This window comes from Micropterus dolomieu, linkage group LG19, assembly GCF_021292245.1.
Source record: "Micropterus dolomieu isolate WLL.071019.BEF.003 ecotype Adirondacks linkage group LG19, ASM2129224v1, whole genome shotgun sequence".
Lineage (NCBI taxonomy): Eukaryota > Metazoa > Chordata > Actinopteri > Centrarchiformes > Centrarchidae > Micropterus > Micropterus dolomieu.
The window spans coordinates 9873903-9937359 of record NC_060168.1 but is presented as its reverse complement, the minus strand read 5'-3'; the positions used below and the strand labels follow the sequence as shown (position 1 = coordinate 9937359).

The 63457-nt window shown below is 40.8% G+C and overlaps 5 protein-coding genes across 8 annotated transcripts; 4 read left to right on the top strand and 1 right to left on the bottom strand.

Moving 5' to 3' along the window:
* Positions 1-4208: 4208 nt before the first annotated feature.
* Positions 4209-16357, top strand: acsl4a (acyl-CoA synthetase long chain family member 4a). The gene is made up of 16 exons (XM_046031063.1): positions 4209-4348; positions 4624-4806; positions 6681-7241; positions 7338-7515; positions 7610-7719; positions 8672-8810; positions 8919-9069; positions 9467-9590; positions 9756-9827; positions 9991-10130; positions 10223-10395; positions 10481-10555; positions 10643-10831; positions 10993-11107; positions 14793-14950; positions 15133-16357. The coding sequence occupies exons 3-16, from the start codon at positions 6885-6887 to the stop codon at positions 15288-15290; spliced, it is 2139 nt and encodes a 712-aa protein (XP_045887019.1). The 5' UTR covers positions 4209-4348; positions 4624-4806; positions 6681-6884; the 3' UTR covers positions 15291-16357.
* Positions 16267-17742, bottom strand: nxt2 (nuclear transport factor 2-like export factor 2). The gene is made up of 4 exons (XM_046031081.1): positions 17587-17742; positions 17307-17393; positions 16808-16952; positions 16267-16665 (listed from the first exon to the last, which is right to left on the bottom strand). The coding sequence occupies exons 1-4, from the start codon at positions 17599-17601 to the stop codon at positions 16481-16483; spliced, it is 432 nt and encodes a 143-aa protein (XP_045887037.1). The 5' UTR covers positions 17602-17742; the 3' UTR covers positions 16267-16480.
* Positions 17743-19505: 1763 nt separating this feature from the next.
* Positions 19506-23898, top strand: psmd10 (proteasome 26S subunit, non-ATPase 10). The gene is made up of 5 exons (XM_046031078.1): positions 19506-19724; positions 19826-19924; positions 21240-21386; positions 22408-22574; positions 23406-23898. The coding sequence occupies exons 1-5, from the start codon at positions 19611-19613 to the stop codon at positions 23557-23559; spliced, it is 681 nt and encodes a 226-aa protein (XP_045887034.1). The 5' UTR covers positions 19506-19610; the 3' UTR covers positions 23560-23898.
* Positions 23899-24558: 660 nt separating this feature from the next.
* LOC123957941 (X-linked inhibitor of apoptosis) lies at positions 24559-30208 on the top strand. Of its 3 annotated transcripts, none has more exons than XM_046031072.1 (8): positions 24559-24715; positions 26528-26810; positions 26901-27471; positions 27609-27708; positions 27820-27898; positions 28953-28992; positions 29159-29254; positions 29374-30208. In XM_046031072.1, the coding sequence occupies exons 2-8, from the start codon at positions 26580-26582 to the stop codon at positions 29565-29567; spliced, it is 1311 nt and encodes a 436-aa protein (XP_045887028.1). In that variant the 5' UTR covers positions 24559-24715; positions 26528-26579; the 3' UTR covers positions 29568-30208. The 3 variants fall into 3 exon arrangements, with proteins under 3 accessions (XP_045887028.1, XP_045887027.1, XP_045887026.1); XM_046031071.1 differs by lacking the exon at positions 24559-24715 and adding an exon at positions 25336-25400 and having other exon boundaries at positions 28953-28983; XM_046031070.1 differs by lacking the exon at positions 24559-24715 and adding an exon at positions 25336-25400.
* A 712-nt stretch (positions 30209-30920) lies between these two features.
* Positions 30921-56646, top strand: stag2b (stromal antigen 2b). Of its 2 annotated transcripts, none has more exons than XM_046031061.1 (34): positions 30921-31129; positions 33222-33349; positions 33431-33512; positions 33657-33800; positions 35182-35278; positions 35462-35538; positions 35691-35895; positions 37861-38012; positions 39032-39105; positions 39211-39334; positions 39807-39905; positions 40086-40165; positions 40354-40461; positions 41199-41310; positions 41430-41547; positions 41672-41775; positions 42794-42886; positions 42990-43079; positions 43209-43412; positions 44046-44116; positions 44249-44336; positions 44447-44527; positions 45454-45546; positions 45970-46144; positions 46272-46411; positions 46527-46628; positions 46737-46885; positions 47835-47963; positions 48198-48424; positions 49541-49760; positions 51322-51429; positions 51519-51645; positions 53251-53328; positions 54720-56646. In XM_046031061.1, the coding sequence occupies exons 2-34, from the start codon at positions 33306-33308 to the stop codon at positions 54741-54743; spliced, it is 3819 nt and encodes a 1272-aa protein (XP_045887017.1). In that variant the 5' UTR covers positions 30921-31129; positions 33222-33305; the 3' UTR covers positions 54744-56646. The 2 variants fall into 2 exon arrangements, with proteins under 2 accessions (XP_045887017.1, XP_045887018.1); XM_046031062.1 differs by lacking the exon at positions 30921-31129 and adding an exon at positions 31288-31485.
* The last annotated feature ends 6811 nt before the right edge of the window (positions 56647-63457 follow it).

Here is a 63457-nt window from a genome sequence, read left to right as displayed (position 1 = left end):
CATTTTTCACGTCAGCAGGTCCACCGCATGCCAGTTTGTTAATTAAATTAAGCTTATCAATGTCATCGTCCATCCCGGTGTTTCATTGTTGACGTCGTCCAATGCCAATTTTGTAGACATCACTCAACCCTAATTTGAATATATTGATTTACTCTGCAAGTAATTTTGTGACTGCATTTCCTTTGTGCGTTTCTTTTTTTAAGTCGTGATATAGGTCTTAAATTTCATTCATAATGGTCTTAAAAAGGTCTTTAAATTTGACCTGGTGAAACCTGCAGAAACCTTGTTATTGTTCCATTACCTCGACTTAAAAATTTGCTTAGTGTGGAACTTCTTTTAAACAATCTTTATTAGTTATCTTTATATGCTTATGATTACATAAAACTACACATTTAAAGCTCCCTTTTATATTACTTAAGTAAAAGTGCTGCTGATGGAATAAGATTATGCATAGTCGCTTTTTCCACAAAACACAGTAAAGTAAGTAGGAAAAGGAAATTTTATTTAGCTCAAGATTCAAGTTATTGTCACTTAGCACCAAAAAATCAAATTTGTTGCTGGTTAATTATCTGATCAACCAATCAATTACTGTCTGTTCAGCTTTATGCAAGATGTGCCTTATTTTGTGTCTGTTAAATGTAGAAATGACAGAAGATGTTACTAATAAAGAGAGCTTGAATTGTAATAATGGAGTTGTGTTTGTTTTTTTGAGGACTATCTATTAATGGGCATGTTGTAGATTTTAAGTTTACTAGTAGTAATTTTGTTGAGTGAGTTTCCATTTGAGTCCAGCAAAATATTTTTTATTTAAATTTTTTTTTTTAGTAGATTTCCATCAGAGTATAAGTTGTGCACAATTACATTTATTGAGTAAAGAATAAGTGGAATTTAATTTTAATAAGCATCAGTGAATCAATGTAATGTAGTATGCGGAAAATTAAAATTTAAAAAACACAAGTATTTAAGTTAAGGTTTACTCAAAAATATTATTACCACTAGTATAAAAGTTTGAGGTAATCAGTTTCCAGAAATATTTTTAGTGTTACTTATTCAGGTTCAGTGTATATATGTCTTGGAGAGGGGGGTAGTGTTGTCCCGATGACCCCCTTCCTGTTCTATTCTGTGCAGCCGGAGGTCAGGAGGCTCTCTGTTGCTGACCAATAGAAGTTAATCAGCAGGTGATGAGGGAGGTGAGCATGCTTTCCACTGTTATGGTGGTATCATAAGCAAATTTGACAATGTTGTTGGGATAGAGGGGGGAGCAGTCATGGGTAAAGAGGGAGTAGAGGAGGGGGCTGATTTATTCATGTTAATGAATAGAGTATAGCTATAACTTCTAAAATATGACTGCTAATTTTTGGAATATAACTGACTAGCTTATAGGCCATGATGCTATATTATTGCGATATCAGGGGCAACTTCAAATTCTAGCATCTCTTTATTTTTTTTATTTTTATTTTTTTTGGGGTCGATTCTGTATATTAAAAATGGAGCTTTCATTCTTTGTGTAGCCAACACATTCTTTTTTCAATATCAATTATAGGCTATATGCTTTTTTTTACTTCTAACGTTTCCCCATTTTTGATACATATTTGATACTGATACTGTCATACCTGTTGTTTTAGAAGTTTCATAATTGTTGTGTAGCATAAGGGACCCCAGCTGTGCCCGAACTACAGTTTATTACATTTGCCTGCCTGCAGTTCACCATTTTAATCAATATTATGAGCAATAACAACTTGCTGTGTAGAGTGAGAAATTACGTTTGTGTCATGTTACAACAGTGCTGGTTTCTGTTTCTTGGTATCCAAGTGAAAAATGAAAACCTTCACTGAGGGTCTGAAGATTTTTATCTTGCTGTCTTGCACTTTAACAACTTCATTGTGAAACAAAAAGGCAAAATAATAAATCAGAACTCCATTAGCATTACATTAATTAGCAACTCACAATAAAACAAACCATTTTTATTATACACAAATATACATTTAAAAGCATACAGGGTATGCACGGTAGCCTACTCTAGAGTTCCCAATTTACACAGTTTAACATAGAAAACACTGAACGACTTGAATAAATAAAGTTTAAACAAAGTTACACTGGCGACAGTGTACAGGTGAAAGACACTCGTCTGCAGTCCCAATTCAGTCTCGTTCAAAAAACGTCGTCGCTGCGACACAAATCTGACGGCGACGGAGGGCCACAGGGTCCAGTGGTTGCACCTGGGGGGTCTGGCGTCAAGTCCGCGTTTGGGGAAAGACTAACGTTACGTAGCGGCGACGAAGAGGTGGACTGCTCCTTATTCTCCTTCTCCTTGTAATCCACCTGGTCTGGCGGCGACAGAGGGGTAGACTGCTCCTGCTCCTTGTCCTTCTGGTATTCCACACGGTCTGGCGGCATCGGAAGGGTAGACTGCTCCTTCTCTTCCTCCTGGTCATCCTTGCAGGTAAGCATGGGGACCCTGACAGGTCTGCGCCTACGCAGCCCCATACGCAACAAGCTGCGATGCACCGTGTGTTCAGACACCTTTCTATCAGAACCAGCATTAACCTTTTCTGCTATTTGACCTACAGTAGCTCGTTTGTTGGATTGGACCACACGGGCCAGCCTTCGCTCCCCGCGTGCATCAATGAGCCTTGGCCGCCCGTGACCCTGTCGCCGGTTCACCGCTTTTCCTTCCTTGGACCACTTTTGATAGGTACTGACCACTGCAGAACGGGAACACCCCGCAAGAGCTGCGGTTTTGGAGATGCTCTGACCCAGTCGTCTAGCCATCACTATTTGGCCCTTGTCAAAGTCGCTCAAATCCTTACGCTTGCCCATTTTATTTGCTTCCAACACATGAACTTTCAGGAGAAAATTGTCACTATAGTCGCAAGTCCCTCCTTTTCCGCTTCCGCCGCATGGAACCTGCTGCGTTCCAGTCACAGTTGAATGTCGGAATTATCGGACTTTCAACCTCAAGAGTTCCAGGAACACGACGCGATTTCCTTTTTCACGTGTGCAAACCCTTAGCAGTGCCCTTGGTGTTAACTGGTTTTTGAAGAACTCGAAGGGGCTACTATTTACTAGTATGTATTATTTTCATTAAATACAGGCAGATGTATTTTATGTTGCCTTTTAGTTGATGGTTTACCATTTACAATATGCACTTCCATGGGTGCTGCTATTGTTGTGTGACTTCAGACAGCTGCCTCTTTATGAAGTGGGGGTAGGCTAGCAGCTGTTGCTAGTGTAGGTTCTCCGACTTTGAGTGGCGTTTGTTTTGATTTTTTACTAGTTGTAGTTGGAAATCAGAATTTTTTCCGAGTTGCGTGGAACGCAGCATGTAAGGGCCGGTGTCACACCGGGCCTAGGCTATCCCACTCACTGACAGGTGCCATGGTAACGAGATAATCAGTGTTATTATCCACTTTCAGTTCTTTGAATACATTTCTGTAACCTCTAAGAAAATCAGATGTGGATACATTAGTTTCCCTATACCACCTAAACCTAAAGTAGTACATTTTAAACAATGAATGATATTTATCCCTGCATTTATCCCTCCCCCAGAAAATCTGGAGAATTAAACACTTAATTTCCAGCATTCTGGAAAAAACTTCTACACCAAGTTATGGTGGAAATGTCTTTATTTATAGGCTTTAAAGGGAAACACAAAATTCAAGTGGCAGGTAACAGTGGAATATAATGCAGTAATCAGCAGCGTGTTGGGGTTTTTTTTGGCTTTAGTTAATCTTTTTTGCCAATACACATTTATTTATTTCCATATTTCATATATGTTTTTTATTTTTATATTTATTTAATTTTCACCTTTTCATTTTCTTACAGTTTATTTTTTGTATCTGCACTTGTTATTTGCACTTTGTTTATATTTGCTCAGTCCTACAATGTACTTGGAAGTTACTATGCTTGGTAAATTTGCATTCTGTAAAAATGTATTACGAAACACAGGAAACTTTTAGTTCCTTTCCGGTTTCCTATTTCTCAACCACTTGAGGGCGACATCGACAGGAATACACTGGGGCAACAGGTTTTATTCATGTAACATACAGTGGTGATGCACATGACAAATATGGAGTGGGTTGTTTATAATTTATTTGTGAACAAATACCTAAGATTTAAACTCACACTGTAAAAAACATGTAAATGTACCATTTAAGTGTTACAAAGTGAAGACAACCGGTGCTTTTGACTACTAATCTCTGTCTATGTCCCAATATGCAGCTTACAGAGTGTGATGTGGATCCAGTGCACACTGAGAATGGACTTTTAAGCGAAGCAGAATACATCTTTATGTCCAGCTCTCAGCAGATAAACATCTGAAACAAACAATATTTTGATTCTAAACGAGGTATTTTATTTTATTATATCTTAGTAGTATCTTAGCCTAGTATGTGTTTTCTGTCTTCACAGATCAACACGTAAGACTGTAGGCTATTAAAAAAAGTTTCCATAAAATACACACATTTAAGTAAAATGAAATGAGTTATTTTGTAAACATTTTTATACATGACGGAATAAATGCATCACCTGATCTGCTGTGAATCATCCTTTGTGAGTACAAATGTCAATAACATCTGGGGACAGGGGCGGCACGTATAACGTCCTGCAATATTTTTCATCCAGCGTAGACGTAAGAGGAAAACAACGCCGAGGGCAAATTTGCTTCGGATGCTCGCTCATTGGTCCAGAAATATGGAATCAGATGACGTAGTAGTTCCGGGTTTCTAAGTCCTGAGAAAAGGTTACTTTCGGGCATTTCTCGGGTAGAGGAAGAGGCACGACTGACCGGGTTTTTCGCAGCTGAAGGTAAGAATGCCTAAAGCCTGCCAGATAAGCAGTATATCAGTCTCTGGCTGGCCACTCTAATCTCATTACTTCCTTTATCCGTTTGTAGGTTTATGTTAGGTTTAATTTAATGTGGGCAGTGTTGAGCTGAAATTCAGCTACATGCTCAGCAGCTAACGTTACTCAACTTAGCGACGGTTGTAACATCAACAACGTGCGGCTGTGTTGCATCTTTTGTCATAATTTCGTCTGCCATTCCCGCTCCTCACCCGTTGTTAGATAACCGCCATATCCCGCATGTATTAGGTGGTTAATTCACAGGTCGTCTTATCTTATCTGAAGATAGACAATTCTGATAAAGTCATATTTTCAGGTTCATGTAAGTGTAACGTTATCTTTTTATAGTTTTAAGACATTTTTGAACATTAAGTCTAGAAAGTAGAATTGAATTGAACATTGAATAGGGTATTTTCTGGTATATAATCGTGATTTACATGGGTGTGGGGATAGATCTGGCTCATGGATGTGGGGGATTAGGGTTGTATTTGCAATATCCGTCCAAAATGGGTACGTTAACATTATGTTACCATGGAAATGACTCCAGCATATGTGATGAGTGTATCTGGACTACTGTACCCGCCGTCATCAGATGTGAAACATCAAAGTTGGGTTTATCACAAACGTCAAACATCAGATGCTGCCTTCATAAAGACACTTGTATGCCTGACTGTTGGCCTTGCTCCAGGCAAACCGATGATTTGCAAGTGAAATTGTTTAATTTTCTTCCCGTTAAGTCAGGTCCCACAGACCAAAAACAAATTATATCTGAAGTCACGCAACAACGTTTTCATAGCTGCTTTAATAACTGGAAGGGAGAGGCTGCTACCTATGCTGTTATTACACAAGAATGCTTTACCCAAGGAAGTCCTGGCGTACATGTGTGACGTAGATCTATGATTCACTGAAATGTGAATCACACTGTGTAAAATGAGGCCTTAACATAAGTACACTAGACTGACTTTTTATTTATCATAAATTGGATAATGTAGATGAGTAGATACATAGTCATGTTACAACCCATATTAAAAAAAGTTGCTTTTTATAAACAAATGTTGTGGAAGTCATATCTTTCTATATCTGTTTTATGATATGAAAGTAGGTCCCACGTGACAGCTGTAATCTACAATTACCACATTACACAGTGTTCAGTGGCAATTCTTTTCTTGTTTTGTACAGGAAAAGCAATAAAAACATTTAGTTTGGTCATTGGTTTAGTTTGGTCATTTGCAAGCTTCGCTTGCCCTGGATTGGCCTTTCACTCACCACTGAGTGGGGTGAGCTTCAAGAGTACTGTCATTGGTTGTCCGCTGCTTGATCCTCTTCAGCATAACTCCCAGGGCTGCGGTCATTGGACAGGGGCCAGTTTGTTCAGATGGGCCATGTATTGCTTCATCGTTCCGTGACCTCTCAAATAACCTGTCCTTTATTGTTTAAAGGCAGACGGGTGTGTGCATTACAAGGTAGGGATTCGCTGTTGAGACATACCGTCCTAGTAGGTCTCCTATATACCTGAGCATTGAAAGCTGACAGGCATACAGAGCAAGATGGAGGTGAGTCAGATGAGTACTGTTGCACAGTCCTCCTGGGTGTAACAGGAGGTAATCAAAGGATTGATTTAAATGACTTTCAGTTACAGGTGGTAGGTTTAGTCAGTAGCTGACTTCTTTTATTCTCAAACCATTGGTTAGTCAGGGTCATTATTTTTGTGTGCCATTGTCAAATCAACTTCCTCTTCCAGACAGCGGTTGGCATGCTTTTAATATGATACATTATTTCACATGTGTTTGATAGATAAACTTTTCCTGATCCTATTTTTTGTTTTATTCCAACTTAAGGTGTAACGCTTTGGAGACAGTGGACCAAATATTTTAATACTGCAGTTGCGAGATTTGTAAAAATTATCTCTACTTTTCGCTTTATGAGACTTCCCATCCAACACAATTTTCCACTACACACCTGAAACACCATTGGGACAAACAACTAGTCTGACTACCACTCCTGCTCAGTTCCCTTCCACACTTACTCCACCAAAGAACAGTATGGGTCTCCAGTCAGACTCTGCCCTCCAATCTATCCTCCTCTTTCCACTCCACCTTATGGTATGGCTGTACTCTGTCCTGTCCTTCCTGCCCTGGTACTACATCACTGGTGCCGGGCAAAGGAAAGCTCTGTCCAAGCGGATAAAGGCCCGTTCCACTTCAGGCTGTGCAGAGGGACCATACCGCTCCGTGGATCATTTCGATTGCCTGGCCAGAGAGGACTTCCCAGGCAAGGACACACTGGATAAGCTGTTCGATCATGCTGTGCAGCGCTTTGGACCAGCGCAATGTCTCGGCACCCGAGATATACTGAGCGAAGATAATGAGATTCAACCCAGTGGTAAAGTATTTAAAAAGGTAAGGATTGCCATTATTATAAAATTTTTGGGGGGGAGAAGGATGCTTGTGAGGACAAACATGTCTGATGTTGCAACTGACTCTTTCTCCTGCTAGCTGATCCTGGGGGAGTATAGATGGTTATCCTACAATGAGTTGGACTCTATAGTCAGTCAGTTTGGCAGTGGATTGGCAGCGCTGGGGCAGCAGCCCAAAAGCAGCATTGCAATCTTCTGTGAAACCAGAGCAGAGTGGATGATCACTGCCCAGGCATGCTTTAGGCACAATTTCCCATGTAAGTACATTATAGTATACAAGATGTTAAGTTGTGAATAACGGATGTGTGTGTATTAATGTAATGCTGTTTTTATGTTTTGTCATCATCACAGTGGTGACATTCTATGCCACACTGGGAGAGGATGCAATTGCATTTGGACTGAACGAGACTGGAGTTACACATCTAGTTACCAGTGCGGAACTGCTTGAGACTAAACTGAAAGTGAGTGAATCCCTTACAGAACACAATTACAACTGCTCCCTTTGACTTCAAGAGAAGTAATGAGGAATCTATGGTCATGGAACATCTTGTCTGTCTATTTAAGTAGCCATAATAATAATCATGAGATGATCATTTGAGACTAAATAATTTCATTAACATCAAAGTTGGCCTGGGAATCCAGAAAGATATAGTATCCTAGATGAATGAACGCATTATCTGTTGCTGTGTTTTTAAGTGGGAAATCTTACATTTATTCTTTTAGCTGTCGCTTATCCAAAGCGACTTACAATTGCTATACATATCAGAGGTCACACGCCTCTGGAGCAATGGTGGATGGGTCACAGTGGGGGATTGAACCCCGGTCTCTCACATTAAAGGCATTTGTCTTATCCATTGCGCCATCACCACATAGTACAGTCTGGCACTAAATGAATGGTGTTCAGTCTAGTTGCATTTTTAAGTTGGTGTAGCTTCCTCTATAAAGACAGATCAACTTCATTACCGCTGTTGTTTTCAACATTTTCACTTGCCAAACCATTTTTAGATTAGGCAGAACAAAATGAGGACTCTCTGGACAGATGAGTGTGAGAATGGTTAGGAAAACAAAGCTGGGAGAAATAGCCAATGTCTCACATGGGCTTTGTGCATAGATTTGATTCCAATCTTTGCATTTCCCCTGAATCCATACTCAAAACAAGATCAAAAGGAAATTAACCAAAGAATGTAACAATTAATATGAATATGATAACATTTCAAAGAGACGTTTTAGATTCCTAACATATTTCAACATATATTTATGTTTATAATTGTGATTTATTTTTTTTTTAGTAGGTCAAGCTGCTGACTGTTATAAAGATTGTCAGTAAATATGGAGCTAGAAAGCCTTCTTAAAAGGAAATCACTGATTGCGCATCCTGTTGTGATGGCAGCGTTGTCCTCTCTTTCTGTGCAGATTGTGCTTCCACAGATCCCAAATCTGAAGCACGTGATCTACGTAGACCAGAAGAAAGTGACCACAGAAGGCTACCCAGCAGGACTGTCCATCCATAGCATGCAGGCCGTGCAAGACCTGGGCGCGCTGCCTGAGAATAGTGTGTATTTCTCTGACTCGCCTTGGTTGTGCTTCTTTGTCAAATTCAGGAGTGGAAAAACTTCACCTCATACAGTGCTGGACAATAACTGTTTTGTTTGTCTTGCAGTGGGGAGGGCTATTGTGAAGCCCCAGCCATCTGATCTGGCTATGGTGATGTACACCAGTGGCTCTACAGGCAGACCCAAAGGAGTCATGATTGTCCACAGTAACCTAATTGCAGGAATGACAGGCCAGTGTGAACGCATCCCTGGACTCGGGTGAGTTTCAGTATTAGTAAATAAATATGATTAAGTATAACATAATGTCCACAGCAGGGTTTCTTTTACCATTTTCCAGCCAGGGTTTAACTTACCCCAACTTCACAGCTCTGCGCAAAATATCACATCTCTCCGGTGTTCCTTTGTCTATTTCAACTAACACAACACTGGCTTAGAAAAGTAGATAACTGTAGAACTTCCCATTTAAAATTATGCTGGAGCATGTTTCCAGGAGCAAAATAATCACCACTTGCCAGCTGTGTAGAGGTGTAAGGAGGTGGATGGTACATTTTTGAGACTGCGCTATCTATATTACAAACAATGAACGATGGAACCACCAAAAGTGTAAAGAAACTGCGGGCCCTAACCTTGACTTTCCCTCTCTGTGGTCTGGCAGGACTAAAGATACTTACATAGCCTATCTGCCCCTGGCTCATGTTCTGGAAATGACAGCTGAAATCTCCTGTGTCACATATGGCTGTCGGATCGGCTACTCATCCCCCCAGACACTGTCAGACCAGGTAATACCCAGCACCAACACCAGGTTGTGTTTTATCTGTCAATGTGTATGCTATATTTCTTCATACCACCCCAGGGTGTGGTTACTATTACTTGTCCACATTATTGCCATTAGCTTAATCATTGTTGCTGTCTAATGTTATCAGTTTTTTTCTGTGTCCTTTTAGTCCACCAAGATAAAGAAAGGAAGTAAGGGAGACTGCTCTGTGCTCAGACCCACCCTGATGGCAGCTGTGCCAGTAAGAATCCTGCTTTATATTCTGCCCTCTGTCTGGAACTCACCCCTCTGTTCTCCTTCTCTCTGGCTTTCCCCCTCTTTCTGTTTGCTCAGTTATACATTCTTTTTTTTTAACCTGCTCGTAGTGAAATGTATAAATTAATCCTATGTTTTCTCCTTACAAGGAAATTATGGATCGCATCAACAAGAATGTGATGAGCAAAGTGCAGGAAATGGGTTTCATTCAGAAGAAGCTGTTTACACTGGGCTACAAATATAAACTAGAGCAGATCAAGAGGGGCTATGACGCACCACTCTGCAATGCGTAAGAAACCACCATGTCTCCTCCTGTGACTGTACAAATGTGGTTGTGTTGTATCAACTTGAAATCAAACACTCTTTAATCTTTCTTTGCAGCCTGTTGTTCCAGAAAGTGAAGAAACTGTTGGGGGGACGGGTGAGGATGATGATGTCTGGAGGAGCCCCCTTGTCCGCAGACACTCAGAGATTTATGAATGTGTGTTTCTGTTGCCCAGTGGGCCAGGGCTATGGCCTCACTGAAACCTGTGGAGCGGGCACCATCACAGAGGGTAAGATGAGATTTAAAGTGCAGAGTAGGAAGAGAGTGTAAAGATGAAAATGAATAACTGTGTGAAATAATATCTTATTATACAGTTGCGGACATCAGCACAGGCCGTGTTGGGGCTCCTCTTCTGTGCTGTGAGATCAAACTCAGGGACTGGGCTGAAGGTAGGTCTGAAAACATGTGTATACATGCTTTACTTACAGGATGAGAGGTCTTTTTTTAATTACAGGGTAACTTGCACCTTTTCTCAGGTGGCTACACTAGTAAAGACAAGCCAAACCCAAGAGGGGAGATCCTGATTGGTGGTCCCAATGTAACCATGGGTTACTACGGGAATGATAACAACGACCAAGACTTTTTTGTGGATGAGAACGGTCAGAGATGGTTCTGCACCGGAGACGTGGGAGAGATTTACCCAGATGGCTGTCTACAAATAGTTGGTGTGTATATAATTGTTCTCCTTTAGGCCCATGGCTGTCCTCTGAAGGTGTTTGTAAAAGGCACACTATTTATACTAATTCAGTGTGGTTGTAACTTCTGACAGGCAGACTGTTTTGATGACAGAGCACTGTTCTGAACAGATTTTTAAATTCTCATTTAGACCGCAAGAAAGATTTGGTCAAACTGCAGGCCGGAGAGTACGTGTCTCTCGGTAAAGTGGAGTCTGCCCTGAAAAACTGCGCTCTCATAGATAACATCTGTGCCTATGCTAACAGGTGAGTAAGCCGCCTTCATTTACTTAATGAAGTCACAGAAAATGTGATTTTGGGAGTCACATTTCTTCCATTTCTTTGTGTAGGAATACACGGATGTACCATGCAAAGCATTCAAAGTTACTGAAAACCTAAAAATCACTGTTGATGATTTTTCGCACAGGAGTCCAATGCCTGGATTGTATGGGCAACTGTTAGATGCAAATAAAATCAATAACTAGAAACCTAAAGGTTAGGAATTACCTGAGATCCTTCCTCACAGATTTTTCCAGAGTTAACCAGATGAACTTGATCAGTGTCTTAGGTTGGGTATGAGGTTTACAATGCCTTTCAGAATCTCTAAATGCCTTCTACAGAGCACAGAAAGCTCGGGAAGAGGAATTATGCTGTCTTTCCATAGGTCAGTTGACATGTTTACAACTGAGACATATTCATTTATGTTCTATTATTCTATTCTATTGTTCTATTATTATTACACTGATTATTCATTATTCCTAACTTCATGAATTAATTTTAGATGTCGCACCTCTGTGTGATAAATGTCAGCTGAAGCCACTCTTTTACATTGTTGTGCACTCTCCCCCAAACTACAGTGTTTCTGGATAGATATTTTTGGTGTAATATCAAACATGCTTATAAGCACTTTACAAACAGAACAAACCTTTATGATATTGGAAGTTTCTGAGAATATACATTTTAATCAATGTCAACAAAAGTTAATCTCTCATGGACTTATTGCAGCTAAACATCTCTTTCTCAGCGTGGAAACCAGCTGGGGTGCATACAGTGAAGCAGTGGCAACCTAACAAGTTCCACCTAACCAAATGAAAAGTTTGTGCTGAACCCTGACAGAGTATTAATAAACAGTTCCATTCAACAACCGCAAAAATGACTAAACAAGCTCTGCATTGCACTTTGTGATCTGGGAAAACAACAAGCTGTCAAACAGAACAGAGTTGAGAACTCACCTCGTGTCACACATCAAAGGAAACATCCAGGTGGAGCAGTGTTCCCAGTGTTCCCTATCCGATAACTAACCTAACTGGTTTAAATCATGTGAACCAGGAAATAAAGATAATAAAACGTAGGTAAAGAAGCAGCAGATACACAGTTAACAGCTACATATTCCTCTCATTTAAGTTTCCTTTCCTTTAGACTTGAGTTTTTGCTTTTATTTGGAAAGTGCCTATGCAAATGTAAATGCTCCGTATTTGTATAGCGCCTTTCTAGTCTTTTCGACTCAAAACGCTTTTACACTACATCTGCATTCACCATTCATTCATTCAACAGAAACTAACATTCACACACATTCATACACTGGCGGAACAGACACCAGGGGTTCAGTATCTTGCCCAAGGATACTTCGACATGCAGCCTGGAGGAGCCGGTGATTGAACCACCGACCTTCCGATTAACGGGCAACCCGCCTCGTACAATATTAAACATAAATGTTACCATTTGATGTATTTTTAAAGCTAATTTTTATCTGCAGTCCCTTGGCAGGTCACAGTTAAAACATCCACACAGTGATAGAACATCACTAAACAAACTAGACAAACAGAACACACCTATTTGCACTTCTGATGTTACTGTATTTGTAAAAAGCACATTACTGTTATAGGCTATAGCCTAATTAGGGCCTGAGCATGAAACATGCGAGGACCCTATTGAAATTGTAAGGATTATTACTGTTCTCCTAAATGAATCGCACTTTTGACGGCCTAAAGGTGCTCAAAAACTCACAAAACTTTGCGCTCACGTCAGGTGTGGCAAAAAACGTATTTTAAGGATCTCACACATAGGCATGGCAAAATGGCTCTATAGCGCCACCTGTAAAGTTGGAAAAGATTTGCCCCCGCGCCTATTTCAACCTACATGCAAGCAATTTTCTGGGGACATCTATCATATCAAGACACACAAAAAAGCCTCAAGAACCCATACCCTAAACTCAACAGGAACTCAGCCATTTTGAATTGAAAGTGATTTTTTTTTTAAAACCTCTTTTTCACCATTTCCAGGGTGCGTACTTTAACGAACTCGTCCTACAGATTTAGTCCGATTGACTTCAAATTTCTGCTGTGCCTTCTAAAGGCATTGACGATGAAAAGTTGTGCTATCTGTGAGTTTTCAACGATGGGCGTGTCCGTGGCGTGGCGTCAAAGATCAACTCTTCGCCATGACACAGGAAGATGTTGTAACTTCAGTGTACATGCTCACATCTGAACAAAACTTTACGTGCTTGATAACTGTCCCACCCCGAAGACATCCACACGCCAATATTAATTTATATTCATAGCGCCAAGTGCTAAGGGGACACAGGAAGTGACGTATAACACCTTCATGCGGCGTCCAAAGCGAGTAGGAAATTCACAGCCGCACCGGCAGAGCTCCACAATATGTAACGCGGCCGCCTCACACCTCGACGCGAGGGCCCGCCCAACACTGCTTGCAGCTTTAATTATAACTTGAATTACCATCAGCTAAATTTACTGCACTATATTAATGTATAGTGTTTTTGAATTGTACACGGTACAGTAATTTTGTAGAGCGTTGAAAATAGCTGTACTGTATTTTAAAAGTAAGTAAAAAAAAAAAAACAAATCAGTAAATGGCGAAGCTGTCCATCTTATGACTTTATATTCATGTAACAAATATACAAATGTCAATGAGATGGTAATCTGGGGAAATAAAGAAAAACATTCAATTTTAACCATCCGCTTGCAGTCAGTATCACCCCAACAGACGTGTTCAAGAGGTTTCCACTGTATTGTAAATCCTCCCACTGTAAAAAAGAAATGGGAGAAAGTTTTCCTACCAAAAGGAAAAAGAAATGTTGCATTTTGATCCACAGCAAAATCTTTTCCATGAATTTCAACTACAAAACATGACATGAGAGGTTTTCCCAAGGTCACGATAGGGTCATTTGCAGAGCTAAAGTAAGGCAAAGGTACAGCCTGTGACTCTAAATCAGTAAGTTAAACTCTGTCTGTTTGGTTGACCAGACTGACACTGTTGCCTTGATAAGTCCGAACTCTGTGGTCTATCTCCTAGGCAGCCCAAGGTCAATATTAGCCCTTTGTTTCTGATTTCAGAAAGTAACCGTCTTCATCAATAAGGGTTGACCAGCTCACAAGAATTTCCTTCACACATATTAACTGACATTTCATCTGCATTCATCTTTCACTTCAGCTGACACTTCAAACCCTTTCAGGTCTCAGGTCTTCACAGCTTAAAAAAACCAAAACCTCTTAAGCCCCTAGTCGAACAGTTAAGTCTAACACCTCTACTGTTCATACAACGTTTACTCCAACTGCTTTCATTGCTGACTCTTAAGCTGACCCTTGAACTGTTATTTAATTCTTTCTGGGCTTTCACTTCAAGTGAACGTATCCCCTTCTCTTCGAATGATGCTTCATCTGCTTGAGCTTATGCTGAATGTACAACTCCTTTGAGCACTTTCAGTGATGCAACTTACTCAGCGCTTGCAATTAAATCAATACTTCAGCTTCATTCAGTGCTTAAACTTGAAGTGAAACTTGAACTACTATCTCAGCTTTAAGTTTTGTATTTTAAATGCCACATCAGCCATGACTTCAGTGAATTATTTCAGCTAGTTTAAATACTGTAACACATTTTTAGCAGTGAGCAGCAGCACGCACTCAATCAACCTTGTTTCTAATCTTGGCAGTAACCAGAACTACGTGATCAGCTTTGTGGTTCCCAACCAGAAAAAGTTGACAGAACTGGCCAAACAGAGAGGTATTGTAGGAACATGGGAGGAGATCTGCACTCACCCCGACATGGAAAGAGAGGTTCTGAAGGCGATCAAGGAGGTTGCTGCCAACAGTAAGAGTTGACCATGTTTTTCATGATATTCTACCCTTATCTCCACTTAAACTGTACATGTTCTCTCTATACGTCGTGTATCAATATTATAGTACCAAAGAGCAAATTATTCTTTGTACTATACTGTGGTAAATATGGCTGAGCATCACAGTTCTGTGTCTCTTCAATTTTCATCCATAAAGTTAAACTCCAGCGATTTGAGATTCCAGTGAAGGTGCATTTGAGTCCAGAGCCGTGGACCCCCGAGACAGGTCTCGTCACCGACGCGTTCAAGCTGAAGAGGAAAGAGCTGAAGAACCACTATCTCCACCACATAGAGAGAATGTATGGGGGCAAATAACTCCGACGATTTCACCCAAGAGTCCCGATTATCACCATAACCACTGTTTGTACCTGTAAATAATCTTCCCGGTACCCAGTTGTATTTTTATGCTGTTTGTGTACCACGGGCATCCAAACGAAAATGTCTTGAACATGAAACATTCATTTATGAACATTGAAAAGCTGTAACTGTAGATAGTTGTAACTGCTGGTCCATGTGTGCTGCTTTTTATTCTTGTGTGTAGAAGCTTTGATTGTCAATTACACTCAAGTGGCCACTCTTAGTCCAAGAAATGGATCTGAGACCATTACAGTACTTAACTGCCTTCCACTTAAATCTGTTGGAACTCTGTTTGTAAAAGTACCACTGTCCGCCATATGTCGCAGATGCTTTGTTGTTACTGCCATTTTAAACAATAGCAACTGTAATCACCATCGTGTTACATGCCTTCAGTCTGCAGTGTAGTCAAGCATAAGTAAGTGGCACCTAGATAATAACAAAATACTTAATTTTGTGTTATAGAAATGGCTCAAGTGCCGTGTGAAGTTTACTTTAGGAAAAATATCCCCACCCACTAACAGGGATCATAGAGAAAAAAAAGTGATCATGTCTGCTTATCCACAATTGTTTTCTGACCAATGTTTTATTTATGCATTTGTTATTGTGTCAATTTATTCAGAAAGTAAGACCAAAATGACTCAGGAAGATAAGCAAATGTTTTAATATATGGAACTGTCAAAATTATTGTGGGCACCTTATTTATTTATAAGCAAGTATGCTTGACAACTAAATTGCTTGTTAGCATTAGCTAGTAAGAGCTGGCATATTGTAATACCGTGCGTATTTTACCTCAGTTAACAGGTTAATGAACAATTTGGTATCAGAAGGCTATCTAAAGTGCAGTCTGTTCATTTCAAGTTTGTTCTTTGTATTTTTTGAAGTGTTGTGTTGATGGATTTGTATCATGAATAAGAAGGCAGACGTTGACAGTCACTTAACGGTTTGGCGATCCTATTTGTATTTATTACTCCACCATTGTGGTCACATGCCTTGTTCAACAGTTTAAGAATAAACCTCTTTTTGTATTTGGTGTTGCATGACATTTTTGATTTTATTACAAAAACAAATTAACAAACGGCAGGTTGATTTTCAAGATCATCAATAAGTGTCCATACATTTCAGGGCGGAAAGCTGAGAAGAGGTAAACCTCAGCTGTTCCAGTCTTGGAATCGGAAACAGTCACTAGCAATCTTCCAAACAGGCTGGTCATTGTTGGGTGAAGCCTGAGCGGTTAAAAGAAAATTCTGGTTAAAGAAACGCTGCTTGTTCCCTTCAAACTTTACTGTCCCACCAGTCACCACGAGCAGTGCAGTCTGGCCTTGGGTTGCTTGTTCTGTGAATTAAGAATGGGTAATTGGTGCAAGATTAGTTATTTTGCATTGTTCTGCTTCACATTAAGACAATTCTCTACTCTGGGAAACACATTTGAGAATCACCAATAGCACTTGGATGTGTTTTGAGTTTGTGCCACTAACCGTGAACTGGCTGACAATCCAGCGTGTGAACTTGGAACTCGCTTGAAGGCAGCGACTCAAAAAACTCGCCCAGAGCATCCTGTCCCGACACCGCATTCCCGTTCCACACCAAGGTCGCCTTGTCCAGGTAGAGCCGGGTCAAGTTCTGAGACATAGTAAACAAGAACACAATTTAAGGACCCCTTAAATTTGTTATGTGTTTTACAATTGAAACCTATTGCCACTGCTCTCTTGTAAGCAAATTATGTAAAGTTATTGACAACGATGTAACTTAGCTAAGCTATCATGAACACATCTTTGGATATTTTGGACTGCAGTTTATTATTATTATTATTGGCTGATATTTTACGCCAATGTTGATTTAACTGTGAACCTAAACTCTGTTAGTAATATTAACCAAGCCGATGTATGGGGTCAAGCTTCAGTGTGCTCACACAAGTTGTTTACAATAACTAGAGGACTGATGTTTTCCAAATCAGAGAACAAAACCACCACTCACCCTCCTTTTCTTATCCATGCAGTCATAATAAATGTTGACGAATTCTTCTGAATATCTGCATGACTGGTCGGCATGAGTCCTGAAGTCCTAGTGAGACAGTCATTTATTAAAATGTTTATCACGATTAATCAGATAATTAATACCACTAACGTCAACTTAGTAGAGGAGACTGTTTATTGTAAAAGACGCGCATTGAAAAGTAATTTCGCTACGTGAGCTAGCAAACATGCGGTTAAGCTAGCTGGTTGATTTCAACGTGTAGCGAAAGTTTCAAACTTACCAGCGTGCTTGCCATCAGTACAGCTATATGGATCACAACAACAATGAATGGTAGAATATTTTGTCAAGCATCACTTTAGGCGACTATTCTTCTTCTTCTTCATTTAGCAGCCAGCGCAGCCATTTTGCCAATTGTATTACTTCCTCCGGTCACCAGCGGTACTACCAAAATAAAATATTCTTCTGTTAAAAGCAATATTGGCCCCTGCGCGATTACAGACCTCTGGTATCTTCTATGTGTTCAGTCAGTGAATCAAATAGAATAACTAAATTAATTAAATTATTAATAAAAACGGTATGGAAATGGCGATGGGCCCATGTAACAGGAAAGAGAACGATAAGAACATAATAGAGCGCATTTTGGAGGCAATATTATAGTTGTACTGAAGGAGATGTAGGCCTATAGAAGTCAGATGTCTGTGGCATGATCAGAAGAAATGATAAACTGCCATTGACGAAGAGTGGGAATAAAATGGCTCCAGAAACTTAGAAAAGGCTGAACACAAACATTTAGAAACAGTAAGAGACATTCGGTCAGTATGGAAACAAGCAATAATAGTGCCTGTTCCAAACCAGGAGAACAAACCAGAACAAATCAGGCTACTTTTTTATAGTAATTAAGAGTATAATTGGGTTAAGGACTTTTCATTTGACAGGAAAAGTTGGCTAGGTGCAGAATACTCCGGTGTATATGGTGGATGAACTCTTGGTGTATGTAGTCTGTTGTTATTCAACATAATTGATATCTTCGCTTAGGATGTACAAAGTGCAGGAAAATCTTTGTATGCAAATGATGGGGCTCTGAGGATAAGTGATGACAATGAGAAGATAAGACAATCTAATGTCAATAGGAAAATACAAGCTGCAATAGTTGAAAAGGAAAAATGGGCAAGTGAATGGGGATTCAAGTAGTAAAATCACAAGTCATTTGTTTCTCAAGACGGCATAAAATCTCACCCATCTTGTATGAATAACCCCTTTAGCACAAATAAAAGATAATTGATTTCTTGGGGTTTGGTTTAACAAAAAAACTCACATGGAATATTCATGTGGATAAAGTTAAGAACAAATGTAAAATGGCCATCAATATACTTACTTCTTTATCAGGGAAGGAGTTAGGGGTAAGAAGAGGTCTACAAAATATAAACAGGGCAGTGGGCACTGATCTGTCTTTGACTGTGGGTGTATAGCAGCAGAATCAAACCTCAAAAAGTTCCACGCTCAGGGCCTGAATATGTAGTGGATCATTCAAAACATCTCCAGTATCAGCGCCAGGGGCAAAGTGAAGTGGCTATAATCATCCTGTCAAAAGTGTTTTAGCAGACTGCTGGGAATATAAAGGAATACTTTTCACAAGTTTTGGGTGGATTGGTGATGCAAAAGCAGAACACATAGGATTACAGTAATTACAGTACAGTCCCACAGTTTCAATTTTATCAATTTCGCCCTGGGTAATTCCCATGCCAAGTGTAGACTTCAACATACTGGCCAAACAAACACTCTTAATTAGGCCTATGCAGGTCCTACAACATCCATTAATGCAAAGATGATGCTAAGATTTTAGGACACAATCAGTATATGGCAGGAATATTGGAAAACATGTTGGTGCTGAAAACAAAGGGAAGAAAATATCATCACCTTGGTCATTCAGGTCTCAACCATATTATTGACAAGCACCCAATCGGGAAAATGCACACCAGAAACAGTCAAACATGTGCCACTTCATTGTAAAAAATTGTCAAGGGAAATCACCTTCTTCAGTCACTATTGGTTATTCATATGTTCGTTCATTCATTCCACATTCCAGTCCAGTTGGTGGTGGTAATGCACCTCTAAGCTAGTTTGCCAACCGCCAATAAACACTGAAGAAGAAGAAGTATTTTAATTTGAAGGGGAACAATCACCCGTGCGGAAATAGAGTTCATAATTTCCTGAGTCATTGCTCCTCTGCTTCAAATCTGAAACGAAAGAGCTCCTGAGCATACACACCATACGTTTTGCTTGCCAATTAAAGCATATTTAACAATGGAGGGTTCTGTATCAAACGTGGAGGTCTGTAATTTTGCTTACACGGGGCAGTTTGAGAAATTAAAAGAGTGCATTCTGTCAGATAAAACGCTTGCCTGCAAAACCGACCAGGTAAGTTATGTACGCATGTTGTTGTTAGCCTGTAACGTTATATACTGAAATAATGACAAGTGTCAAGGGACGTTTTCACCAACGACTTTCTGTAATTTCAGGACTGTAGGACCGCCTTGCATTGGGCTTGTTCTGCTGGCCATACCAACATTGTGGAGTTTCTGCTTGACCTGGGAGTCGAAGTGAATCTGCCAGATGATGTACGTTTGGCCTTTTAATGGATCTTCCTCTTATTCGTTGGGTTTTAGAGGGGGTTTGCATCCAAAATGTGGCATTACCGCCGTTTTCTGGATTTAAAGAAGAGTCAGTTCTCATATCTAACGTTAATCTAATTTATAAAAAATGCTAAGTAAATAAAATGCAGGTTCTTCCCCACCATATCCCATTCTCTAATAAAACTTGGCCTCCTCAGTCTGGGCTCTGAGACGGCCTGAAAGCTTGTCTCAAATGCACTTCCTCTCCAGTAGTTATCCAAAAACTTTCTTAGCATAAACAACTATATCAGTTCTCTCAGATTTCCTTTCTGCCTCGGCAGCACAGTTAATCACCATGGCCAGTTAAATGCTAAGAACTTTATCATGTCCTTACACAATCTTCATCACTGATTTGTTCTCCCTTACTTCTTGAATCTTGACTACCTACTTCCTCATGGCTTACCCTTCTTTTGGACCTGATCCTCTTGACATCATTTTTTTTTATTTTTTTTTTCCTCTGTGGGCAGTCTGCTTGCCATGTTTCATGACTCCTCCCACACTGATTACGCTTGGGTTCTTTACCACAGGTTCTGCTGATGCACTTCTCATCTCCACGCATACCACACATCCCACTTAGTACACCTACTCAATTTTCAGTATTTGCACTGAATGGGTTTGGGAACTAAAGATCCAAGAATACTTCCTACAGATTTGAAATGCAACACAGAACTTGTTGCACACCTTTTTCTACGACTATCAACAACAACTGTTACATTATTTAAATCCACAACAAAACCTTTTACTGGAACTCGTCTATTAAGTGTAAACATCACAATCTGTAGCCTTATAACTGAGTCCCCCCCCCACCATGTCTTCTCCAGTTGTGTCGGTGACATACATCCAACAATGGTTAATCCACTTTTAACACGGTCAGGGTATCAACTAGACTGACATCGCCATGTTTGTCCTTAGTCCATTTCGACTTCACTTTTGTCCAGCAGTACTATAAATCTGGACTTGCTCCCAGTCAGTTTTATTCTAGCCAGGTGGATTTAAATTTTTTAAATGTGTAAAATAAGGTGTGATGCAGTATTTTCATCTTCTAAGGTCGTGAAGGGATGACAGTTAGATAACGACCCAAACTACAAAAGTTTGTTTATTAATGTAAACATTTAATTTTTATTTTGTAGACTATTTCAGTGTTTTAATAAAAAATATTATCAGTCTCATGATCCAGAATGTAAGCAGACACAGTATTGAGTAATCTCAATCTGGTTCACCTTGTTTGTGAAATGACTACATGTGCTGTGTTCCTTCCCAGGCTTTGTGGACCCCTCTTCACATTGCAGCATCTGCAGGCAGAGAGGAAATAGTGAAATCTCTGATATCCAAAGGAGCTCAGCTGAATTCAGTTAATCAAAATGGATGCACCCCTCTGCACTATGCCGCCTCTAAAGACAGATATGAGGTAAGGTATTTTTCTTTAATGTCTTTCAAGTAGCTAAATACATGTAATGGAAATTATATTTTAATTACAATAGTGTGATATTTCCAATAATCTATTTATTTCTAAATATATTTAGTCATATTTTGCTGCTGAAGTGAAGTTTAAAAATAATCAATCCACAGAAAGTTGTTTGATAATCAATTCATCAGTAAGTCATATTGTCATACAAGTAAAAATCCAAAATTAAAAATTAGCTGTTTTTTCTTGACATTATATTGAATTAAATTTCTTTGGGGTTTGGACTGTATTAAATTAAGACACTTGATGAGATCATCTTGGTACTTTTAATTCTTTAATAGGACACTGCTTTTAATATTTGGGAACATCACTATCTCAAAATCAGTTGTTCTGAACCAGAAGCTATTTTATTAGGAAAAACACACATACTTTTTTTTCCCCCTTTATTTATTTGGATCCAAACTAAATCGATGATTTAATGATGATGATATCACATTTATAAGCATGATATGCTTTAACTGTAAAATCCACACAGAAAGTGGACAAACATACCTTAAGTCTTAAATAAAAGATGTTTGTCCCTAACCATTCACTGGTGTGTGAAACAACATATTTCCAAACTTACCATTACTTTGTTATACTGAGGTAAAAGGAGTTAAAAATACTATGCAAGTTAAGGATTTTTTTCAATTGTTTGTATTTTATATATTATCAGATGTCAAAGTGTGTTTTTGGCATACATGAGGAAAGTTTGCTGAAATCAAACACTGACATTCTACACGGTCTGCTCTATATGAAGGTGCAATGAGATGGCTTCTGTTATGAATTATTGGAAATTCAGTTTTATTCCAGATGATCAGTGACATAGGGTTTTATAACTTTTACATGGAGTTTCCCAAATGAACTGTGGCCTGCCAGTTCGAAACCAACAGGACAGGATCTGAAAACATGTCTTTCTCGTAAATGGGAAATCACATAATTTAAAAATAGGTCTCTTGTGAGTAATACCGCTTTCTTTTTATAGATTGCCCTGCTGTTGTTAGAAAACGGAGCAGACCCCAATGTCTCAGACAAGTTGGAGTCTACTCCCCTTCACAGAGCGTCTGCTAAGGGCAACTACCGCCTCATCCAGCTGCTTCTCAAACAGAGTGCCTCAACTAACATCCAGGACTCACAGGGCAACACACCACTGTATGTGTGAATAAGTAGTTGTCTAATGCAACATTGTGGCTGTCAATACAAACACAGTTAGAATAGAATAAGAAGGAAATTAATAATGTAGGCTGAAATGAGCAAATACAGAGTACTCGTTTAGGTGGGGAAAATACTGTAAAGAATAAACAGTTAAACTTTAAGACCACTTAAATGTACAATTTGAACATAGGTTTAAAGAAATTAGTTATTTGACAACAACTTAAAGATTCTAGTTCCAAGTCGATGTTTAAATTCATCAAAGGAAATCAGATTTCTCAGTTGCAACTAAGTCTGTGATGTATTCCAGATGGAGGGAGTAGAGTAGCTAGGTACAGACGACAAATACAAGTCACCAGATTAAAGGAACTGGTGTTGTGTGACATAAGTGCAAAGAAGGGAGCATACCAAGGGGAGACTTGTAAATAAAAGTAAGCCAATGTATATGTCTCCTCTTTGACAATGAAGGGCAGTTAGTAATAGGTTATATTTATCAATTAACACAATGCAAAGTGAGTGAACAGAAGAAAAATCTAAATCAAATCAATATTTGGTGTGACCACCCTTTGCCTTCAAACAGCATCAATTCTTCCACACATTCCACAAAACATTTGCACAGTTCTGTAACCTTAAAGGGTCAGTTCACCTAAATTAAAAAGCCATCCAGCTAGGTTTGGTTGCATTTGCTTTGAATTTTAGTTTCTTTTTTTAGATTTTACCTCCACCCTAATATAAGTGAGGTGAATGGATTAGTATGTGGTGCTTACAAAATTGAAAATGTTAAAAGCATTTTTGTATTTACAATTCTACATGGATGTTTTTTTTTACCAGCCACCTGGCGTGTGATGAGGAACGTGTAGAAGCAGCCAAGTTGCTGGTGGAACATGGGGCCAGCATCTACATTGAGAACAAGGAGGAGAAGACCCCCCTTCAGATAGCCAAGGGCAGTCTGGGCAACTTACTTCGTCGGATTGTGGAGGGATGATGTGTTTACAGACCTACAGGTCACGTTCCAGTTTGAATCCCCACCATCGCCATGTTACATAGTGAGAATTCTCATTCCAGTTGATCCTCCCTGAGTGGCCTGTTGTGACACATTCAGATGTGTTCCAGGTGGAAGATGAGACCGTGCCAGGGAGAAAAGTTAGACTGTACAGCATCCTGCTCCTCAGGTGGGGCAGTGAAACTGCTCAGACCTCGGAGGTCTGCTCATAAACATTCTTGCCTGCACAAAATGCAGTTGATCCAACACTGCAGCCTATATTTTATAAAGTTTGAATTGTTGCAGAATTTACTGAATAAAAATGATCTTTCAGCCCATTAATAAAGCATGCGTAGGATTTCTTGTTGCACATGCAAGCATTAGATCCAGCAAATGTTTGCTGTCCTTTGACATATTGCTGCCTTTTAATTAATGAAATAGTTGCCCTTCATACAGTGGACACCAAATTTATTTTATTCATAGCTTGACCCATTAGCTCTCTCCCATGTTCTGTATTTGGTATGTTGTTAGTGTAGCCATTTTAATGCAGTGCTGAATAGGAGCTGGTTCTGGTTCTAGCCCATTTATACTGTATTTGGTGGCTTAATTATTGCATAACTTAAGTTATGCATCACATTTTAGTAGCTCGTTGGGCTTAAGTTTTTTTCACAGTATACCTGTCATAGAAATGTGTGGTGGAGTAAAAAGTACAATATTTCTCTTGGAAGCTAAGTTAGTGGAACAGTAGCAGTATAAAGAAGTTAAAATACGTATACGTACGTATAAGTATACGGTAGGCTAACGTTACGTAGATCAGGGCACAACTAAATGCACTCGAGTAATATAAGCAGTACATGCGCATCCTGTGTGTTATTGATAGACGTTACAGTATATAAAGTAGTCTGTAAACTGTTAGACGTTGGGTTTCGTTGGAAAAAATTAAAACCACGAAATTTCTCCTAACGTTCCTGACGTCACAACAGCGGTCAGCTGGGATGCGCAAAACAAGGTGCGCAACCCCGTTGCCTTTACTTCCTGAGAGCGAGGCCATTTAAAAGAAACAGCCCTCTTTAATCATTGGATTTTGCTGTAGGCGGTGTTCACACAAGAGACTGACAGACGTTAGAGACACACGAGCTGGCGTTAAGGTTATAAAAAGGTAATTATTGAGGTTTTCCATCAACTAATTAACTTTTTGAGCTAATGTGTAGAATAACTAACGTAACGCTAGCTACCTAACGTTTCTAGCTAGCGTTAGATTACATCTTCGCATTGCTGTTTAACTAAACTAACGTTACCATCGCAGCTCAAAAGCACTGGTGAACGTCCACATTGACCGTCTACGCCATACTGATTACCTTTAGCTCATATTGCTTTATCCGTCTAAGTTAACCACCGAGTTAATATTGTGTGTATGTAGTTGGCGAGGTGTCAGCTGTCAGATGCGAGCGGCAGTCTGTTTGCTTTAATCGGCCTTTACGTAGCACTATGGGGCTGTTGTGTCGCTATTGTTTTAACAGAAGCTGTAGGACTTTTCTGGAGTTTTCGGGGCATGGTGTTACAACCTAACCATTAGTAACTGAAATAGTGAATATAGTGGGTGGATAGGGGAGTTATGACTTGCTATCACATGGCTGACGCTATGCACTTCCACCTTAGTCCCGAACAGTTTTGTCTGACTCCGACGCAGCGAGTAAGTTAGCTTTACAAATTCAGGTGTTCGCTTCTGTTATTGTACTATATTCATCTATACCTAAATGTTGCTCGTGCTCTGCTGATTGTTTTCTTGAAAGAATGCCCACACGTAACGCAGTTCAAAGATCACAGGCTGCTTCCATCAATAAGTAAGTAAATACCGCCCTAAAGACAGCAGTAGATCAATACGACGTTGCTTAATCACTGCTGATATGTTGTGGTTACAACAGAAGTCTTATAAATCAAGGTGGGATATTGCTTTTAGATGTTTAGTTACGTTTGGTTTGCTTGTTTTGTAGCCTCCAAACTAATACATATCTTCCACTTCAACCTTAGGCAACGTAACAGCAATGCAATGAGGAAGAAATTTAAGTTTCACCCACTGTTAAAGTATGTATAGGCTAAAAGCAGGGGTGAGGAGTGCTTGCTATGATGTGTTGCAACACACTTTCACTTGTTAATAGTACCTTTGCTTACTAAAATATTACACCACATCTCCATAATACTGATTGTTTTAATCCCGTGTCCTACATATCATACTCCTGCCTTCAACTATTTGATTATCAGTGTATGCCCAACTATCCCATAACACCTTTAGGGTGGAGTTATTATTGTTGTCCTTTGGCATAGTGTGTGTTCTTGGGCTGCGAAGGCATGCACCCTTTGCAGTGGTATTGCTTTGTTGTGTACTGAGCCTGTAGACAATCCTGTGTCTCCAGTGCCCATCCCTCACATGGAACATCCAGTGCCTCCTTGTGATAAGTATGGCTGCTTCTCTTAAAGGCACAGCTCCTACATGTGGTGTTCAGCTTTCTGGCTCCAGACACAGAAATCCATTCAGAAATCACTGAATTGTGAGGATTTTAAACCGACAGATTTTTGACCCTTTGAAATCAAAATTAATTGTCTTCTAGGCTGTTAGCAACTTTTCTTATTTCCTATGTTAAATGTGCAGTGGTGGGGTGGTGATGGCGCATAGATAAGATGCTTGCCTTTGGTGTGTGAGAACTGGGTTCGATTCCCACTGTGAGACATCCACCATTGTGTCCATGAGCAAGACACTTAACCCCTAGTTGCTCCAGAGGTGTGCGACATGTATAGCAATTGTAAGTCGCTTTGGATAAAAGCGTCAGCTAAATTAATAAATGTAAAGTCTACTCACTTGTGTAGCAAGAAGTGATTTCTCTGAAATTATTCGACATTTGCTGAACTTCAAAATGTATACCGTATACATCTAATACCTACAGCATAGTTTTTCTTCCTGTTTTGTCTGCAGACATTCTGTTCATCAAATTGATCCACTCAGCAGTTCCCGTCCTTGTTCTATCATGTTTGATCCCATCGATTTGGAGACTGATTACCCAGAGGACTTTTCCCTGATGAACAGTCGCCTGGAATCATTCCGTGGTTCCAGCCTGGCCCAGCAGATGTCAGCAGAAAGATTGGCCCGGGCCGGCTTCTACTTCACTGGCCAGGCCGATCGTGTCCGCTGTTTCAGCTGCCAGAAGACTGTGGAAAACTGGTGCATGGGAGACGCACCTGTAGAGAGGCATAAGGAGGTAAGCATAATAACAATGGAAAACAAATGTGATTAACTTTTTCATTTCCATTCTATTCAAAATGGATAAATCATACTTTCCCTGTTACAGGTTTCCCCTTCATGCAGGTTTCTTAGCTGCACCCATCGCACCAGTTGTATCCCGCGTTCTAATACCACGCTGATTAACGGTTCCACCTACAATGAAGAAGCAGAGGACATGGAATATCGTTTGAGAACAGGAGAGGTGGTTGACGAGTCCACCTACCCAATGGCTCCTCACATGAGGAATGAGGAGGCCCGGCTTCAGACCTTCTCATCCTGGCCCTCTACTGCTCCTGTGAGACCCCGAGATCTGGCCCAAGCCGGCCTCTACTATACGGGGGAGAGCGACCGGGTGCAGTGCTTCTGCTGTAATGGCATGCTGGGTGGTTGGGAAGCAGGGGACACTGCCTGGGGAGAACATGCCAAACATTTCCCCTACTGCTTCTTCATCCTAGGCCACGATGTGGGCAACATCCCCTTCCACGGGGGTGTAGAGGAGGAGGTGGAGATGTGTGGCAGTAGACGAGATGCAAGCTCTTATGATATGAGAAATTTTGAGGAGAGGCTTGGTAGCTTTGCAGGTGTCCAGCACCCTGTAGACCATGAGAGGCTTGCCAGAGCTGGTTTCTACAGCCAAGGTAGAGCACAGATACCTGATTAAGATGGTACATAGTCTTGGGAATAAAGAAACATTGAGCAATATTTCAAACTTTGAGTGATTCAACATTAGCTGAGGTATTTGATCATAGCTATTAAATTGTGTGTGTCCTTGCAGGGAACGGCGACCAAGTGTTGTGTTTCCGCTGTGGTGGAGGTTTGAAAAGCTGGCAGCCTGAGGAAGACCCATGGGAGGAACATGCCAAATACTACCCCGGGTAAGACCCATCTATCTATCTAGATCTAAATATAGATATAGATATATTGAGAAATTGAGAGATAGACATGTCATTTGTTTTAAAAGAATTATGTGTCGGTTTTTTCAACAGTTGCAGCTTCCTGTTAGCAGAAAAAGGACAAGAATTTGTCAGCAGCATCCAGCTACAAGGCCCACGAGGAAATGGAGCTGTATGCATTCTTTCTTTTATATGCACTTAAGTTTTCGGGTTATTGTTGACTTTGCCAAGGCTTTTTTCTTTTAACCTTGTGTAAACAAGTCACGGGATTTCCTGGCCACTGATATGCTTAACCTGGTTTCAAACCTTGGGTTTACATGTTTCTACATGTGCATGATAAAGACCCAGTGCAAAAGTACTGATGTGACAGCAGCATGTGTACTCATAGTGGTACTACATTGTCTCCAAAATATTTCAATCTGATATTAAGTATAAAACTGAGAAAAGTAAGTCACTTTCTATGACTAAACTCTTGGTAAACCTTTGACACATAAGAGCTTAAGCTGGAATGATACCAGTCCTTGTTAAAGAAGATGGTAGTGGATTGGTGAGAAATCTTATTACTGACCAGCTGTGCATGTCAACATAGGCTGATTCTGATCTTCCATACTATTTTCTTGGATCAAGTACTCCAGATATCTTCAGAAATTAGTCTTTTTAGCACCACATTCCCTCTTTGTGATACTATCCCTCTGCAGTGGCACAGTGAGCAAACGCTACCCGTTGGAGCACAGATGAGGGTTTTTGTACTAAAAAAGAAAGAAGTAACTGAAAGAGATTTGAACTTTTCAGTGTATTTTTACACAGAAAAGGGACTGATTTGGTCCCCAATCATTTAATCTCTTTAAGAGGGGACCTCTTTGCAGCCATTATGGACCAGAGAAAGTTACAACCACCAAGAACTCCATGTACAGATGGGCACGAAAATGCAGTTTTAACACAGACTTGGAAAAATGTGAACCTTTTTAACTGCAGTGATGCACAAGGTTCTTAGGCACATGGGAATTTTGTTTTTCGGCTGGACAAATTGGATAAAGAATGCATGCTTCCGATGTTTAAATGAAAATATTCAGTACCGTAATGTTAGTTGTTCTCTGGACAGAGCCGCATCATTTGGCTGTCTGGAACAACTAGCAATCAAAGGTGTTATGTGTAATGATTTCATGGTTTTACATGCATTATCTTGAAAATAACTTATTATGTTATCTTACTATGTTTGTTTTCAGACTTCAAGTCATCAGAATGGATTTTCAGGAGGTAAGAATGGTAAATATTAATTTTTATTTGACTACTCTTTTCTTTGAGCATTTAAGAATCTCCTGTACCTGAAGAAAATGACGAGACATACAAATATATTTTATCATTAAGAAATTAAAATAACATGACTGAGTAAAACATGTTTTGTACACTGATGTTTCCTCTTTGTGTTCAGAGTTGCTGCAGTCTGTCGTTGCTCAGAAGGCCATAAAGATAGGTCTAGAGGATTGTCACATACCAGAGAGTGACGCTGCAAAGACACAGGAGCAAGGTACTGTATTCTGAATAAGGTTCATAGCTTAAACAAACACTGTTATTGACTACATAAAACTTACCAAAGCCTAAGCAGCAGTGACTCACCCACCTCTCCCCCCCCCCCCCCTCTTCCAGATGAGGACCCACTGGAGAAATTACGGAAGCTGCAAATGGAGAAACAGTGCAAAATATGCATGGACAGAGATATTTGTATTGTCTTCATTCCATGTGGTCATCTGGTCTCTTGTAAGGAGTGTTCAGAGTCTCTCATCAAGTGTCCAATCTGCTGTGGAGCCATAAAACAGAAGATCAAGACCTACATTGCTTGAGATAATCAAGACTCTCACTAAACGTCAATGCTGCTTTCTTGCTATCTTTATAATATTATATTTTAACATTGTAGATAGCCTGTAAAATATATATACAGACCATGTTGTCTTTATGAAAGTAAAATTAGTAAATGTCACAGAAAACTATTTTCACAATCACTGAGACGGTAAATGGCTGTTGATATTGAGATGAGATAATATTGTAAATGGCTGACTTTGATTTTCTAGGCTTTTAATAGGTGCTGAAGCTAAAATACACACTAAAAGACAATTCTCATTTTAACACTGTTCCTTGCCAGAGGTGCCTTTATCTAGGTTAATGTACTCATGTCTCGTTTTGTTGTTTTTATTATGGACATTTACCAAAATTCAATTAAACTGCACCTAAGATGTAAAATCTGTTAGTTTCATACATATCCTCTGTTTTGTCTGGGGTACTTACTGTTGTAGACGGTTTTCTCAATGTATACTGCTCTGTATAGAAATGTGTAAAGGTAGATCATTAAATCCTTAGTTGACTTTGTTCTATAATTGACAACTAGTTTTTGACCTGAAATTAATCGGTGTGGTGTGATATTATTTTACCATTCCATCATGCAGTCTGTTGTGTCCTCAAGAGTGAATAAATTTTAATAATTGGACCTGAAATGTCCAAATGTTTTTCTTTGATAACTATTGCATTTTACACTTTTTTAACTACAACTAGTTGGATTTGATGTTTACATGACACCAACTCAACCTTGTCACCCACTTAGAAAGGTTTGTATAGTGAGTATCCTGAAATTTCCTTATTAGTTACTCCAGTTAACACAGACTATATAAATGTTATCGGTAAGAAACACTCTCGTTGGTTGAATTTGGATTGGGATTTTTGAAAAGAGCTCTTGTAGATGCATAACCCAAAATGTATTTAATTTAAGGTTTACAGGAGCAACTTGCAGACTTGCAACATCTAGATTAATACTCTGCATATGTATGGTGGTTGGTTAGTAGGTAGGTAGGTAGATATAGGGTGTAAGATGGCCACATCAAAAAAAGATTGATTTAATTCCTTATGTCACAAAGTGTTCAAATAAGCTATTTTTTAGTGATTGGTTATATTTCAAACAATGGAGAGAAGGAAGAACCGTGGTGGCAATGAGCTGTGTACAGAAAGTATCGTTTTTTTCTCCCCTTGTTCGAAACTAATGAGAGGGAGATAGATTTAAGTATTTACCGAAATTGACAGGACTTGATTTTGTGTCTCCCACAGCAAAGAGAACACAGAGGCGGCAGTCTAGGGATGTAGTACCTGTCAGTGACCGCTAGATGTCAGCTCATCAACGGTGTATCTAATGCGGGTAATGTGGCCGCTAGGTGGTAGCTCTGCACCAGGATTTCCTCCTCCTAGGTCGTCGAAACAACAAACCGAACTACGGAGCAAGCGGGGTGAGAGAACGTCCGAAACCGCCTGTGACCGCGACTTTTAAACTATTTTTTACAGAATTGTGGTGGAATTCAGACGGAGGCTTTATAAGAATAGTAAAAGTTACGATTCTGCCGGGACTACATTTCACAACAAGGTAAGTTAGCTGTAAAATGGCGGAGAGCTATCTGGAAGTTAGTTGATTTGTATTTTGCTAGCCGTCTCGCTAGCCAGGCTAGCTGTGGATGAGCCCAGAGCGCGGATGTCTGCCTGAACCAAGTCGCTTCGCTAGCTCGCGGTACATGGCTACTTCGGTTGTTAGCAAGCTAACGAACTGGATTTTTGACACAGTAACGCAAGATAATTAGTTCGTAGTCGAGCGAGACGTTTTATTGTTTGAAGCGACTTAGTTGCACTTTATATATTTGTAAACAATGTGTTTGTTGCTTATGCAATACGGTACTGGAACTCCCGAGGCAAGATGGAGGACGCAAGGACGTGATGTTTTTTTGGGTAACGTTAGCAGTAGCTGTTAGCATAGCTAACTAGTGGGAGTTATTATCAGCTCGTAAGATGCAGCGTATCTGCTTTTGGTTATTTGCTTTGTCAGCGACAGCACTTGGTATGCCTGGTGTGTAGACAGATTGCAGTTATTGTCCTTGGAAACATTAGTGAATAGCGTTATTGTGTACTAGCCAATATTAGCATGCGCTTGGAACGTACAGTAGGGCTTGCGTTGTTTTGTTATTATGGTTCAGGTACGATAGCGTTAGTAAATGCCGACATGTTCTCGATATCAAACGATAATGCATTGCACATGTCTGTTGCCGACCTTGTTCGGCAAATCGCAGTTTGTCGCACAGAGTAGTGCATGCTTACTTTATAAAATTTCAACTAGCTGACGGTGGGGAAAAGACGCCAAAATCCTCGGTTGCTTAGCTAGTGGCGCTAGCACTAGCTGCGCACCGGCGTCAATTTTGACAGGAGCCGACGAAGAGCGCAGCCGTGTCGGCGTTGTTGGAGGGAACTGAGCCGATAGTTTGTGGCATAGTTGACTTGCACGAATTCACACTGTTGGGTTTTAGAATTTAGTTTTATCAAAACCAACTAGTCTTGCTTTGCAGTAGCAAGTTTATGAGGTACTCTGTCCGATTTGGCGCCACTTTTTCAGTATACACCCATAGAATCCCGTCGTCTTGTCATGAAGCAACCCCCTCACTGTCAAGGAAATGAGCACGTTAACAGATTCTTGAACTAAAAAATATCCCATTGAAGTTAAACTCGACCAATTCGTAACGTTAACTACCAGTGTACATAGTGCAGATGTTGTATGGGTGACTGTGACTATGATTTGAAGGTGTAGGGAATTTAAGTCGATCATCGTATTTAAAAAATGTGTGCTTGGTAACAAAAAACCAATATGCATATGTGGGCTATCCTGTGCAGGCTATTGTGGTAGAGGACCCCATTAAAACTTTACATCAGACAATTTTCGTGACAGTCTACTCACTTCTCTATATATAAACTATATTATAATGTAAGAATGACACACTTGTCTTTATTGCTTGTATTAGGACTGAATAACGCACCTACTGCACCCAGAATGGGTCTTGTTATATGATGGGTGGAGTTAAAGTTTGCCTTTTCAAGACTGAACAGTTGTCCCCCCCACACCCCCTGGCTTTTATTGACTTCCCTGATTGCTAAAGAGACATATGCATTTGTTTCTGGATTAATGACAAAGTCAGAATCTAATTTCAGAAGTTACTTCTGCTCTCCGCTTTTGATGTATGTGCCACTAATTTACACATCACAACCATGCCATAGTTTCTCTGTGGCCTGCAGTATCTTGTTGATGTTGATACTGTCTTTTGATTGGTTGAGATTTGTATGGGGCGGATAGGGCAGTACCATATATGGACATTGAGGAAGACACTCCAATGTTCCTTGTGACGTTGTCTGTAAACCAGGGGGCAGAGAAAGAGAGGGAGCCAATGGCTAGACAGCTGAGCGTGACAGGAGCATTTGTGTCCACCCCCTGTTACCATGTGAAACCGTTTTTTTTTTTTTCTCTATGAACAGCATCAAAGAAACATTTGCTCATTACAGAGGATGTGCTTTCCTACGTGTGTGTGGATATTTTATGTATATATATGTTTGCTTTTGCAGCATTTATTGTTTGGGCTGTGTAGAAATGTGTAATATGTCTATATGTGTAGCTCTCTGAATTACTCTGTTTCATATTCTAGGTCACATGCAACTTCCCCTGTGTTATATTTTCTGAGGATCTCAAGCCAGTCATAAGTTGAAGTTATCCAGAAGATGTTACAGAAATGATAGCAGCACCAGAAATACCATCAGAGTTCTCCTATCCTCAGTAAGTGGTAGCTTCCCCCTTTTAATTTTAAGGTTGAGTTTGATTTCAGTTTTCATTCTAATATTTTCTTGTTTCTATCAGGGATACAGACACCCGATTCTCGTCAGACACAGACTTCTCTGAGGATCTTGATGGAAGGAGTACAATCTCAGCTAAAGGAAAGGTATGAAAAGCACAAATGGCTCTCTGCCCTTGGCTTGGATCAAGACATCCTGGTCAAATAACACAATATTGTGTCTTTCAGTTGCAGATATTTGTGAAGATTCTCTCACTTGCTTATTCCTTATGGTCTTATATTCTGTTCCAGGGTGGGAAGAAGGGGAAGAAGGCAGCAGGGGAGAAAGGCAAAGGTGGGAAGGGAGCAGGCCGGATAAATGGCCACCACCAGGAGAATGGCATGGAAAACATGATGCTGTTTGAGGTGGTGAAGCTGGGCAGGAGTGCGATGCAGGTATGAATGGCCCGATCTTTGAGTTTTCCACAATGTCAAAAAAATCATTTTTTTCAGTCACATGAAAAAACTAATGTATCTGCATTATGGCTGCCCCCGACTAAAGATTTTCCTAATCTTCTAGTAGTCGTCAGTTCATGCCATTAGTCGACTAGTCGTCACATTAGGGCTGTTCCAGCAACAAATAGTTATTGATGTGCAATTGTTTACATGTTGACTTTTTGAGACGGTAATCTATTTTATTAACATTATCCATGTAGGAAACTGTTTTATAGCCCACATACACACCAGCTTTCAATATCGGCCTGTTCTAAAGCTGATGATACACGGGGCAACTTTTTGAGCAATGTTGCTGGGCAATCTTGCTAGCGGCAAGTCTGACTATGTTTTGAACAGATAGCGGCGATGCAGGGCAGGTGGCGGAGTGGTGGGGTAAAGGGATTACGGTAGTAATCTTTACTCATTACCATTGACGGCAATGTTGCCCTGCACGATTGCTCTAAAAGGTGCTCCGTGTATCATCAGCTTAAAAGTAGTTTATACAGTAAAGGGGTCTACTATCCAAATCTCTGAATCTAAATATCGGCTCATAAATCGGCTCTTTTTCACTTTAATATCGGCATCGGCCCCCAAAAACCCATATCGGTCGGGCACACCATCCAAGTCTCATTCAAAACAGGGGAATAAATAATTTCCAACTTCACAAGAACAAACAGTTGCGTACACGATGGATGATGTATAACGTTACTTACAAATTAACTTGTCCTTCTCCTGTCCCTGCCTAACCCACCACCGTCCTTGGAGTCAGAGTCCTTGTTGGAGTAGATGTAAATCACCTTGGTACCGTATTCCCTGTTGTCAAATTGGCCTCCTTCAGTCTCAAGCTGTGTTCAGTCCCAGTTCATGTTCATTTGGAGGATGCTGAGCCTGGTTCTGTTGCCCACTTGCCTGGCTCTACTTCTGCTGATTATTCCTAGCCCCACTCCCCGGTAACATTTCCCAAACCACCTTTTCTCTGTGTGCCAAAGTTAGCTGTGTAAACAAACACCAACATTTCCCCGGTACTCTGAGCTCCTTGTGAGGGTAGAATCGCCTAATAGGACTGCGCTAACTAATTAAGCTAGACAGCTAGTGCAGTTAGCAGCTGTGCGCTGTTAAGTGCATTTTGTGTTACAAGAGAAAAGGTCCTTGTTGCAACAATACCCTGATACTTTTGTCCCGGTGACAAGGCGCAGCTACCGAATGGAGTGTTTAACTAACCCGCTAATGAAAAGTTAAGCCAAGGCTCTTCTCAGCGAACGGTTTAGTCGACTAGTATGGAGCAGCCCTAGTCTGCATTCTTAATTGATGGCTGATTTTGTGTATCCCTATTTTCCTGCAGTCTGTCGTTGATGACTGGATTGAGTCTTACAAACATGACAGAGATGTGGCGCTATTAGATCTCATCAATTTCTTCATCCAGTGCTCGGGGTGCAAAGGTATGTGTCTGTTTAAGTTGTCCTGTGCCATGATTGGCCCTTTTTAAACATACTGAAGAAAACATTTCAATCTGTGTGTCATATAAAACCACTCAAGCAAATTTGGACCTCTCTTCTCTCTGACTTGGTCTTGTTGACCAATTAAGTAAATTGTCTTGTGTCTAACCCCTCTGTGTTTATCAGGTGTGGTCAGTGGAGAAATGTTCCGCAACATGCAGAACTCCGAGATCATTCGACGAATGACGGAGGAATTCGATGAGGTAACTTCACTTTTTCCAGGATAATCTTTGTGTCATTTATGATTAAAAATCAACTTCAGAATTATTTTATTTGCCAGTGACAATGGAAATTTTTGCAGGATAGCGTTAGACATTGTAGTCGTATTAATTGTTGTTGCATCTTCCCTCTGTAGGACAGTGGTGACTACCCTCTAACCATAGCAGGACCCCAGTGGAAGAAGTTCAAATCAAGCTTTTGTGAATTCATTTCGGTGCTAGTGCGCCAGTGTCAATACAGTATCATCTATGATGAGTACATGATGGACACAGTCATCTCCCTTCTCACCGGACTATCAGACTCCCAAGTCCGAGCCTTCAGACACACCTCAACACTGGCAGGTAAGATGAACTGTCTGTATTTGTGTGACGTACTTGAATGTCAGTGCTGAATTGTATTAATTAGCGGGTTCTAGCTGGATAGGTCAAGAAGCCAGATAGGAGGGGATTTAGGGGAATAGTTTTTAAAAGAGTAGTTTATTGTGAACTTTTATATTTTCAGCATGTTTTTCTGTAAAATAAAAGCTAGAACTAATATAACTGCTGATAAAGCCACTCAACCCCCAATGGCACACCCACACAGGTGTGTTCACTTATTTTGCCTGATTAGACCAGCTGTTTCTTTTGTTATAGATTACGGCTGCAGCTAACAATGATTTTAGTACTCAAAGCTTCTATAGATTATTTCATCGATGCATAGTTTAAGAAGTACTTTTGCTTGGCAGCGGCGCTCTTCACCCCGCTAACGGGATCAGCTGTGTACGCTGATAGATGATAGATATTTATTAGTCCTTTTGGAAATGTATTGTGCGTCATACAGCAAACATCAGATCAACAAACCAGACAACTGCTTTACCAACACAAACACCTAGTGCTATACAAGTTATACTAAGGTGCAGTTCCCCCCGAAATCCAGTTAACTCATGACTGTGACGTTCGAATCCAAACTCACGGCCCAACCAGGAGAACAACAAATGCATGCGTGTACATTTTCAGCTGAGGATTGCGGCTTACTTTGGCTAGACTTCATCTCAACAAATAATCATGATTTCAGCTAAATGCGAAAGTTGCAGTTACCTTATCTATGATCCGCTGGCATAACACCGGGTGCCTTCTGATCTGGTGCCGTCATGCTGTTGCGGTTACGTTAGGCGACGTAAGTTTTGTTTTACAGTGGACGGACAGTAACATTACAGAGTTTTTGTTTTAGCTTGAAATAATCCCATACTTCGGACACTTTCTTCTTCGTCCCTCCCTATTTTATCTCTCTTTCTCCACTTTGCAAACAGCGCCATCATAATTGCGTCGTGTTCACAGCGTAAGTGCAATGTGCGACAGTAATAAATGTCTATGCGAAACAGTGTGCTGTATAGTTATATGGATTAAACGAAGCCTCGATGCAAAGAATTTGCGTCGATGCACATTATGATGAATTGTTTACGATGAATCGTTTCAGCCCTATTACGGATATTAGTTGGGACAAATTACACCTTTATCATTGGTTGTGCTTGTGTACAGTAACAAGTGGCGTGGTGGATTTACTCGCTGAATTAATGTGCCAAAGGCTCCCGGTGGGTGCAGATCATCTGCTCTACGATAACCAGAGGCATGTGGAACACACAGCCCATGTAATTTATGCTGCAGTTTTGTACATTTTACAATGGTCATAATTGAACAGGTGGAGATGTATTATTGCTTTTGTTGTTTGTTTTTGTGTCTGCACTGATCTTGACCACCAGGGTTGATTGGGTCAGTTGTTGTAGATCTGTTTTAGATGGTACCTCTGTTTAAAAATGACTTCTTGATGCGCTTAAGTGTATACTGGACGCAGCTAAAAGTGGACCAAATCATATTCTCAGTGTATTGAGTTTGTTCACCCTTTTATGATTTCCAACATAGTTCCATCTAGGGCTGAAACGATTCATTAATTAAATCGATTAATAAAATGCATTGATGCTTCGTTTAAGCCATGCAACTTTACAGCATAGTGTTTCGCAGGGACATTTATTACTGTCGCACATTGCGCTTACGCTGTGAACACAATGTGATTATAATGGAGCTATGGAGGAAGACAGAGAAAATGGCAAGGGACAAAGAAGAAAGTGTGGGATTATTTCAAGCTAAAGAAAACAATAACTCTGTAAGGTTTGGGCATTTAGACGTTTTGATTTGGGCTGTTGTGCAACTTGGTTGGGAAGGATTACATTATATCCAGGGACTATTTATATATTCCACATCCCTGACACTTTAAGCAAAGTGACAAGTCAGGTTAACTCTCACGCTTCACGATACTTGTGTTTCTGGCAGCCATGAAGCTGATGACGGCCCTGGTGAATGTAGCTCTAAACCTGAGCATCAACATGGACAACACCCAGCGCCAGTATGAGGCAGAAAGGAATAAAATTGTGGCCAAAAGGGCCAATGACAGGCTGGAGCTGCTCCTGCAGAAACGCAAAGAGGTAAGAGTGGCCGCATTGCAATTTGCTTTCTTTACACCTTTGATCTATGCACACACCTTTTTGGATTTGGGCATTCAATTATTCAAATTCAAACTGGATTGTAGATGGTCAGCAGATTCTGGTGAGATGCAGGTTATTTTGAGCAGGTATATTAGCCATTGCGGCATGCTCCAAACTAGAGAGAGGTTTTGGCAACTTTGGCAGACCGTTGCAACTACAGACCCTGTGTGTAGTGTGTTCTCACTGTGATATGTAGGTAGCGAGAAGATGTGCTGCGCTACGGCACTCTGCAATCAAATACAATTTTAAATAGGTCTAGTAAAAAAAATAAAATCAATATGTGGCGGTCAGTGTTGATTTTGTGGCGGGCCGACACAAATAAATGAACGTATGAGGAAACAGTGGTGAGCAGAATTATAAATTAGCAGTCCTAATCCAACCTTTTTAAAAGTCTTAACATTGTCCTACATAATATCAACATCTGCCAAAGATCATTGACTGACCTAATAAGAACATCACTCAGCCCTATCGTTGCCGTTCTTTTTCTATTCAATTCCTATGCCAGAAGAAATCAGGCTTGATTAATTTAAACATTGCCCAAGCTACATGCTCCTACATGGCGTTTTGTTCAGGCAAATCATGAAAAACACCTGCAACCTTTGCTAACCAGTAATACATGAACGAGTAAATAGTTGTGAACTACTCTAGCTCATGGCCGTAAATCTGTTCCATTTTTAGAACTGCAACACCTCTGTAGGTGGTGGACCTGCAGTGACTGTGTTAGTGCTGAGTGTTATTCAGCTAGTGTTGTCCATTTATTAGGTTATATAACAGCAGGCACCACCGGGCATCCATCTGTTAGTTCACTGTGCTGCCACACCACAGCATGGTGGCATAGTTGGCAGTCACACATGTCTTGTTATGTTAACAATGCCTCCTGGTCACCTCTTACTGTAGCATTCTAGTGTGTCAGGCTGTATGTTTGACAAAATTAAGTGTTGTTGTGCTCTCTGTTTCAGCTCCAAGAAAATCAGGATGAGATTGAAAACATGATGAATGCAATATTCAAAGGCGTGTTCGTTCACCGATATCGGTATGGCTTCAAATCAATTATCAAAAAATTATAACTGATTATGATGCAGCTATAGAAAACATCTTGTATTCTGTTTCAACTAATAATAATATGATGTTTTAACAGTGATTCGATAGCAGAAATCAGGGCAATCTGTATAGAAGAGATTGGGGTGTGGATGAAACTCTATAGTGATGCCTTCCTCAACGACAGCTATCTGAAGTATGTAGGATGGACGATGCATGATAAGGTGGGTCACAAGAATGTTCTCTAGCTCTATTTTTGTAGTTTCTTAAAAGCCTCTACACGCCCGTGATCCACAAACACAGGAGATGTCACTTCATTTTACTGACTAGACCTCTTCTCAGGACTGTGTTTGCGTGCACTTACTTTGATTGATTACTGTGATGCCCCATCATTCCTGGTTCTTAGCAGCCAGAATAAGTGAAGACACCTTTGAAAGCGTGTATGGCTGTTAAAGGTACAACAACCAGTCACAACAACCAGTCACTTGCAAAGTGTAGCAAAAGTTTAAAAAAAATAAAAACCTATTTTTTAAATTTCTAATTAATGTTTTTTGGTGTTTAATATTAGTTTACTTCAGTATTTGTAAATACAAGAGAAAGCAATTGATGTGTGATTGAATTGAGAACCTTTTTCCTCTTGATAAATAAGTTTCAACTATGCAGTAAATTACTGTGTTTTCTAATCCTCTATTCCAGCAAGGCGAGGTACGTTTGAAGTGTCTGACAGCTCTGCAGGGTCTCTACTACAACAGAGAGCTCAATGCAAGACTGGAGCTCTTCACCAGTCGCTTCAAGGTCAGCACCACCTGCTGGACAACTTCAACATAACAGCTCCAACTTTATTGTTTTACCCTCTTAATATAGTCACAAACACTGGGGTGATGTTTTCTGGATGGTCTATATTTGTGATTGAAGTGACAGAATTTGACATAATTATCAAATAACTCATTAAACCTGTCATCTCTCTTTGCACAGGACCGTATTGTCTCCATGACTCTTGACAAAGAGTATGACGTCGCAGTACAAGCGATTAAACTGCTCACTCTTGTCTTGAAGTAAGTGTCTGTGTTCCTGATTCTCTTTAATTAGTACTGTTGTGTCAACTTCCATGTTGTTTACCAATATCAGTGGGATGTATTTTGGATGTACGCAAGCCCTTGTACACACTTTTCAAGAATGACATCAAGTACAAGTCTGCTGCTGGCAACTACTTTAGACTGACTCTTTGTGTTTGTCTCTGCAGTAGCACAGATGAGGTGTTGACCCCTGAGGACTGTGAGAGTGTCTATCACTTGGTCTACTCAGCACACAGGCCTGTCGCTATTGCAGCTGGAGAATTCCTCTTTAAAAAGTATGTCATACCTAAATCAAACCTATCACTGAACAGGACTTAAATCAGTGTTTTATCACTGAACAGAGAAGCATGGAATGAGTTCAGGAAAATGAGTGAGGAGGCAGGTTGGCCCTGTGGACAAAGAACAAAGGATTCACCATAGTTTTGAAGGACAAGTGAGAACTTAACTGAATATCTTGTTTTTGCTGACCCCTGCTGGTTCAACTTTTTACCTTTCTGCAGTACAGTGCAGGTGGCACAGGTGGACTCAAGACCTGGTGACATCACTGTTGGTGTGGTTACAGGTTCAAAACCGCAAATCTGACCACACCTCAAACCATGATGCTGGGTGTGATCAGAGGTCAAACAGGCATGAAACTTTCACCCAGAGGGGGCAGCAAAACGGTGCTTTTCAGCCTGATGTTAAGTTACTCTTTAACATTGTTTATGAGACTACTTGAAAAGCACATTCAGTACTTCTGTGTGCATACAAACTAAACTTTATAGCTTTTGCATTACTGTTAAGTTTTTCTTATGTTCATCCTGACACTCCAATTGAAACTCGGAAGTCAAGATTGTGAAGTTGCTTGATGATCTGTTTCTGTTGAAAGTTTCATTTTACAAGGTCAGTCCCCAGCCTAGCTTATGAGTAGTTATTTGGCAGGCCCCCTGCTGCTACCAAGAAATGCAGCTGGAAGATTATGTGGGGGTTGCTTTTGTGTGGTACCCAACTAATGATTAATATTCCCCCAAAGATTGTTCAGCCAGCGGGAGCCTGAGGAGGAAGGTGCCCCTAAGAGGAGAGGCAGACAAAGCCCCAATGCCAACCTCATTAAGACCACTGTCTTCTTCTTCCTGGAGAGTGAGGTATATTATCAGGCTGTTGTCCTTTACTGTTATGCGGACTACAATTTCATGTTTATTGACAACATTTAAGAATGTTGAATTATCTGTCCTTTAATTTGTGTGAACATCTCTCTCCGTAGCTCCATGAGCATGCAGCCTACCTAGTGGACTCCCTCTGGGAATGCGGTGCAGAGCTACTGAAGGATTGGGAGTGTATGATCAGCTTATTGTTAGATGACCCATTGCCAGGAGAGGAAGGTATGGCACTGGTTTCTCACAGCATACGTCACTTATAATGTGGTTCAGAGCACAAAGAAGACACAGATCATGCTGGTTGTTGTGTGTTTATTTTTGTTTGTTTGTTCTATTTGTTTTTTTGCAGCTCTTACAGACAGACAAGAGACGGCCTTGATTGAAATCATGCTGTGCACTGTACGCCAGGCTGCTGAGTGCCACCCACCTGTTGGAAGAGGAACAGGGAAGAGGGTAAGATTGGCTAACACTTTAAATAGTAGACCCGGACTGGTTAAAGAATAAAAAAACACTTTTTTTTTTTTTTACATGGCCCTGACTGTCCTGGGATTTTCCATCATGACAGCTACGTTCAACATTGATCACTTAACTTTAGAGCTGGCTCACTGCAAGCTGAAACCAAATATATCCTTTTAACATCACTTGCAGAGTTAATGTCTTTAAATAACTTTGATTCAACCGAAATGCTAGTAAGGTATTTGATTGTTTTTCAACCTTTGCTTTTTTCTTTGCTCTGCCTCACAGCTGTGTTTCGCAACATTTAAGACATTTTTGAAGATAAAAGGATTGTTTTGTAGGCATAGTTGATTGTATTTAGGGAGTGTATGAGTTTGTAATATATGAGTGACTATCTTGCATACTGATTTCTGTGACTGTGCTGCAATGTTTTGTTCCTGTGTTGACACATTTTGGAAGTTTGTGAGGTCAGGTTTGAGATAACAGAGCCTGCAAAACACTTTTAGATATTCTGCTTGCCAGTCAAAGGTTGATGTGTAGCTATTTTCCCTTTGGGCTATTGTATTTACAAAATCTGACATTAAAACTAAACGATAACATTAATGGGGATTCGTCTCAGTCTAATAAACTTTATGATGTAGATGGTACAGTGCTGAGGAGACACTTTCTTGGCCCTTAAATGTATATTTGAAAGCTGCACTACTGGGGCCTTCTTAAAGAATCAGATCTAAAAGAATAATGTTATAAGACCCACTTCTCAGTTTAATTTAGTAAATCTATCCATAAAACACAATAAAAGCCTGGCACTGGGAACGTGCACTTTGTGAACTGGATGTAAATCTCCACAAAATTTGCACATGGCAATAACTAAAAACATAACTGAGGTTGAAACAATGCAGAAATAGCCTGGTCAAAGAGAGAACTTTAAAAATGTTTGAAATGATTATGCCTTCTGCATGTATGAATGCAAACTAGATGTGAGGACAAGCATCTAACCTGCTGCATCTTTGATCAGGTGATGACGGCTAAAGAGAAGAAGACACAGCTGGATGACAGAACCAGAATGACAGAGCTGTTTGCTGTGGCATTGCCCCCTCTACTGGCCAAGGTTTGTTACATTCATTATCTTCTTAACAAGTAATCATCTGAAGGACTGTTTGCTTCTGGTGTGTATTCATCAATCAGAAAATATAATTTTGTTTGTTTTACAGTATGCTGTGGATGCAGAGAAGGTGACGAACTTGTTGCAGCTGCCTCAGTTCTTTGACCTGGAAATTTATACCACAGGACGCCTGGAGAAGGTAAAACACTTGTCATACAACACCAATCATATGAGGAGTAATTGGATCAGTTAATATAAAACAGTTATTAATTGGTTCATGTTCCACATTGACAGTTATCACAACATGATGTCACTCTTTCTCTCTAAGCACCTGGAATCCCTGCTGCGTCAGATCAGGGAAATTGTGGAGAAGCACACAGACACTGAAGTTTTGGAGGCTTGCTCCAAGACTTACCATGCCCTCTGCAATGAGGAGTTCACAATCTTTAACAGGGTGGACATTGCCCGCTCCCAGCTGCTGGATGAGCTGGTGGACAAGTTCAACAGGCTACTGGAGGATTTTCTACAAGAGGTAGGAGTGACGGGGTGCACACGTCACAGCCCCAAATTGTCACTATATATTCAAACTTTGATTCATCTGCAAATAACACTTACAGCCTCAAACTGTGATAACTGTTCTAAAGTTGTTTTCTGAATAAATAGAACCTACCTTACCAGGGATCATATACTGTATGTGAAACAGTTTGAGAGCACCTTATCATTGGGGTTGAGTACCGAATTACGTTGGTACTACTACGTATACACATCAACACAATATTAAGTCAGGAGTGTGTGGGCGACCAGTGTGAACAAAAAATGCACAGGAGAATGAGAGAAATAAAAAAGGCAAAGCTGAGACAGAATAGCCGGGAGGAAAGTGCCGCTAAATGCTGTAAAATGACATATGAGTAAGGGGCAAGGTTGGTGTTTTTAAAAAAAGAAAAAACAAAGTAGCAGGGCTGCCCTTATATTATTTTCATTGCTAGAGTGGTTTGTTGCATAGGATACAATTTATTAAATAAATGTAAAAATGTTGAATTTGAGACGTTTGGACTTGTTAAAGTGAACAGTACCCAACCCTACACTAACAGTGTTCAGTCTTTACCAGATGACTAAACATCTTGATCCATGAGATGTAACCCAGTTGCAAAATGTCTCTTGCCAGGGTGAAGAGGCTGATGAAGATGATGCTTATCAGGTTTTGTCAACTCTAAAAAGGATCACAGCATTTCACAAGTATGACATTTATTCTGTCTGGAGTACCTATTCTTTTATGCACCTCCGTCATATCTGTCCCACTTTTAAGTCTCCTACAGTTAGAAGAACAATTTTACCTGTCTGAAACTGACCATCTCAAATCTGTTTCAGTGCACATGACTTGTCGGGGTGGGACCTCTTTACCAGCAACTTCAAGCTACTCAACACGGGCATAGAGAATGGAGACATGCCTGAGCAGGTTATTAAATATACATGCACACCAAGTGACGTTATGACTCAACAAATTGTCAATATTTGTGAATACTAATAAATATCAATCCCTCTGGGATTGTTTTTCCTTGTGAGCAGATAGTCATCCACTCTCTGCAGTGTACCCACTACGTGATCCTGTGGCACCTAGCCAAGTCATCGGAGGGCAGCTCCAGGAAGGTGAGGACATCCTTATTGTATTGAAGAGAATTGGATAGGTATGTGCGAGGACTAAACGATGAATAGTTTAGAACGCGATTGGCTAATCGTGAATATGGCGATTAAAATGTAGGTTAACTATACAGCGCATCAGACCCTTTTTAAACAGTCATGCAGTTACAGATTCATCCCGTTGTCATCCTTGTGTGACAGATTTGCTCGCCAATCACAAGCGCCATGTGCCTACTGTTACGGTCCTACTCATCAATCAGAGCACAGGGTGTGCACATTTTACAACAACAAACAAAACTAGAGGAAGATGTGTTAATGGCGTCAGCCGAACCAACACAGGCTGAGGCTATGCCGCGGTTTTGTCTGGCTTCAGCTCACACTGTGTTTCAGCAGCGGAGCGCTTAGCTGCCCTACATTGTTGACATGTTGTTAATTTGTCATTTTGTGTGCTTCAACTACAGATAACTGCTCTCTGTGAGTCCGTTACATAGCCACATGGAGCATTTCAGAATAAGAGTTTTGCCATTCTGATTTTGCGGACTTGTTCAGATTTTGCTTAATTGTTCAGTTGTCCTTGATTTTTGTGCTTCTACTATGATTAAGTAGCTACGTAGTTAAATTGTTTCTTTTTTTGTCTGTTTTAAATGTATTTATTGTTGATGTACGATCGGGAATCTGTAAAGGGTGAAAATTGACCAGATTCTCTCTGCCGTTCTGTGTCTGACATCCTGGCTGGTTCATCTGCTCTGTGCTGCTTGACATGGCTTCAGTCAAAAATAGACTGGCAGTGAATATTGAACTTTAGCAAAACTTCAATAAAAAAATTGCAAATTGAATCATAATTGCAATATCTGGCAGAAAAATTGTTAAGCCATATTATGTGTGATATTAAAAGAATTGTGAATTCTTTATTTATTTTTTTATTTTTTTATCAGGATGACCTGGTGACCCTGAGGAAGCAAATGCGGGCATTCTGTATGATGTGTCAGCGCTACCTCACCAACGTCAACACAGCCGTCAAAGAACAGGTGACAGACACGAGAACAAGTTGTGAAGTAAAATTTGCTTAAAAGCGAAGCAAGACATGGACAAAGTATAAAATGAGGATCATCAACAATTAGGCAAAGTGATAAAAATCTTACTCTTTAGAGGTGGTTTGGCTGCCATTCGTTGCAGCTGTAGTTGGCTCACAAATTGCTTGTAAAAAGGGTGGTATTACATAAACAAGTAACTTTGCTGCTTACCCCTCTATTTTGCGCCTTCATATGTGATGAATAGGTCTTATTATTGCCAAAGCCATCTGGGCCTCACAGCAGATGTAACAATGTCACATATCCATAAGGTGTTCTTTATAACAATGCTCAGAAACATTTTGTATTGCACTTATGCACACACTTTTTAACTTTTTGTCCTTTTTTTCCCCCTCTCTCTCTCTGTCTTTCCTCTTACAGGCATTCACCATCCTGTGTGATCTCCTGCTCATCTTCAGCCACCAGATGGTGTCCGGAGGCAGGGAACACCTGGAGCCTCTGGTCTATTCTCCAGAGGACTCGCTGCAGTCTGAACTGCTCTCCTTCATCCTGAACCATGTCTTCATAGACCAGGACGATGACTCAAATAGCACAGGTACAAATGCAAACGTGCAGTTCTATTAACTTTCCAGCTCTGCTCCAATAGGCAAGGAGAGTAATTAAAATGATTTTCAAATCGGCCAGTGTGCAGCTTCTAGAACTGCTCTTTTGTTTCATTTCAGATGGGCAACAGGACGACGAGGCGGTAAAGATTGAAGCTCTGCACAAGAGGAGAAACCTCCTGGCTGCCTACTGTAAACTGATCATCTACTGTGTGGTAGAAATGAAGACTGGTGCTGACATCTTCAAACAGTACATGAGGGTAACTTTTATCATTTAAATTTAATAGACCTTTTTACCATTTAGACATGTAAATCAGCTTGTGTGTAGAGACGACTATTTTTCGTGGTCCGGTAATGTTCTTTTTCTTCTTTCAGTATTACAATGATTATGGTGACATCATCAAGGAGACTATGAGTAAGACTCGGCAAATCGACAAGATCCAATGTGCCAAGACGCTCATCCTCAGTCTGCAGCAGGTCAGTGTACACACTCTTGCGCACTCATTCTGTCACTAAGTAAATCTGACCTATTTGTCCCATTTTTAAGAGACTGTTGATAACGTTTCACATATCTCTTCCTGCTAGTTGTTCAATGAAATGCTGTCTGAACTGGGTCATGGGTTTGATCGCTCGTCCTCTGCATTCTGTGGAATCAAAGAGTTGGCCCGTCGTTTTTCTCTAACCTTTGGTCTCGATCAAGTCAAAACCCGAGATGCCATCGCTATGCTGCACAAGTAAGCCTTCATACTGCTCTTGTTACATTGCATTGCTCTGTTTTTGGCCTTGCGTCTGGAAACTGTCATGTTAGACAAATGACTCCTTAAAAGCTGTGTTTCCTCTTCCCATGTTGTTTTTTTTTTTTCCCTCTGGATTTTGCATTGTAAGTATTCACATGAAAAAACAGGAGTCTCTTCACACACAGAGAGCAGGAACAGTGCTATAAAAACAGTAGTCTGCTACATATACTCTATGTAAGAAACCCACACATGAATCCAAAGAGCTGCACAGGTTGTTCTTTATGGTGCTCTTATGTAGCAAAATGTGTAACGAGGAATTTGCTGCATCGTCTTGTATTCCCCACCACTTGTGTAAACTGGTGCAAGGGCAAACTATCTTGACCATTTTATAAAATGACACGTTGTTTCTTTTTAATTAAAGTATAAAAGCAGAAAATCCTCCACATTTGTGTATACCACAATCCCTTCACATTGGCTTTGTTTCATGTGGGTTATTGTATTATAGTCTGTCAGCTTCCAGGAAAGCCCATGTATGCACATTTGCTGTGTTAGCTTGGATTTCCCCTACACTTGTGCAACATAGGGGTCTCTATGTAATGCGATATGCTGGGTGTGCAACTGGTGGTTAAGTAATGAAAGGCAGGCTAAAAGTTCTGCTTAGTTTCCATCTAGTGTTTAAAACTAAAGTGATGTAGAACAGTGTTACATTGAAGCATAATGTGACATGACTACTGGGTGCAGTCAAGTGAACAGAGTGAGTTTGATTAAAAAGAGTTAAAGATGTACCACATGACCGATGTCCCTGGTTGGAATAAATATATGCATCTCTTATTATCAAAAGAAGTTTTCATTAGATTATCGTGAGTTTCACTAAACAGTTTGTGAACATGCATAAAACTAAAAGCAGTTGATCCAATAGGGTGTTCTTCCTTTGTGCATCTCTCAGGGATGGTATCGAGTTTGCATTTAAGGATCCCAGTCCCCAGGGAGAAGGAGGCCCTCCCCTAAACCTGGCTTTCTTGGACATCCTCAGCGAGTTCTCCTCCAAGCTTATGAGACAAGACAAGAGGACTGTGTAAGTGTTTTCTACTAAGCTGATGGATAGGAGGCTTCTGTGTCTCAGTGTAACAGGTGTTTGTGACAACTGGTGCAACTGGTGTTTCTGATGCATGAGTGGTTGATGTGAGGCATTTTTTTACTTTACTTTTTTTTTAACCCTCCAGTTGGGATGTGCACATGGTTGTGTGTGAAGTTTGTCCTCTGAATGCATGGATGGAATTACTTATGTCTGTGACCTGCTTCTCTCCAGCCACATGTACCTGGAGCGCTTCATGACGTTCCAAATGGCACTTCAGCGAGAGGACTGCTGGCTCCCCCTCATCTCCTACAGGAATTCTCTGCAGGCTGGTGGTGATGATGATACCATGTCGGTGATGAGTGGCTACTCCAGCAGAGGCTCCTCCATCCGCTCCAAGAAGATCAAGCCTCCTGCTGCTACAGCTGGAACTTCAGCACCCAAGAGGAAGCTGCCAGAAGGTATCGCACACTCAGGAGTCAACAAAATAATTAATTATGGGGTTAATAGCTTCCTAGCTTTTTATTTATTTATTTATTTTTTTTTTTTTCCTTCAGAGAAAGTTGGCACTGTCAACTTCAGTTATGTGCAGTTCAGTTATTGCAGGCAGGGGCATAGGTTTTTGTTTGTTTGTTTGTTTTTTTTTGTTGTTAAGATTAAAAATCTGCAGTTTCTGTTGTGGACTATGAACATCTATCAGTTCAAACTCCTCATCACCAACAAACACACAAGCACACTGAGATTAGGTCTCCATGAGAACCACATGCATTTTAGTCCAGCCCAGTAATGATTGTACAGAAGCAGAGTTGGAGCCCAGATTAACCCAAATTTGTTCCCACCATCATGGCTCAGTCACCCGAGATGATTGGTGAGGAGATTAAACAGCAGATGGTAGGAGAGAGTCCAGAGTCAATCTGCTCCTTACCAATCACAAAGGGTGACTCAAATCACTGATTTTTATGTGTATGACAGTGTCTTTGCTGAAGACCTGGGCAGGTTTAACAAACTCTGAGCCTAACCCTGAGCTCTGAGTTGAAATGTTTCAGTGCAACCTGACAGCTGCCTTAATGTCTCACATTCTGAAACGGGGCCCTGCTCACGACCAAGGAAGTCCTTTAGAATTCAGAATGTTACAATTTCTATAGAATTCCATTTACAAGGTAGAAAAGTGCTCAGTGGGGTAATTCAGGAGTTGGCGTACCTAAGGCTGACATTTGTAGTACTGCCAAAATCATTTCCACCCTGTACGGTATTCTGTATCCTCTTAGCTTTAAAATTTGTTATATTCTATTTCATCAAATACCCATTTTAAATAGTAAAAAAAAAACGGATATCAATATGTGGCGGTCAGCGTTGATAATGTGGCAGACCGCCACAAATAAATCAATGTGTGGGAAACACTGCTATCTTAAATTTGCTCACAGTTTGGAAACTCAGCTTTGTTCATAGTTAAGGAACTTGTGAGGAAATTTGCTATCTTGGGTGAAATGTTGGTCCATTAAAACAAGTATAATATAAAAACAAGCATGTGCATTTGTGTCCTGAGTTTGTCTAACATGTTGGCCCTTCCCTTTCAGAGGAGAGCAGCAGCAGCGAGGTGTGGCAGCAGAGCATGCAAACCCCAGTCATGTTGCCGTCCCCCCACCTCACCTCCACTGCCATGCGAGACCCTAAGAGGGGCCGTGATGACAGCTTCATGGGGGTCTACGCCCTCCCTCACGACCAGCAGCAGCCCCACCAACACCCACAGCACCATCAACAGACGCCTCAGCACCACCAGACACCCATGGATTACAAGTATGCATGCCTTACTGTTGCATTCCAAGATATAACGATGTAGTCGTTTAAAGTTTAAATGAAAATGTCACTGTAGAAGATTTAAGTCCTCCTTAGGCATAACATGCAAAACCTGTTTTGTGTTTTGTTTTTTGCACAGAGATTCATTAGAAAACATTAAAAAAACAAAACTTCTTCAAACGTTGCTTCGGATTATAACAGATCAGTGTTCATTTATTAGTGTTCACTCTAGCTTTTTATTTTTATATAGTACTGTGCAAGAGTTATAGGCAGCTGTGGGGAAAAAATGCTGTATAGTAAGAATGCTTTGAAAAATAGACAAGTTAATAGATTATATTTTTAGCCAATCTCAGCTAAAAAGGCGACGCTGCTGATTAACAGTTTACTGTCAAAAGTCATACACCGTGGCAAAACTGAGCACAGCAACAAGACACAAGGTCATTATATTGCATTAGCAGACAGGGGTTTCCAGATGTAGTGTCAAAGCTCTTTTTGAAGAAGCCCAAAGAAAGGGGCAACGTTGAGGACCATAGTAGTCAGCCAAGGAAACTTCCAGCAGCAGATGAACATCTTGCTTACTTTCCTTTCCTAAGATGTCCAGCAGTGCCATCACTAGAAAACAGTGGGACCCTGGTCCCTTGACCTCAGGCTCCACAGAAGGACTGGGGGTAGTTCTCAAGATGTTTATGCCACCATACCACCTGCTGAGTTCCTACAAAAACTTTGTGCAAGCGTACATAGAAGAAGTGATGCTGTTTTGAAGGCAGAGTGGTCACACCAAATACTGATTTGATTTAGATATTTCTTCTGTTCACTCACTTGACATATTCTTAATTGATAAATACAATCTATTAACAAGTCTATTTTTGAAAACATTCTTTCTTTTCCACAGCTGCCTAAAACTCTGTCACAGTACTGTGTGTGTGTGTGTGTGTGTGTGTGTATATATATATATATATATATATATATATACTCTCTCATGTTCCCTTAGGCAGGCATAATTCAGATGGATATTTCAGCCCTATGGTGCACACCATCAAACTTTTCATTGACGTTTGTGCCATGGCATATTTTTACACACTTAAATTTCACAGTCCATGATATTTTCTCCTCCTCATTCGCTGTGTTGCTTCAGCATTTCAAAAACTTTTAATTATCTGTTATTTCCTTGCATGCTAATGCCTGCTACCGCAAGATTTTAGAAATATATTTTGGCCCAAATCCAGGCCCATCATTCAGTTCAGTGGATCACTTATTCTCTGAGAATGGGATCAGAGTACTGGAATATGAGCCAGAACACATTAGGACATGGTTCAATGTAATTTCCCATTCACATGCTATTAATTTTAGGGCAAATGGTAGCAAAATGCTTGTACTTAAGACCTGCCAAGTGTTAGCCCCTACTGGGACAGTGACTGACTAGTTTATTTATCCAAACTGACTTCTAATAGGTGCCAGGCCAGTGGGCCATCTATATAGTTGTGTCTGACATCCTTGTGGTACCTCCAGTGAAACACATGTGAATTAAAGACATAGCTAATTAATACTCTTGTGCATTTAGTTCCCAGGTGACGTGGATGCTGGCTCAGAGACAGCAAGAAGAGGCACGCCAGCAGCAGGAAAGAGCAATGAACTATGCCAAGCTCAGGACCAATCTGCAGCATGCTATGTAAGACACGCACCCCTGCATGTAGAAGTGCCTGTGAAAATCTCATCAAAAGGGTGTTTCCTTAATTATATAATGGTTTGTTTTTGTAGTCGTCGCGGCACTGGGCTTATGGAGGAAGACGAAGAGCCGATCGTGGAGGATGTGATGATGTCGTCTGAGGGTCGTATGGATGACCTCAATGAAGGCATGGACTTTGACACCATGGACATTGATTTGGTAAGATACACATTTAACTGGATTAAGTAGTTGTGAATTTGTACTTCATCCAAAATACAGTATTCTTTAAAGCATGCTTTGATCTTTAAAATGGATCTTTCATATCTTGCACAAACCAAATATATTGATGTTCTACTAGTGTTTGCTTTTTGTTTTCCCCTTCCAAACTTGTCACTTGCATCCTTACCATCTTCAGTGACTTTAGGTCTTTCACGCCTGCATGGCTCATTGAAAGACTGTCTCAGAGGATCAAATTACATAGCTAACAGGCATTTTTACATCTCATTTAGACGCATTGTAACATTAGTTGCTGTTTTTTTTTTTTCCTACTAATGTAACATCTGGACTAGACAGTAAGGCCAAGACCAGATGTTACATCTGCAGACTCATCAGGGTTTCATTTATTTTACACTCGCAATATTGGACGCAAAAGTCATGTAGCAAGAAACAGTTGCCTGAAATCTGATTTTAATTCAGAGAGAAAAATGGAAAAACCTCAAACTCTTGATACGTCCAAAGCAAATCTCAGGCCACCGACTAGGATTCTGCCTTCATCTGAGGCAATCGGGAGCACCGTCTTAAGTTTGTATGGAGCCACACATAAAACCCTGACTGCCTTTAAAAATCAGCGTGGTGGAGATCCAGCTGTGATGTTGTTTGTGTTTTTTTTATTAAAAAAAGCTGTCTCACTGGTGAGTTTAAAGACCACCAATCAAGACATTTTTTATCAATGTCACTGAAGAAAGATCAGCCCTGGTCAATCTGACCTTCCCTAGCAAAATACTGCAGTTTGTTTTCTTTATGGCCCAATTGTTTCCAGATTTGCCAGCCTCTTTCACATATTTTCCATTCACTTTGATTTGTATTAGTCATGAAAAGCTAACTTTGTTAGTTAAGCTTGCAGACCATAATTTATCCTGATTTACTTACATTTTGGTTGCTGGTTTCACATGAATTCTCTCCCTGCATACTGAATAACGGGTCAGTTTAGAAAGGCGGACACTGTTGTGCATGCTAAGTGTAACTTTAAAACGAGCAAAGAAGACATATCATCCAAAAGAAGTCTTTGCTGTGGGGGAGGATATATCTTTTCTTTTTTTTTTTTTTAAACTGTGCCTTCCAACTGTTGGTACAACACAAGGCAACATGACTAATTTATTTGACCATTTACACCAACGCCACAGAATCACGTATGAGGAGTGTAAAGCCAGAACAAAATTTTATCCAAAACAAATGTCTATTTTGGATGCTTACGCTTCATGCTGCACTCTGAGAGGTTCCAAATGTCATGTTGAATCAACCAGAAAATTGAACAAATGCCCTAGTTTTTCTAAATCCACTCCAGTCATTGCATATGTGATAAATTCTTTCCAAATTGAGCTGCAGGAGTTTTATCTTAAAAATATCTTCTGAAATTGTGCATATTTATCTAGGTAATACATATTGACAAAATCCATAATAACACAATGTTGTTGGCTTTTCTCCAGGCTTTTTGGGTGTGGAATGGGTTTTTTAAATATTAGTTGGTTTGGCCTACAAATCAGCTGTTAGAGTAGGACAAGTTGTTGCAGTATCTGCTCTAAACGCGCTGTCTTTCTCTTCCAGCCTCCCTCTAAGAACCGTCGTGAGAGGTCTGAGCTCAAGCCAGACTACTTTGACCCTGCTTCTATCATGGATGAATCGGTAATGAGCATCAACACTTTCACTTGTTCATTTGTTACCTCTGTATGTTGACTAGCTCTGGATAGACGGAGTACTCCAAATTCAAAATTTTCCTTGGACCGCTGTTATATGTAGTGCTACAAACAAATACCAGCATACTCAAAGCCTCCAGGTGTGTTTGTGTTATGGCCAGCTAGAGTAGCTTGTGAGGCACAGTGAGAGTTGACACAACTTGTGATTCCGTCAAAGTAACCAAGAGTTGCACTAAAATTAGATTAGACTGCTTCCAACCAGTCACATAACATTTGAGGCACTCCATGAGGCTGTGCAGAACCATTTAGATAAGTTCAGCTGACAAGCCTGCATGCACTGCAGCCAAATGCAAAATTTATTTATTATTTAATATTATTAAATTTATTATTTGCAAAGCCACCATTTTTGCCTTCGAAACACTCCGAAATGTATTTATTTCAGAATGCACTGCCCGCCTTAAATTGTTGTTTCAGCATGTCCCAACCTTAAGAAACTCTGGGGATTTGCCCGAAGGCTTGTCCTTATAATGGTCTTTGAAATGCAGGGCTCCTCAGACACTGCATCAGTATAGAGCACTGAAAAATGTGAGGGTGTTTTGTGTCAACTTTAAAGAATGTCACTGTCACGAAATATACCACCGCAGAGAACACTTTTCTCATCCCCAAACACTTAGCATCTTGTTCCTCTGAGGATTTTCTGAACAAAGAAACAACATAGAGCACACTTAGCTGCTCAGCTTTTGCCACTTGACACAACCTACTGTATCCCAGCTCAGAACAAGTCTGCTGAGATCCATCTGTTCCCCCACTCTTGAATTACTTTCATGTATTGTTATTAATGATGTGGCTGCAGACAGACAGTCAAATCCACTCAATGCAGTGTGTTATCAGAAATGTTCAACAGTCAAACTTTTGCTGTGAGGTGGCTTCAGTCAAAGCATATTCACGTTTTGTCTGATTTTAGACAATCAGACAAAATAGTTTGTATTTTAATTGTAAACAGCCGGGCAGATTTATCTCTCCCCTTTGACACCTTGGCAACACCTGCTATAATGATGCAACCTCCCAGGTGACACCCTCTGTGGTTGTTAGGAGAACTGATGAATTTGGTATTAGCCAAATATGACCCAAGTATTCTTAACTTACTTGGTGCACCTTTTATTAACTAAAGATTATATAAAGTAACATGTTTTATTGCATAGGCAAAGTTGTGTGTTAGATTTAGATCAGTGTTCATGTATATTTTTATACTTTGTATAATTATAGCCAAGAGAAAGGGTCATTTTGTGTTTTATCAGCATGTCCTATGCCTACCAATTTCTTTGTGAGTTTTTAACTTTTAAAACTGGAAGTTAATGCATATTTCTTTGTGTCTTCTAGGTCCTTGGGGTGTCCATGTTTTAAGCTAATATCCAGATGATTTTGACGCTGGGATAACAGAAGAGGCGCTTTGTATTTAAAGAGAATTTTAGATGCGAAAACAGAAGTGTTTTCTGTAAGAAAAAACAAAACCAACAAAAAAAATTCTGGCTTGTACTCCACGTGGACCAATGACAACCCACACTCAGTGTTGCTTGCTCAGAGAGGACTTTGTTTCAAATATTTACTTTTATAATCTTGGGTAAGCTCTTCCTGTTCAGAAATAGTGAAACAGGCCACTTCCAAACCTATTAGAAATGAGACATGTCTGAAGAAAAATCCATGATAGCTTTTTTTTTTTTTTTTTTTTTTTTTTTTTTCTAAAATGGGGATGAATTGGTGTGTTTAACTTAAGAAACATTTTTTTGTTTATGTCTAACCCTTTTTACAATTGTAGTAAGTTACCAGGTGTGAAGTAGTAATTTATAAACAGACTGTAGTAGCTTGCTTGTACTGTGTTAGCCAAGTGGATGGAGGTCTTTGTTTCTGTGCTTTTTTTCCCTCCCTCTATCTCAAGTTGTTTTTTTTGTTGTTTTTTTTTTTTTTTTTTCCCCTTCCCCTGTTGTTGGGCCTGATTTGAGGTCCTGATAACCACTGGTGGTTAAGATGGTGAGATGTCACTTAGAATCAGTTATGATCCCTTTTATGCTGTGAAGATTCCCAGAGTCCACTGAAAGCTCCTCATTTTTAAGCAGTAAGTCTTAGAGCTTACCCTAAAATTTGGACCACTCTTTAAACCACCATCTACTAGAGAAATGTGCCCCCCACCCTCCCCAAATACTGATCAGATTTTTATCCCAGTAGTGCCACTGTGTGGGCTCTGGCAGAAAGCAGCTCGGTCAAAGAATTACACATCTTTTATCTCTTAAAATCCAGCAGCATAATGTTGAAATGGGTGTCTCTACATTTTAAATAAAAGTTATATATGAATCGGTGCTGATTTTATATATGTGCTTTTGGTTTTCTTATTTTCAACTTTTCAACCTTCAGTCACAAAGTTTGAGAAATGTGTAAGTAAAACTAAAAAATGAAAGCATGTGAAGCCATGCATCAAGGAAGATTTTTAAATTTGTATTTTTATGTTTTTTCTTTCTCTTTTTTTTTTTTTTTTTTTTTTTTTTCTTTTTCTTTTTGGTCTTGATAATGTCTTCAGGTTTCTACCTTTTTTCCTACATGTAAATTAGTTTGGATAAAAGTAATGAAAAGACTTGTGAAATTCAGCTTTAAGGTTTTCTTGAAAATGAAAAGTCCTGTCACAAAATACTTACAAGATTTCAAGGGTTAAAAGCGAACGGTATTCATTCAGACAATACTGAAAATGAAAAGTTATTCAGCAGCGCTGTGGCAGCTAGACAAAGCTTAGATTTTGACATATTTGTCACACAAGTTTTAATGAAATGTTTTGTCTACTGAGGTTTTTATTTTGTAGTCATTCCATGCTTAAGCCTTAAACATGCTTGTGAAGGTCACCTTCTCTCAGTAATCTTCCATGTCAGAGGATCAGTCATGTTTAAAGGTGGATAATTGGCTTCTTAGAACATGAAACATGAGGTGGTCAGACGTAACGTGATAAAGTAGATGAACAGCCTATATGTGTTTTGCCTAATTATTTTATGTAAGTAAAAAAGAAAATTCTTTTAAGGAAAAGTACTGTTTATTGTTTGTTACTTACCACTACATTGGTATAAATTCTTATTAGATCATGTGTATATATACAAAATTTAATTTCTTTTTTCCTTCCTTTGGCCATTTCTTGTATTTTTTTTCTCTGCACTCTTGCCTACACTCTAAGTTGTTGTCTATTATCCCATCCTCTTTCAGTCACTCTGTTTTCTGATTTGTACTTGTCTGGAGACAGTAACTTTTGAATAAAAATCAACACATTTCATCTGTGGTACTTTTTACTTTTGACCACAATGAACTTACTACAATTAATACTGCCGTGGGCTGCAGAGCATACCTGTATGCTTGGTTTTTCCTTCATACATTTCTGGAAATTGGGGATGAAATACAGATTAGTGGGTTGACAGGGAAGTTATTCACTTTCGCTGCACAAGGGGGCAGTATAGTCAAAGTTGGAAATCTCACACCCCACAGTGGCAGTGCTACTAATGTACACAGTATATGTATCTTTTTTACTTTGCTGAAAATGTTATGAATATGTATTCACGGGAACTTTGCGTCTTCAGCGCACATCTCGCTGTTTGTGATGTCTCTTAGGTTTGCCTTGACTATCAAAAGGGCCCATTGTAGGGAGAGTAAATGTCTTGTGCTGCGTAGACGAAAAGCGTCCTAGTTGCTGTAATAAAAGTGAGGACATGAGGTAGCAGATGAAAGCAACGGAGACTTGTGTGTTAAGTGCATGATAAATGCATTAATAAAGAGCAGCTCAGATCAATGCGGGCATATTAGAATAGGACCTGGAAGTGAGCTCCCCTTTATGTCTCGCCTGTTATACATGAAGGGGCTCATCTATCACTACGTCAGTCTACTTGTCACACACCGGCTGTCAGAATAATGTGCAGGAAAGCACTTACCTCGGCAGCCCTGCTTGATTATCTTCTGAGCTGCCAGCCCCTTTTTTTTTATTATTTTTTTTTTTTAACTACGCTTGTTTGTGGTGTTCATGCAGAAAGAGACCATTTAGATGAGTGTATAACTGTTGTCATGTTGTCAAACCAGTTTATTAGAAGTTTAGGTGTTTTATGTCTACGTCTCACGCTTCTGTGACAGAACAGCGGTGCGTTTGCTCGGGCTGAGTTAGGTTAAGCTGTGTTGCTGAGGTCAGGGGCAGCGGGGTTTAAATCAGAGCCACAGCCTCTGCAGGGTGTCTAACTTTTATTTACTCCTGATAAACCTCGAAGGCCTTCACTGGCCCTATCAGTTCAGCTGGTGTTGAGACCACGAAGGGGGTCAAGTAGGACTCGGAATCCTGATTCACACATACAGGTGCAGATTACACTTGAGGAAACGAGTTTGAAAAGGATTCCGTGGCAATTTTAAGATTATACATGTTTGCTCTATATTTAACGCTGATGCTCTTTCATGACATCTATTACAACTCGCAGAGGGGCTGCTGTTAAAAACGTTGAAAACTTTTCCAGAATCCATCCAGAAAAAAAAGACAACAATGCTGCAGAATTTTAAGTCTGTGGATAAATCATCAACGAGGGGCCTATTACAAATCGGTTTGTAATAGCAGAGGAAGGCAGCTGACCCCTGGAAAATCGTTTACCAGGACCTCAGATTAGCAGAACACAGGCACACAGACAGAGCAACTTCCAGGCCACTGACGCTCAAACGTCCAGGCTCATCATCTTCCCTTGGTGCACTACAGCGCACCCTGACATTTCTGAGCCATGCCATTCCAACAATGCGCTGTGCTCCCAGTAACATATCTGGTGACCAACTAAAGGGAAAGAATCCCTTCCTGGATGAAGAGGAGACGCTCTGTGGGCCGTAACAGAGATGTCAAGGTGAATGTGGAATGAGAAAAAGGATCAATGCCCTCCAGTATGGGGAGTAGGTTTCATGAGACAGGCCAGAACAGGTCAGAGATTCCTGTGGAAAGCTATGAATAGAGTGCCGTGGGAACCTACTGTCTGCCTCCTGACGGTTGTCTTTGTATTGACACACAGGCAGAGCAGCAAAAGGTATGCTGAACGAGTGACAGGGCTATTGTACTTAGAGGACAGAAGCAGGAGGATTAGTCTCCCTTTGACACATAGGGCTGAGATGGTCCAGAGTGCGGAGGGAATCTGTCATCAGCAGAGCTGCAGGTGGTCCAGAGGTCTGGATAGGGCATTTGACCCCATGAAGTGAGAAAACATGACGGGTTTTCATCTGGGAGCAGGATGATATTTACCCTGGGTTTCCCTGGAATCTGATTCTCTACACCTTCTCTCCTCACCTCACACATTGTTGTGGAGCCACTTTCACTCATTCCAGCGGGACCCTGAGCTCTGCAGTGAGGATAATAGTGGTTTCCCCCACAGGAAGAAGAAACCAGATTATGGTTTTCAATTAAGGGGGGTGAAACATGCAAGCCTGTGAGGTAGCAACGCGGCACACAAGGCCTACATTTCCACGCTTCCATTTTCAAATCCCTTGAAACTCATTCAAAGGTGACCCGCAGATGACTGAACACATTTCTGGGCCAAGCCAGCGCTGCTAAATCATGAGTCTCGGTAAAGTTTGGATGAGTGTCTTTATAAGGGCGTGATGAGACAGGTCTCATAAAGATGACAGAGAGCTCTGCATGTCACCAGCCCCTGCCAGGAAACCCCGGTGATTGACGAGGGCCAGGACACCTCTGCTAATAAGACTCATCTCTTTAATTGGCTCCATGATATGACTGTGCAAATGGCCCAGGGTGCGTGCACGTTTAAACGTGTGTGTAGTGTCCACGTCTGCAATATGTCCATTTGTGCATGCATGGGGGGGAGGGGGTGCATTGGGTGTGTGTGCACGTGTGGGCGGGTGGCCCATGCATGTGCCTGTGATTAGCTTTCTCACGTCCCTTCAGACCTGACGCAAGCCAGAGATGAGGTAGGGAGCCTCATTAGAAAGAGAGCATTTCTACTGCTGGCCAAGATTTAACACCTCGCCCAATAATAATTTATTCAATCTATTCTTAAGTATTGCATGTGCTGGTAGATAGGGGTTAGGTTATGTAAGAGTGCGACAGTGCCTAGTTTGAATGTGATATGATGATAATTATAAATCCAAGGGAGACGACAGATGGTGAGGTACTTTAAAGGTTCAGCAGGTATAAGTATTACTACTCTGCTGCTGCCAGATCAGTCCCCGGGAGAGTGGGGGGAAATTAGAAGTAGTCAAAGACAAGAAGAGAGAGTGCAGACACAGTAAGAGAGAGCTGGTCCTTGTTAGCACACTATTCATCAGTCTTGTGAGGTCAGGGAGCCCTGAGGGGTGGTGTGTGACCCATCACCTCTCACCCCTGACCCCCAGCCAGCACCTGGAGCTGAGGTATTTCCTCATAACATTCACTTGTAACGTTTTGTCTCTATAACTGATTCACGACTGGCATGTGGGCTGGAGTCTTTCAGCTCGTGTTCAGGCCGAGGAACCTTGAATGGTTGTAAATTTAAGCATATATACACAGTATGCATAGCAAGACAAAAAAGCTAGCTCTCCCGTTTGCGTATTTGGCGAGCAGGCAGTGGTTGACCCGGGGCGAATGGGAGTGGACGGCGCTGAGATGAAAGGAGGGAATGCAGAGAGGACTGGGAGGTACAGGAGACAGAATGGGAGGTCAGGGTCGCAGCTGCGATAAAGAGGTCATAATGAAAGATGTTGCCACAGTCCGGCCGTGAAGAAAATAAACATCCTCCTAAAAATAGTTGGTCGACCTGTTCATCTGTCACCGCTGTTGCTTCAGCCAGGTGTGAGCAACTTTGCTCTCGATAACAGACCTGGAATCTGCTGACTTCTCCGCGCAAACTGTGTTAATAATGAATAACTCCTAACTTCTCTGGAGTTCATAGGCCCTTTAACAAACAGTGATTATCTTTACCCCTCCAATAAATACGGTCTTGAGTTCATATCTGCCTCTGACCACTAACTGACCTTTTACCCCAACCCGAGCTGTTGCCCTTCCTTCTCCCCATATGTCTTAACTTCCTGTGAAGGATTTGTCCTGAGACGAGCGGGGCACGTGGAAATCAGTTTGAAAGTAAAGTTTTGGCTGGCTGATTGACAGGCTGCATTGTGAATGAGCCCCAAGTGCTGAAGGCAAATAAGACAAGCAGGAACACACACACCCCTGTGCCGCCCTCTGCCTATCTTTCATTCTCTGTTTCTCTATATGCCCCTTCCTCGCTTCTTCCAGTGCCCCTCCTTCCTTTATTTATGCCTGCAGAGCCACTTTGTTGTGCTTTTAGTGGCTGGGTTTGTAGATGGAGCAGATGCTGGAGCTGATATTCCCTGATCCTGCAGCGAGCTGAGATAAGAGCAGATTTATGCCAGAGTGAGGGAGCATGGGAGTAATTGCTGAGGCTTTGATGATGCGGCTGAGAGCACTCGTGTACCCTCGGCTGCTTACTAACAAGGACATCCTCAAATTTAGGAGTTTGTCTCTCTGGGTTTAAAGTCTGTTTTTTTTCGGGCGTAAATCTTTGGTTGCTGAAGGTGTGTTTGTGCAACAGTGCGTGCTAAGGGTGCAATGCTTGCTTTTTGTTCTGTATGCGGGGCATGTGCACAAGTGTGTACATTAACTGTGATTATTCCTGCGTCTTTGTTATAAAGGCGTGTCACAATTACAGTGGAGTGTGTGCGTGTGGGCACTACAGACCTCCTTGAGGATTTCTAAGGCCTCTTTATTTATAGTTGCACAGAATCACGCTCAAACATATGACATAACCAGGATGACAGATAACATTCTATCTGCAGATAAGGTTATCTCAATGGGATTTTGTATGCTTGAAATATAAGCATATTTTCTCAGACACAGATGACAGCGACTGCTAGATGTGGAATAAAGGCACATTCAGAGGATGTTTTTCTACCTGCACAGTTATTATGTCAACCAGGCCATTGCGGGGCTTCCGTACTACCTCCTTAAAATATAAATACATCATCAAAGCTGCAGCGGCCCACACTGTTACACTGCACCTGCCGGGGGGGGGCAACGCTGATGAGGTTATTGAGGCTACTTTATTCTGTAGTCTGATTAGCGGTGGACTCTAATGGCTCTTCAGATGAGCATTGAAGAGAGATGAATCATCTGTTCAGTGTCCCCGGGTGATGATGTCACTGAGGACATGTCAGTAACACCAGGCAGCAACAATGACACGTTGATCCCAGGGGCTTTGGAGCCTGACCTGACTCTTGACTGATGCAAGTGGGCTCAGACAGGACAGATAGCTTCATGAGGTGTGCAAACACACACACACAATCGCACACATGCCAAAGCGCATAATGCACACACAAATCTTATCTTTCTGCCTGCCCTGGCCGTCACCCCGGGTCTTCCTGTTTTTCTCAGAGGCCCAGAAAGATTCCAGCTCTCTGCGGCAGTCAGTGGAGTCTGCTGGGAGAGACACTTTGAAGAGTATCTACTGTAGAGTGAGAGAGGGGCAATAAGTGGTAGATCATTTGAAGTCCTGAACCGGAGCCAAGTAGAATTAGATGACGCACACCACAAGTTCATAACGTGGGCCAAAATCAGTAAGGACATTGGGATCAAATTAGATGCTAAATCCCTCTGTATCATTTAGCAACAATAATTTCTTCAACGCGTCAGCTCTGTGGGCTACTTGTTTCAGTTCCAATCCCGCCAAAGAGAGCCAGCGCTCAGTTCAGAGGGGGAGTGCAATGAGTCAGATCCTCTGCTCCAATTATATCTGCATCCTGCAGTCTGCTCTTTAAAGTAAACACACACACATAAGACAAAAACGCACACAGGCAGAAAGACACACTTTGAAATCCACACTGCCCACATAGCCGCCAAGAAATGCATGTATCAGTCAGAAAGTAACAGACTGGAAAACAGAATCACACATGCCCTGAGTGCACACACACACACACACTCACACACACACACACACACACACACACACACACACACACACACACACACACACACACACACACACACACACACACACACACACACACACACACCACTTGAGCAGGAGCTTGTTGACCATCACACAGCCATGGGACTGTGAAGGGGTGGTGGTGGAGGGGTGAGCTCACCAAGATCGCTTTGAAGTTTCTATTCAGGTCTTTGTCCCATTCAGGCTGCTGGCAGTAGACATCTCTACTAGAAGCCTGGCCCCTCCCATCATCACACCATCCCCTCACACAAACACACACACACACACTCAAAAAGAAAGCACGTCCGCAGGTCCTGTCCATCACACAGGCTTTAATTAGAGTGGATTCGAATGCACCCTTTTGTACACTTCTCAATCTCCTCTCTTTCTTTAACCCCCGCCCTCACTCATTTCACTCTCTTTCACCAGCTCCCACCCTCTCTTTTTCTCTCATTCCTCCCTCTCTCCACTAACCCCTTTTCACTTTTGTTGCCCTCCTTTTCTTGGCAGGGAGCGAGGCACCTCTCCAGACTTTTTCTTCTCCATGCCTTGAGCCCCCTTCTATCCCCCTCTTCTCTCCTGGTGCCAACCCTCCCCCCCCCCCCCCTCCCCCCAATTGAGTGTGACCTAATGTTTGACAGACAAGTAGCCTTGGAGAAAAGACTCATCTATCAGAGGCTTGTAATTCTATTAGAATAGACAGAACCCCCCCCCAGGCCAGCATTTGGCATATTCTCTCCGTCAATTTAGCTCTTCTCTAAACCCTTTGGGCCACTAGCCTACAAAATGCAGTTTACGCTTACAAATAATCACAGCGAGTTAATAACTTGTGTGTGTGCGTGTGTGTGTGTGTGCGTGTGTGTGCATGTCCTAACGCTCCACCTATTTTTTCATCTGGAATTGTTCTTTGATATTAAGCATCAAAGAACAATTTCTCTTTTCAAATTCTAATCTCATCTGAGAGGCTAAAAAGATATAATGCAGGGAGCCGTGGAGAGTTAAGATAGGAGGATCACAACCAGCTACTAATCAGGATTGTTATCAAGATCCCAAGATGTTTATATGTAGACAAGGATGGTTACACGAAACAGCTATTGTCTTGGCTTGTTATTAGACCTAATTACTGATATGAAAAGAGAA

Bases quoted from the DNA above. Each gene is read 5' to 3' on its own strand.
- psmd10 (XM_046031078.1), top strand. From the start codon at position 19,611: ATGGAGGGTTCTGTATCAAACGTGGAGGTCTGTAATTTTGCTTACACG. The intron at 19,725-19,825 runs GTAAGTTATGTA...CTGTAATTTCAG, and splicing joins TTGCCTGCAAAACCGACCAG to GACTGTAGGACCGCCTTGCA. The intron at 21,387-22,407 runs GTAAGGTATTTT...TTCTTTTTATAG, and splicing joins CCTCTAAAGACAGATATGAG to ATTGCCCTGCTGTTGTTAGA.
- nxt2 (XM_046031081.1), bottom strand. The intron at 16,953-17,306 runs GTGAGTGGTGGT...ACTATGTCTCAG, and splicing joins GCATGGATAAGAAAAGGAGG to AACTTGACCCGGCTCTACCT. The intron at 16,666-16,807 runs GTTAGTGGCACA...CTTAATTCACAG, and splicing joins GGATTGTCAGCCAGTTCACG to AACAAGCAACCCAAGGCCAG.
- acsl4a (XM_046031063.1), top strand. From the start codon at position 6,885: ATGGGTCTCCAGTCAGACTCTGCCCTCCAATCTATCCTCCTCTTTCCA. The intron at 7,242-7,337 runs GTAAGGATTGCC...TTCTCCTGCTAG, and splicing joins GTGGTAAAGTATTTAAAAAG to CTGATCCTGGGGGAGTATAG. The intron at 10,556-10,642 runs GTAGGTCTGAAA...ACCTTTTCTCAG, and splicing joins ACTCAGGGACTGGGCTGAAG to GTGGCTACACTAGTAAAGAC.
- LOC123957941 (XM_046031070.1), top strand. From the start codon at position 25,351: ATGCCCACACGTAACGCAGTTCAAAGATCACAGGCTGCTTCCATCAAT. The intron at 25,401-26,527 runs GTAAGTAAATAC...TTTTGTCTGCAG, and splicing joins CAGGCTGCTTCCATCAATAA to ACATTCTGTTCATCAAATTG. The intron at 28,993-29,158 runs GTAAATATTAAT...CTTTGTGTTCAG, and splicing joins ATTTTCAGGAGGTAAGAATG to AGTTGCTGCAGTCTGTCGTT.
- stag2b (XM_046031061.1), top strand. From the start codon at position 33,306: ATGATAGCAGCACCAGAAATACCATCAGAGTTCTCCTATCCTCA. The intron at 42,887-42,989 runs GTTTGTTACATT...TTTGTTTTACAG, and splicing joins TGCCCCCTCTACTGGCCAAG to TATGCTGTGGATGCAGAGAA. The intron at 53,329-54,719 runs GTAATGAGCATC...TGTGTCTTCTAG, and splicing joins CTTCTATCATGGATGAATCG to GTCCTTGGGGTGTCCATGTT.